The 69,493-nt window shown below is 46.7% G+C and overlaps 9 protein-coding genes across 9 annotated transcripts; 4 read left to right on the top strand and 5 right to left on the bottom strand.

The window, feature by feature from the left end:
• Window positions 1-1,557: 1,557 nt before the first annotated feature.
• On the bottom strand, window positions 1,558-27,366 carry PtA15_10A101 (uncharacterized protein; the record flags this gene model as incomplete). Its single annotated transcript, XM_053160244.1, has 2 exons — window positions 1,558-2,086; window positions 26,765-27,366. 2 exons carry the CDS (start codon window positions 27,364-27,366, stop codon window positions 1,558-1,560), a joined length of 1,131 nt encoding a protein of 376 aa, XP_053024237.1.
• A 2,082-nt stretch (window positions 27,367-29,448) lies between these two features.
• Window positions 29,449-30,418, top strand: PtA15_10A102 (uncharacterized protein; the record flags this gene model as incomplete). Its single annotated transcript, XM_053160245.1, has 3 exons — window positions 29,449-29,554; window positions 29,626-29,999; window positions 30,107-30,418. The coding sequence occupies 3 exons, from the start codon at window positions 29,449-29,451 to the stop codon at window positions 30,416-30,418; spliced, it is 792 nt and encodes a 263-aa protein (XP_053024238.1).
• A 5,538-nt stretch (window positions 30,419-35,956) lies between these two features.
• On the top strand, window positions 35,957-37,723 carry PtA15_10A103 (uncharacterized protein; the record flags this gene model as incomplete). Its single annotated transcript, XM_053160246.1, has 5 exons — window positions 35,957-36,209; window positions 36,271-36,387; window positions 36,495-37,370; window positions 37,444-37,553; window positions 37,628-37,723. 5 exons carry the CDS (start codon window positions 35,957-35,959, stop codon window positions 37,721-37,723), a joined length of 1,452 nt encoding a protein of 483 aa, XP_053024239.1.
• Window positions 37,724-38,579: 856 nt separating this feature from the next.
• PtA15_10A104 (uncharacterized protein) lies at window positions 38,580-40,352 on the bottom strand (the record flags this gene model as incomplete). The annotated part of the gene is made up of 3 exons (XM_053160247.1): window positions 38,580-38,888; window positions 38,988-40,074; window positions 40,174-40,352. The coding sequence occupies 3 exons, from the start codon at window positions 40,350-40,352 to the stop codon at window positions 38,580-38,582; spliced, it is 1,575 nt and encodes a 524-aa protein (XP_053024240.1).
• A 1,229-nt stretch (window positions 40,353-41,581) lies between these two features.
• On the bottom strand, window positions 41,582-43,765 carry PtA15_10A105 (uncharacterized protein; the record flags this gene model as incomplete). The annotated part of the gene is made up of 6 exons (XM_053160248.1): window positions 41,582-41,861; window positions 41,953-42,240; window positions 42,324-42,545; window positions 42,638-42,933; window positions 43,045-43,617; window positions 43,715-43,765. 6 exons carry the CDS (start codon window positions 43,763-43,765, stop codon window positions 41,582-41,584), a joined length of 1,710 nt encoding a protein of 569 aa, XP_053024241.1.
• A 1,418-nt stretch (window positions 43,766-45,183) lies between these two features.
• PtA15_10A106 (uncharacterized protein) lies at window positions 45,184-46,999 on the bottom strand (the record flags this gene model as incomplete). Its single annotated transcript, XM_053160249.1, has 5 exons — window positions 45,184-45,510; window positions 45,576-45,881; window positions 45,965-46,414; window positions 46,489-46,623; window positions 46,703-46,999. The coding sequence occupies 5 exons, from the start codon at window positions 46,997-46,999 to the stop codon at window positions 45,184-45,186; spliced, it is 1,515 nt and encodes a 504-aa protein (XP_053024242.1).
• A 2,043-nt stretch (window positions 47,000-49,042) lies between these two features.
• Window positions 49,043-50,804, top strand: PtA15_10A107 (uncharacterized protein; the record flags this gene model as incomplete). The annotated part of the gene is made up of 6 exons (XM_053160250.1): window positions 49,043-49,121; window positions 49,360-49,464; window positions 49,530-49,603; window positions 49,663-49,800; window positions 49,862-50,407; window positions 50,481-50,804. 6 exons carry the CDS (start codon window positions 49,043-49,045, stop codon window positions 50,802-50,804), a joined length of 1,266 nt encoding a protein of 421 aa, XP_053024243.1.
• A 5,860-nt stretch (window positions 50,805-56,664) lies between these two features.
• Window positions 56,665-57,275, bottom strand: PtA15_10A108 (uncharacterized protein; the record flags this gene model as incomplete). The annotated part of the gene is made up of 3 exons (XM_053160251.1): window positions 56,665-56,715; window positions 56,774-56,926; window positions 56,982-57,275. The coding sequence occupies 3 exons, from the start codon at window positions 57,273-57,275 to the stop codon at window positions 56,665-56,667; spliced, it is 498 nt and encodes a 165-aa protein (XP_053024244.1).
• A 3,958-nt stretch (window positions 57,276-61,233) lies between these two features.
• Window positions 61,234-62,601, top strand: PtA15_10A109 (uncharacterized protein; the record flags this gene model as incomplete). Its single annotated transcript, XM_053160252.1, has 7 exons — window positions 61,234-61,247; window positions 61,324-61,435; window positions 61,671-61,775; window positions 61,848-61,909; window positions 62,009-62,146; window positions 62,218-62,490; window positions 62,553-62,601. 7 exons carry the CDS (start codon window positions 61,234-61,236, stop codon window positions 62,599-62,601), a joined length of 753 nt encoding a protein of 250 aa, XP_053024245.1.
• Between the last annotated feature and the right edge of the window lie 6,892 nt (window positions 62,602-69,493).

The raw sequence follows: 69,493 nt of genomic DNA on the forward strand, positions 1-69,493 counted from the left end.
CTCCTGATCATATCCAGCTCACCCTTCTTTGGTCTCAGGCCTTTGGCCTCATTTCTTTCAGTATAGAATTAGACTCAAGTACATATTTATAGTATATGGGTGGCGTGGTGTTGGCCCTGCCCATGTACCAAGGCATTGTTCCACCTGTGGACACCTCCAGGGTTTCTGTTTTGCTCCACCTGTGGACACACCTCCATAATTGTGTAGGCTCCATGGACACCACCACATGGGCACCACATGGACACCACAACCACAACCACATGGACACCATATGGGCACCACCACCACAACCACGTGGATACCATCACCACATGGACACCTGTATGGTGGTCACACCAGCAAAAATCCCTCACAAGGATCCCCACCAGCAAAAATTCCTCACATTTTACTATAAAAGGAGGAGATTTTCCCTCCTTAGTTTTGGCATGCCACTCAGGCAATCCTAACCAGAACACACATCTCACTCACAGTTACAAGTCACATCCACATAAAGTCCAGTAGTGTGATCTCAATCAAGTTTCCCATCAACATCTTCCATGCCTCAGAGTAGTTCTAAGTATTCAAGTAGCAAGCATCACCCACTTGTGCTCTTAACAAGTCAAAGTGATCTTAACCAATTTTGCTCTTAACTGAAGGTTAAGGAAGAGGGCAAAGAAACTTTGAATAGTTCACATATAACATCAGTTCTCTCATCAGAAGTCTTGTATCAGTTTATCTCCGCTTTCATATCACAAACATATAAAACCATATAAAACATATCTTACCTTAAGACACATTTCCATTATCTGACTCAAGGCTGCTGTAAACCATTCTCTATCATCAGTTTGCCACAACAATAAATAAATTTGTTTTGATAGCTCTTGTGTAGTATCATAGAGGGGCAGGTATTTCAAACCACCCGTAACAGTTGTAATAGCTTCTTACATCTTTGAAATATTATAACTGGTATTTCCCCCTTGCAGAACTGCCACCTGTCCCAAAAGGAGTTCTCACCCCGGTGTTTGAATCCCGGTCAATCCAACCCCTGGCCGCTACCACTTCTGCGCTTGGACAACTACACACCACCCATTCAACCTTCAACCCACTTATTAGTTTTCCTCTTTACATGTATAAAAAAAATCAATTTCAATACCCATTACCTAATTGAATCAACCTGAAAAATGGTTGCACCCCATCCACCCCACAAACCCACATCACAACTCATTGTCCCTAGTTGTTAAGATTACCACATCCTCTACAGAACTTAGCAATGTAGGACCAAGTACTGGAAAAAACAAACCACAAAGCATACAAAAATGCTTGTAGGTAGATATCATGATATTCATAGTGTGCAATGCCAAAGGTGAAATTACACATAAAAAAAAACCACCTCTAGTCTCAAGCACCAACAACCAAGTCTTCACGGCCTCTTTCCACTCAAAGGAACCACATCTTCCAGCTTGTACACCTCCCCGGTGGGGGTATCTTGCTGTCTACAATGTCATCGGCCCGCACCCAAAAAAAGAAAAATCCCCCAGCCAATTGTACATCCACTTCACCGTCCTTTCAGCCTCAACATCAAGAAAGTCCAGAGGAAAACAAAAGAAATAAGGCCGTCGCCGCCGCAGTGGCTGCAGCCACCAGTGAGATCTGCGGGCCAAAGCACGATTTCGACGACCCATCGTGCACCGGCGGGCTCGTCAGACTGCTCCCCGGGATCGACAAGACAATCGAGGTGAATTGGAGGGTGTCGACAAGCTCGGCCGGCGCGTCTTGGGCTGCTGTTGAGAACTCCGCCCCCGCCTTGTCGCCACCACTGCCGCCATCCGTCTGGTACCTGGTGGTCTCCATGGCGCGAGCATTGCTCGGGCGCAGATACCCGTGCTCCTCCTCCTCCTCATTGTCGTCATCATCATCAAAGACATCATTGTCTGGGACGGTCGCCGGGCCCTTGTCGTGGGCGGAGAAGCGCTCGCGTTTGAGCCGGCTGTTGCTCATTGTCCGGCGGAATTTGTGGCGGGCGAGGGGGTCGAGCTGATGATGGTCGATCTCGGAGGGCGAATGGCGAGGCGGGGAGAGATGGTGGTCAAGAAGGGGCATGTGGTAGCTGCGGTGTTGGAGCCGGAATATCACAGGATTAGGAAGAAAGGTAAAAAAAGTGATAGTAGTTGACAACAATTAGTATAACAATTGATCTTTGCTATCTATCATTATTTTTAAGTATTTATTCATGTTAGTTTGTATGAAGTGGTTTGTAGGCACACAAATTAAATGAAGATCACTTCCTTTTCCTTTTTTTTTGGTGGCGGGTACCGCTGTTACCCACCCAAAGTACTGCTGGGGCCTGGTGCGGTACCTGGTGCCCCTGGTGCCTGCATTTGGCAAAAATTTGGTGTTGTACCTGGGTCCCACAGGGCCATCTTTATGCACTGTACAGAATCCAAAACTAATGATATTACAAAGGGTATTGTAGATCAAGGAAATGGGATGGGGGGAGATGGAAATAGCACATAGATTGGGACAGCTTTGGTGGTCCAGAAATGAAAACTAGAAGGAATTTTGTCCAGAGACCCATGTACTATTTTGCTCCCCCAAGGAGGAGGGACTTACCTAAGTTAGCGCTGAGCCAAGGCCAAGCAAGGGTGCGACACCCGCTGTGAGAATAAAGGCTGGTTGGTGGGTAGAAAAGTCCACTAGCCGCCTTCTTCAAGAATATATGTATGTCCGGGCTGAGTGATTATTGGTGTCTTAGCTCCGCACTGCTGTTATCCGCTAGCCTTCAGAGCTCCTCAACAAGCCTGATCTATAGTGTAATAATCCGCAAGTGAATAAAGCTCCGCACTCCGCAAGTAATCTCCGTAAGCAAAAGATAAGGTCCTTTGAAACTCCTCTAATACTCTAGTATGTCTGTAAGTGTAAGTACAAATATGAGTAGTAAGATGTAAGAGTCCGCTCTGGGACTCTTCACTGGGCGCTTATCAGGGTTGGCACGTTGGCTCGAAGCCAAGGAGAGACTTTTCTAGGAACCACTTATATTGCAAGAGCTAGCCCAGGAGAGAGGTTAGCTTCTCTCTCTAATACAACTGAAGATAAGGAAGAAGGAAAAATGCTCACCTAGCCCAGGAGAGAGGTTAGCTTCTCTCTGCTGAGCTAGGAGGGCGCGGGGATTCCGAGTCTAAGAGTCTGACGAGTGGATTATGTAATCCCTGCTTGTGAGGCCTCAAGGGGGGTCTCACAGTCTCCCCCCCTATAAGACAGAGGCGACAGTCGAACAGTATCGGCAGTGTTCACAGGAGACTCCAGAGTGTGAGTCAAGGCTGGTCGGAATCGTTTGATCTTTGAGATGTGGAAAACCGGGTGGCGTCTGTCGCCGTTTGGAAGATCCAGAGCAATGTTCTGACCGTTGTTGAAAAGTTTGGTGATGATGTAAGGACCCTCAAATCGGTCCTTCAACTTGTCGACGCCTCCTTGGTGTTTTCCTCGCCAATCAGCAGAATTCAGAAGAACAGGCGTGCCGATGGACAGAGGCGGGGGATCCGTACAATGTTTGTTATGTTGAACTGCCTGTCGAATCCGACTAGAACAAAGATTGTCCCGTGCTTCCGCCCAGACATCTTCTCGTAGCTTCAACCATTTATCGAGGGCCGGGAGATCGGGGAGAGTATCTGTAAGTGGGGCAGGACGGGTGGGGAAGAGGGACGGCCTACGGCCATACAAAAGCTCAAAGGGACTAAACCCCGTGGCAACGTTGGTAGCCGAGTTCAGCGCGTATTCGACAGCAGGAAGAGTCTCGAGCCATTTGCCCGGCCGTTGTGGTGAGCCTAATCAAAACCTTATTACATCACTCAGACACTCACCAGGAAGGAATCACCGCCAAACGCCCTCTAGAAATCACTCTGGTACATGTAATCCACGCCCACAGACACTTCATAATAGCCTAGAAACATCTCTACAAGGCGCCTCAACTTCTCAGTATTCACTTTCATGGATGGCCCTCCACAATGGGTAATAAAATATGTACAAAATCAGGTTCAAAGTGGGAGAAAGTCCACCATCAAACAGAGCCAGACTATTAGGAAGGACCCTGAGTGTTCACTAGAATTAACTCCTCTATATTCCAGCAAGGCGTAACTCTTTCTCAGATGCATGGCGGCTGATGCGCCATGGTTATTGTTTTCCTCTTATGTCATCCCAAGCCATGTAGTAGATGCCTTGTTGTTTTGTTGCCTTGTCACCTTGTTGGAGGCTTTTTGTACCCTGTTCCCATCTTTCTCTTCGTCTCAGAACCACCTGTTGTCCCCTCACTATAAATGTAGAGTCTTTTGGCCCATTCTGTTTGTCCCCCATCAGATTGTCACTTTGCATCCCTGGTCACAGAATAAGAATTACATAGCCTATTTTACCACATATTTTACAGTATATTTTCCCCCTTGATTTCGTCTAGAAAGCACTATTCTCAATACTTCATCAGCCACACTTTTCTTTAAGAGTCCATACTCTTATTCTTGTCCCATATTACTCTCCCAACCTGAGAGGCAGCTTTTCACGCACTCATCCCTCTCTAAGCTCTATTCCCCCAAAGAGTAGTTCCACAAGTGGTGTCCCAACAGTGGCCTGAAGATCTTTAGATTTATAGTCTCGTCATTTCTAGGCTAAATAAATACATTAGTTAAAAATTACTCTAAAAATTCTATTGATCTTAGTAGAAAAATTACTCTTACTCTTAGTTTAAAATCTTTTCAAACAAAATTCCGACCTAGAATTCTTCTGAAATACCTTTAAACTCGACGCACCCAAGTCTTTCTACCTTAAATAACTATATCATCAACTTAGTAGACTCTAGAAACTTAACCGTAGAAATACCGCAAGAAATGCCTAACGCCGGCAGACGAAGCTCTTTCTCCGGACCGTACCCTAGGTTCCATTTATCTAATATGGAAATTCCGCCGTTTGGAGGAAATACTAGACAAGCAAATGTTGGATTAGCGCCTACGCCGATGGACGTTGGATCGTCGGTTCCGCCGGGGAACGCTGGATCGTCAGTTACGCCGAGGAACGTCGGAGCTATGCCAATAGTGAATAGCGGGCTTACATTTTCATCAAATCAAGCGCCCTCAGTGCCATTTAATCCTGGACCAATGAGAAATACTAGCCCTTTGACCACAGGAAGCGCAGCGTTGGATCCACTCCTAGGAAATAACTTTTTAAACAGTCAATACCGCCCTGCGCCGCAATACGTAAACCAGACTCGCCAATCAGGCGCAGCAGCTCAAATTACGCCACATTTCTTACAAACTAGCATTCAGCTCCCCGCCTATAACCCAGAACCATTTGGAAGGAAACCAGTTAAAATCAAAGCTGGCGCCAAAGGACTTATCTTTGATGGTACAAACATGGACATTGGAGATTTTATTAAGCGCCTGGAATATGCGGCTAGATTGGATGGCGCCCAAGGATCTGATATTGCTCTACAAATTATATTCTTCTTGGAAGGGGAATCTTTAATCAAAGAAGTACAGGAAATGGCGGAGCGGGAAAGACACGACTGGGAAAAACTCAAGCTTAAATTAGTTCAACGTTGGGGAAAAATGCTTCCGCTTCTGCAGTACACAAGGAATGATTTGGACAAACTTATTTCAACCACGATGGCGAAGGGAATCAAAACCCAGAAGGAGTTCCAGGATTTCAGTATCCAGCTAGAAAACTTAGTAGCCTACTTAGTACGCTGTCGACACATGGTTAGCGCGGAAGAAATCAGGCACTCGGTTCTAAATTGCTTATCTTTTCCTATCCGGATCGCCGTAAACCGCGAACTCATAAGAGATAACCACATGGAAATGGCCTTGGATGGATCTCACATTCTTCCGCCGTATAACACTATCTTGGACTATATTAATAGAGAACTTAGGACTATGGCTATTTTAAACGACGAAAACATTCAGAAAGAAATTCAAACAATTCAGCCACCGGCGCAGAAAGCTCAACCAAAAGATAATGCTATGGATCAACTTACTAAAAGCCTCTCTAGCTGGAATGTACAAAAGCAGCCGTCTCCATTTGTGTTGTCAAGTCACGTTCCTTATAAACCCGCCCAACTAGACCGGTCCCCATCTAGCTATAAATGTAATTACTGTCACATGATTGGACATACCATCCACAGGTGCAATCAAGTTAACTTGGACGAAATCAACGGATTAGTAAAGAAGGAAGGAACCAATGTTATTTTACCAGACGGAACTCAAATACCTTATGATAGAACCAGGCCTTTTAAAACCGTAGTTGACACTTATCACCAAAGCAGAGGACAAACAGCGGGAGTTATCAATCTACCGCCAGGAACGCATACGGGAAAAAAGGAAGATAGCGCACCAGAAGTCCAGACCTCTTTTGGAAAGCTTGAGGAGGTTGAATATGCGGAGGAAGACACTTTTGACTGCGACATTGGAAAGAGAACCAGAAGTGGTGCAGAATATCCTGAAGGGTCAGACAATTCGAAAGCAAAAAAAGTCAGAAACACAAAGGAAGAGCTCATGGACGTCGACGACGAGAGGATCTTGGAGATTGCTCGACAGGATGATTATGACCCAGTTCCTCTTCCTGCATCTTCAAGAAAAGAAAACCCCGCACCGAAGAAGGTTAAAATCCTCACGCCTCAGGACTCTACCAGCGCGCCAACAAAGGAGAAACCTGCCCGCAAAACCTATGTGGAAAGACCATTAGCTACGCAGTTCCCCGACACGGAAGAAAAGTTGGTCTCACAAATGTTAAATGAGAAAATTCAACTCACCATTGGAGAAGTTTTCGCCATATCTAACGGCGCCGTGGATGCATTCAAAAAGAAGATTAGTCCTAAAAGAGTTCCTATAGATCAACCTAAGACAACCAACGCTGTCGACGTCAACTCTGAAGACGAAGAGGAGGAAGCGCAAGATAGCGGTCCAGCGCATTACGCTTGCCCCTTAGGATATGTTGCTGTCACCATTAATGGGAAGCAAATTCAGGCGCTCTTAGACAACGGTTCTCAAGTTAATCTTTTACCTAGGGATCTAGCGGGGAAAATGGGGCTTATAATTACTCAAAAACCTATGAAACTGCGCGGTATTGGCGGACACAAGAGTGACATTCTGGGAATTGCGGAAAATGTACCGGTTAAAGTAGGAAATATTACGAAAGAAGTGCATTTCTGGGTCTCTTCTGCGGCGGTACAGCCTATACTAGGAAAACCATGGTTGATAGACGTCTCAGCTACTATTCAATTCAAGGACAGTGGTGTGGAATCCCTCTCAATAAATAAAAATGGTCAGACTTACCTGGTTCCAATTTTAAACCCATCAAACCAAAAATACGAGACCACTTTTCCTGTCAATTCCGCCACAACTTCGAGTCATTTTTTAGCTTCTGGCACCTTCCAGAAGTAGGTGATTGGAAGGTGCCCAAATATAGTGTAGAAGAAAAGTTAGTGTTTGCGGCAAAATATAAATCAACGTCAAAAAAAATCAAGCCAGTAAATCAGTTCATGCCGCAGAACATAAACTCACCCTTATGTAGTCCTCCTTTATCTAGAGATCCTTATGTAACACCTTTAACTCCTCACCCGCCTAATTTTACCCCTACTTGGAAAATCACAGAAGACCGCCTTAAAGTCATTAATTTCGGTCCACCCGGGTGGCTCAAACCTGAAGAACTTAAATTATTCAAACATATCATTGTAATGCGGCAGGGAGGACTTGCTTTTTGGGAGGAAGAGAGAGGACTTCTCAAACACACTTACGGGAAACCTTACATCATTCCCGTCATCGCCCACGAACCTTGGCAGCAGCGACCTATTCCAATTCCTGCCGCAATTAAAGATCAATTCATAGAGTTAGTACGGGAGCGCATCCGAACAGGTCTTTATGAGCAGTCTTATTCCTCTTACTCTAGCCCGGTCTTTTGCGTCAAAAAACAAGATGGAAGGCTCAGGATTGTCCACGACTTACAAAAACTCAATAAAGTAACAATTAAGGACTCTGGAATACCGCCTTCACCGGAAGAATTAATTGAATCTTTTACCAGGAGAGCTTGCTACGTTCTGGGAGATATAATGGGGGGCTACGATGAAAGAGAGTTATCATTAGAATCTAGGCCATTAACCACCTTTGAAACTCCTCTGGGACGATTTCAGCTTACCAGATTACCACAAGGAGCAACCAATTCTGTCGCCGTATACCAGGCGCAAATGATGTGGATTCTACAAGACGAAATTCCTCAAAATGTCGGTATATTCATTGATGATGGCGGTATAAAAGGTCCTGTTTCAGATTACAATCAAGAAACTTTGGCAGAAAACCCTGGCATCAGGAAATTTATCTGGGAGTACGCCGTCACTCTGGAGCGGATCTTATTTAGAATAGAAGAAGCTGGACTCACAATTTCCGGAAAGAAATTTGCCTGCTGCGTCCCCGCGTTGGATCTTGTGGGTCACGTTGTGTGCAGGGAGGGCAGAAAAATTTCGAAAAAACAGCTAAATAAAATTGAAACATGGCCGGTACCAAAAAATGCAACGGAAGTTCGAGGTTTTCTAGGAGTCTGCGTCTATGTCAGGATGTTTATTAAAGGACTTTCAGAGCTTGCCGCACCGCTTAGAAAATTGACCAGAAAAGACGCGGAATGGAACTGGAAAAAGGAGTGCCAGGATGCGTTTGATCTTTTGAAACGGATAGTAGGTTATGATATAACTCTAAAAAAATTGGACTACTCTGAAGGAGCAGGAAAAATAAAATTAGCGGTGGATTCTAGCTACATTGCGGCAGGAGCAGTACTCACTCAAGAAGATAACCAGAAAGACAGGCCAGTCTTATACGAATCCGTGGTTTTTTTGCCGGTGGAATCCAGATATTCTCAATCAAAACTGGAGCTCTGTGGCGTCGCAAAAATCCTAAAAAAATTACAAACTCAGCTTTGGGGCCAGCAATTCGACCTCTTAGTGGACGCTAAAAGCCTTATAGAAATGATTAACTCACCTGATCTTCCAAATGCTCCCATGACTCATTGGGTGGCTTTTATTCAATTATTCTCTTATAATTTGGTTCACGTCCCTGGGAAAACTTTCACTATGCCCGACGGATTATCTAGAAGACCGCCATGTTGAGTTGTCTGTTAGTCTGCTACCATGATGTATCACCACAGTATGGAGGGCTGTTGGATCGACCCATGAGCACTACCAACCAACCACCCAGCTGGCAGCCACAAGCGTCTGTAGCCTAGTTGGTAAAGGCAGCACTCTAGTATGTGTCTCAGCATAGCTGAGGTTGTGAGTTCGACTCTCACCAGACACATCTTCATTTTACAGTCTCTACAGGTTATGAGCCCAGAGCTACCTGAGCGCTACTCGCTTACAATAGAGACTTGATGAATTTGTGAATGCTTACTTGTAAGACCACACAAACCCCTATAAGCCTACATCTAGATCACGGGTTCAATCCCTACACTGATCATCTTTCCCGGGCCTCATTCCCACTCTCTCTTGGGGTCAATCCCCACTTCCCATCATGTAGCAAGGGGGGGTGTTGAGTTGTCTGTTAGTCTGCTACCATGATGTATCACCACAGTATGGAGGGCTGTTGGATCGACCCATGAGCACTACCAACCAACCACCCAGCTGGCAGCCACAAGCGTCTGTAGCCTAGTTGGTAAAGGCAGCACTCTAGTATGTGTCTCAGCATAGCTGAGGTTGTGAGTTCGACTCTCACCAGACACATCTTCATTTTACAGTCTCTACACGCCAGACGATGATGAAGGAGAGCAGCCCAGTTTTGACGAAGATGAGAAATGGATTAAGCCTCATCCTGGTTTTGGCGTCAAAGAAGTTAACACTTTAAATTTGGGGGTGGAGCGCGGTCAATTTCAGCAAGAAGGAATTTGGGGCAAGCTTCAAGAATATTTGCTCACTCTAAATAGGCCAACAGATACCTCTGACGCGGATTGGAAAGTAATAAAGCATAAATCTGCCGGCTTCATGGTCTCTGACGGCAAACTTAAAAAGAGAAATAAACCTTTCCCGCAACTAGTTATCAGCAATCCAAAATACCAGGAACACATTCTGGAGGCGCTTCACGAACAACTTGGCCATAGAGGAGTGGAAGAAACTTACAAACGGACTAAGCTTAGGTTTTGGTGGCCGCACATGAAAAGAAAAGTCAAGAGTTGGGTCCAGTCCTGCGACGCCTGTCAGAAGAGAAGCCCCTTGAAACCTTTGGAACATAAGCACGCAACAGGGAAATCTACCATTTTTGGGCGCGTCAGTATGGATACAGTACATATTAAAGCGGGAAAGTGGAAATATCTAGTGATTGCAAGAGATGATCTCTCCGGATGGGTTGAAGCTGTGGGATTGGAAACTCTTAAAGCTGAAAAGATTGCGCAGTGGTTTACGGACGAATGGATTTTCAGATATGGCGCACCTCACACAGTTGTAGTCGACGGCGGGGCGGAATTTGGGAAGGAACTTCAGGATTGCTTAAAGCAGAAAGGATCCATTGTAAAAGTCACTACGCCATATTATCCGGAAGCAAACGGGATGGTAGAAAGAGGTCATCAGCCCATTAAAGATACCTTGGTTAAACTGGCTGGGACGGACGGAAAGAAATGGCGCAGCTACTTACCTCTTGTCCTTTTTGCGGATAGAGTTTCTACGAAGAGAACCACTGGTTATACGCCTTATGAACTCATGTTTGGCCAACCGGCGGTTTTACCAATTGACCTTGAACTGGAAACTTTCTTAGGGACTGATTGGGAGTCAGTAAAATCAACCGCAGACCTTCTCTTTGCCAGAGTTCGCCAACTGGAGAGGAGAGAATCAATTTTGCAAGAAGCCTACAAGAACATGAAGGACTCCAGGGAAAATTCTGTCGAATATTGGAATCAAAAGAAACCAGACAGAGGACCGCTTACGCCGGGATCCCTAGTTCTTGTGTACAATAAATCCCTAGAAAGTCAGTGGGGAAAGCTCTTCGAAAACCGCTGGAATGGGCCGTACCGCATAAAATCACAAGAAAAAAGTGGCTCATATACTTTAGAAGAACTCGACGGTCAAGAACTCAAGCGCAGGTATGCGGCGCCGCATGTGAAGCTGTTCCATTCAAGAAAACTCTGATTTTATTCTGGCTTCATTGCCTTTTTTTGGGAAAGATTAAATTTTCTATGGCTATTCACATTTCAGACAGTTAGATCTATAAGGGCTTTAAAGATTTAAAAAAAAAAAAAAAAAAAAAAAAAAAAAAAAAAGAAAAAGAAGTGGGGGACTGGTGTTGCCGATAGGAAGCATAAATTAGTAAAATAAAGGAGTAAATTTCAGTGAAAAATAAAAAAATTAGGGGCTTACTTAGTAGGCCATTTGAATCTCAAAGCTACCATTTATCAGCGCCTCAAGTTCGCGCTCAACATGGCGGAATTCCAGGACCACCGGACGACTGCCGCGGGCACGGCCATTTCGACGAGCTCTTCTAGTCGGTTGATTGTGTTGGAATTGCGTTCTGGCGACAAGGAGGCGGAGGCGTTGCCGAAAAACATGAAGTTGCGGGAGTTCAACAACCCAATTAGTGACATAGGAGGCTGCTACATGTACTCCAGCGATGAAATCTTCGTCGTCGGAGTGGATTAAGATAGGATAATTTTGTGAACCAAGGGGATAATTATTTACTAAAGATAAGGGAGTATTGGTTTCGCCGTAACCGCTGCGCGCGTTTGTTTGGGAGTTTGGATCCCAGGCACCATCAATAGGCGATTCAGGAATAAAAGACATGGTCAACAGGAGAAAGAGGCGAAGTGGTTGTGTTGGCTTAGCAAGGAATGATAGTAATGAGGAGTTAGTGGATTGGATTTTGCCATCATTTCAATCCCCTTTATATAGCTTTGGGTGCTCTCCTTTTGCTCGGAAGGATCTGAGGACTTCGAACTTTTGTCTAGTGGGAACAAGACCATCGGCTTAGATCTCTGCGACCACGCCGGACTACAAGCTTCTGTCTAGCTAGTAACATGATCCTTGGCCTACATCTCTGCGACCACGCCAACTTCGAGCTCTTGGCGGGTCAGTAACAATAACATCGGTATAAATTAAAGAAAGCAAGTTTCCGGCCTAGGCCGGGCCAAACTCGAATCAACAAACGTACAAGACAAGTTTCCGGCCTAGGCCGGTCCAAAAACGAAAACAACAAGCATAGCTTGCACAACTGGGACTGGAAATGGTTCTTGAGGCGATAGCGGTAGCACCATCTTCAGTTCAAAGGTGGCCTTGCTAACAACGCGGCGCACAATACCATCTAGAAGCTAGACCGGAGACGAATTGCGTGGTGCTTGTTGTTTGAGGGGTTTGACCGACCAGCGCACTCCCCAGTTTCTTTCCCCCTTTCCGCGAGAGCTTTCTTACCACGACACACTTACATCTCGCCAACCTATTTGGATAAACATTTTCGTGATCAACTCAATACAGCACCTTCAAAATGAGTGAACATTCTAAAGTCCCTGCAAATCAGTCAGCAGAAACCTCCTTAGCACATTTCTGGCCCATCTACCTCTTTAATATCGCGCCGGGAACGTCCGCCGCAGACATCACGGAAGCCTTGAAAGAGCATGGAGCTATAAGAGAGTCTTTTACGCCACACGTCGGATCTGGGATGGAGTTATTTGCGCTGGTTGTGTTCACAAGTCGGGAGGGAGCTAATAAAGCTATTGGAGCTCTTGATGGCGCGAAAGCCGACGGATTGCTATTGGAAGCGCGAGCAACGACGAAGGAGGAGCGCCAAGGTCTGGAACTTCTAGCGCGGATGACATAAACAGCCCTGGAGACGAAACTAAGGATAGCTACGCCGCAAGGATCACACCAATTTGGGGGTGGTTTCTCCACCCATTTCCACTAAAAATTCTTGTTACATTTTTCCTTTATTTCTTCATCTAGATATACCTTTTCATCGTCACATTATTTCCTGGAAAATTACTATAAAATCAAATAAGAAAAACAGCATAAAAATCACTAAAGGAATATAAATCAACCAAATCTTATTTCTGCCTCACTTGTTCATAGCTTTTCTATTCTTCAAACTCATCTCAAATTTTTTACGCTAGAAGGAAAATCAAACATACAAAAAAATCTGCACAAAAACCAATCAAACTTGCCACGTCACAGCCTTCTTTTGCCTTGCCCTATTTTCTTTTTCTATTCTTCGTCACACCTCACTCAAGGTTGGATGATGGGGACATCATCTAATTTGGGGGTGGATGTGGTGAGCCTAATCAAAACCTTATTACATCACTCAGACACTCACCAGGAAGGAATCACCGCCAAACGCCCTCTAGAAATCACTCTGGTACATGTAATCCACGCCCACAGACACTTCATAATAGCCTAGAAACATCTCTACAAGGCGCCTCAACTTCTCAGTATTCACTTTCATGGATGGCCCTCCACAATGGGTAATAAAATATGTACAAAATCAGGTTCAAAGTGGGAGAAAGTCCACCATCAAACAGAGCCAGACTATTAGGAAGGACCCTGAGTGTTCACTAGAATTAACTCCTCTATATTCCAGCAAGGCGTAACTCTTTCTCAGATGCATGGCGGCTGATGCGCCATGGTTATTGTTTTCCTCTTATGTCATCCCAAGCCATGTAGTAGATGCCTTGTTGTTTTGTTGCCTTGTCACCTTGTTGGAGGCTTTTTGTACCCTGTTCCCATCTTTCTCTTCGTCTCAGAACCACCTGTTGTCCCCTCACTATAAATGTAGAGTCTTTTGGCCCATTCTGTTTGTCCCCCATCAGATTGTCACTTTGCATCCCTGGTCACAGAATAAGAATTACATAGCCTATTTTACCACATATTTTACAGTATATTTTCCCCCTTGATTTCGTCTAGAAAGCACTATTCTCAATACTTCATCAGCCACACTTTTCTTTAAGAGTCCATACTCTTATTCTTGTCCCATATTACTCTCCCAACCTGAGAGGCAGCTTTTCACGCACTCATCCCTCTCTAAGCTCTATTCCCCCAAAGAGTAGTTCCACACCGTTTCGAGATAAAAGCACGTAAGACCTGTCCAATGGTCTTGTTTGATCGTTCGCTGCGTCCGTCTGCTTGAGGATGAAACGAGGTTGTCATATGGAAACCAATGTTGAGCCTAGACATGAGAGCCTTCCAGAAACGAGAAGTCCAGGCTTTGTTGCGGTTGCTGATTATTGACGAGGGTGGCCCAAAACGAGCGATCCAGCCGTTGAAGAACCGGCTGGCGGTCTTTTCAGCAGTGTCTGTCTGGAGGACCGGAATAATTTGGACAAAACCTGACAGTCGGCATGTACAGGTCAGAATCATATCATAATGGGTCGCTTTCTTGAGAGGGCCAACAAAGTCGATGGCGATGTCCATCAAAGGTTGTCGAGGGAAGGATGGCGTCAACATCTTGCCCGCAGGGGCCGTGGTAGGTGCTTTAGTGCGTTGGCAAGTCTCACATCGTTCGAGGAGTTGTTGAATGTCCGTTGACATCCGTGGCCAAAAAAAATCGCGGCGAAGTTCGTGTGTAGTCTTGAGAAATCCCAGATGGCCCAATCGGTGGTGAGCCTCGTTGATCAGCTTTCTCCGGAGCTCAAAATTTGCGGGAATGACGAGGCGGCCATCAATAAATAGCAGCCCATCTTCTTCCACGCAGTCTGTGCGAAGAGGTAGGGCATCGCGTAAGGCAATGCAGAACTGGTCGTGGGCATAACCAGTCAAGATAGAGTGTTTCAAGGTGGGGGAAATAGACAAACCAATCTCTGTCAACGCGGCCACACAGGCGATCTCCTGTTCTAACGGTTCATCCTCTGGGAGATCCTTCCTGGAGAGAGCGTCCGCGACGGAATTGTCCTCGCCTCGGATATAGTTAAAGTTCAGGTCGAAATCCGCAAGGAGCTCTGACCAACGCGCTTGTCGCTTACTAAGAGATCGTTGGCGTGGAAGATGTACGAGAGAGTGGTGGTCTGACATGACGTTGATCTTCATCCCCAGTAATAACATTCGCCATTTCTGTAATGCATGAACGACCGCGAGAAGTTCTTGTTCGTGTACCGGATAGTTACGTTCCGCCGGCGTCATCTGGTGGGATTCGTACGCAATGGGGGACAACTGCTTCCAATCCTTTCCTTGGAACAGCGCCGCGCCAAGTCCCGACCCGCTAGCATCCGTGAAAAGCCAGAGAGGATCGTCTGACTCATAGTCGACGTTCTTGAGGCATGGGAGGGTCGTCATGATCCGCTTAATGTTCTGGAATGCTGCCTCCTCTCGAGGTCCCCACTTGAATCCTTTAGTGTCTAGTTTCGAGCTCGTGAGAGGTGTGAGTGTACCCACATATCGTTGCAGTCCCCAGATGAACTTTTTCATCCACTGGACTGTACCGAGGAAACGTTTGACTCCCTTCGCTGATTGCGGGGAGGGCCAAGTCTTGATATCCGCGACCTTTTCATCGTCCGCCTCGATACCATCTGCTGAGATCCAATGGCCCAAGAACTTGACTCGGGTGCGGAATAGTTTGGTCTTTTTGGGGCTACAATACAAATTAGCAGCCCGGAGCTTGTGGAGAACCTTGCGAACGTGTTGTTCGTGTTCCGCGAATGAGTTGGAGAAAATGACAATGTCATCAAGATAGACGACACAAATATTGTTGATGAGGTCGCCAAGAGCTTCTTCGAGTCGAGCCTGGTGGGTTGCCGGGGCATTAGTGAGACCCATCGGAATGACAACCCACTCCATGAGTCCCCATGGGGTTTTTACTGCCGTTAGTGGTATGTCCTCCTCGCGCATGCGTGTTTGAAAAAACGCGTTGGTCTGATCAAGAATGGAAAAAACCTTTCCGGAAGCTACCAATCGGACCAGTTCGTCGACGTTAGGTAGAGGAGACCGGTCGCGGACCGTGAGGCTGTTGAGTTTGCGGTAATCGCATACCCATCGTGGTAAGGCTGTCGGGTCTTTCTTAGGAATGATCAAGCTCGGGGACGCGTATTGGCTGGTCGAGCGCCGGATCCGTCCTGCTTTGATGTGCTGGTCGAGCAGTACCCTCCACGCCGCGAGATGCTTGGGCGGATAGGGGAACTGACATTCATTAATGACGGCGGCAGGATCGGTTAAGATAATCTTGTGGCGGGTTCGTGAAGCCGCATCCTGAATTTTCGCAGGAAAGGAAGGTCCGTTCGTCGGGCCAGATTCATCCAAATCCTCCGTTACTGCTGGTATGTCTTCTGGAAAGAGGTCGGCGAATTCTTGAAGAATCTGCTTCTCTGATGCCTCGCACGGATACTGATCTGTGATGGCGTCTACCGCGGCGGGTTCCAATGAAGCTGCGCGATAATCCGGGAAAGACAGACCGGATCTGGAACAAAATATAGACTGGTCTTTGACCGAAACTTGCAGGCCATGTCGATGCAGGAACGGCGTGCCTAGAATGAGATCAAAATCGCCGAGGACCGGGCCAACCCGCAGGGAAACGTCATCGAAGACCCGGACCGGTTGGATTGTCCGTAAAGATGTAGCAACGAAGTGAAGAATTGAGAGGGGTCTCGCTGTTCCATCCCCAAGCGCTAACCTGATTTGACTCGGCCTAGCAAGGGGGCGACATTCAAGAAAAGATTCATCGACTTCCCGATCTGAAATAAGATCAATTTCGGATCCCGTGTCAATAAGAGCTCTGAAATAGCGTCCCTCGATTTGGAGTTCGATGATTACTCGCGCTGGTTTATTGGGGTTTAAGGAGGGATCGAGGTCGATGGAAGATTTGGGAGGTGACGAAGACGAGGACGAGGTCGAAGCCGAGTTGCTTGTAGCGGAAGACGAGGTCAAGGGATCCATGAAAAGTGGTGTCAAGAAAAAAAAAGTGTAAGAGTCCGCTCTGGGACTCTTCACTGGGCGCTTATCAGGGTTGGCACGTTGGCTTGAAGCCAAGGAGAGACTTTTCTAGGAACCACTTATATTGCAAGAGCTAGCCCAGGAGAGAGGTTAGCTTCTCTCTCTAATACAACTGAAGATAAGGAAGAAGGAAAAATGCTCACCTAGCCCAGGAGAGAGGTTAGCTTCTCTCTGCTGAGCTAGGAGGGCGCGGGGATTCCGAGTCTAAGAGTCTGACGAGTGGATTATGTAATCCCTGCTTGTGAGGCCTCAAGGGGGGTCTCACATAAGATTGATAGATTGAAAAGAAAAGAGAAGAAGAGAACCCATGAACCTCCACCCCCTTCCTTCCCTCCACGCAATTAGCCATTCCCACCTGATCCCACAGATCCAACACTTTCCCACACTAGTCTATCAGCTCCGCCCACTTTCCCGCACGTCATTTTCCCAGACTCCGCTCCTCTCCCACGCCCTCTGTCTAGCCCCCATCAGTCAGTCTCTCGCCACCGCCTCCGCCCCAGTTCCACTCACTGGTGGAACCCGCTTTGGCTGATGTGGCTCACCTGCTGACGCACTGCTGCTACCAGTCCATGAGTGTAGTCCGCCACAGTCCAGCCCTGTCTTTCTGCTCCGATCTGACTATCCAATCCAAAATCCGTGATCTGTGATCCGTGCATTCCATCTGTGCGTGACTTTCTGTAAGCTTTCTTAGTGTGCTTTCTGACATCATCCTCAGTGCTTATGTCACCAGAATGTACTCTGCGCTCAGCCGCTCTGTGCAGTCCTGCCCACACTATCTCCGGGTGGACATTCTACCACGCCTGCCTATATAAATCACCACACCACTAAAGATGCTGGCCATTGAGGAGAGAAGTTTCCCTCCTCAATGGTAAGTCTACAAACCATTCATCAAGAAAGGAAAATATGATCAATACAGGTATCACGTCTCTCTCCCTCAATGACCAGTTTGCAGACCAACCATCAAGGAGGGAAACTTCCTCTCCTTGATGGGGGGTCCCCTCAAGACTAGAATGGTTATTGGCCCTTGGCAATGGTACACTGGCTGGTACACACCAGATATTTGCTGATGTTAATGATTGGTAATGATCCCATTGGCCCAGAGCTTGGGGTTGGCCAAGCGGCAACTTTAACACAAGTCCCAGCCTCCATGCGGGTGTGCAGCATTTGGCTGGTTAACCTGAACAGAGGGAGGGCCTTGCATACTAAAACATCTTTATCTTGTGAGCCAATTCCTAGGTCTGGCTGGGAGCAGTGTTGTTTGTTGAAGTTGTGTGGTCTTCTGTTTCTTTTCTCCTGTTTAATTTCTCCTGCTCTGCTTCAAACCTTTCATGTACATATCACAGTCTGTGACATTTCTTCTTTGTAGTAACCTGGAGCAGCAGAAATGGAAGGCTCTTTTCTCATCCTTCCATAACCATCATCAATTTCATTCTGCTGTTCCAGGTGAGTTTTCTCTTGTTTCTTTTCTCTCTCTTTTCCTTCTTTTTTTTCTCCTCTCTGATGGAATTATAATCCTTCCAGTGAACCATCATCACTTTCATTCTGCTGACAAAATTTTGATTTTGATATTATCCAATGATTTTTTTTTATCCAAGTTCAAGATTTTGAACTTTGATTTGGCTTGCACCCCATAAGGCAAGGACTGTGTGCAGTAATACTACTTCTTGTTGTCAAGTTGAAGCAGGGAGAATACAACGGCAAAAAAAAAACTGAAAAATCAAGCAAGATGATAGCTTGTCAGAAAAACCAGGAATGTTTAACTCAAGCCAAACGTTGACAAGCTCTTTACAATGACGCACACAAGAAACCTTCTACTCAATATCAACCTGGTGATCTGGTCTTACTTCTTCGGAAGTTTATTCAAACCCATGAATGGCTCAATGCAAAGCTGGATTACCAATATATTTGGCCTTTCAAATTCATTGAGATGGTGGCAAGAATGCGGTCAGATTGGACATTGCACGTGAGTACCCCAAGTTGCACCTGGTCTTCAATGTATCTCTTCTGGCGAAATATCACCCTCCAAGTCAGGTTGCTGGTTGTGGAGTTTTAGAAGGAGTCAAAAATACATATTATGTAATATGATTCAGGTCGCATAGTGGATTGGACAAAATTATTCCAGATTTTGGATGCGCGCCAAGTGAAAGGTAAGACACAAAAAGGTAAGTTTGATTTCTTATTACGTTGGTGCAATACAACTCCAGGAGAAGACACTTGGGTCTTTGAAGACCATATACCATCTTATTACCAGCATTTTTTGCAGCATTACCTCTCACAATGGCGTCAATCCCAGGACCCCAAGGAAAAGAAAACTTAATAGGTCAGGCATGTTTTGCAACAAACAGATGACTGAACTTTATTCTGTTTAAGTTTCCCAGGATCATCAAAGACATTCTTGGCAATGAACATTCAAGAAACATGCCGTTCTTGTTTGAGGAATTTCTTTATCTTTTCCTTTTCTTTCCGTCTTTCATGATCCTCATTGCTTTGTAGTCATTTCTGGAAATTTCTTTTCTTGTTGTTAGATTATAAATAAGTCCTTGTAGCCACCAGGAAGCTCCTTTCCTTGTGCCGTGGCAAAATCTTTGTATCATTGCCTTCTTCAAAACTTGAAATCAAACCACCTCACACCTGCGCAAAGCCTAATCCCAAAAACATCTTTAAAGTTACCCTGTGAAAGGATATTAGACCTTGGAAATAGGTCTGGAAATTCTGGTAGCTTGTCTGTAGTTTTCCGTTATCCCCAATTCCCCAAAAAACCCTAATACCTCGGGCTCACACATATGTACACCTCAATGACCGGTCAGATGGCCGGTCATCGAGGTGTATGCATGTCTCAAGGACCAGCCAACCGGTCATTGAGGTACATAGCTTGATGGCCGGTCACATGGCTGGTCATATCTGACCGGTCATCAAGGTACATACCTTGATGACTGGTCATGGAGGTAGTCATCAAGGCATATGTACACCTTGATGACCGGTCAGATGGCTGGTCATTGAGGTGTATGTATGTCTCAAGGACCGGCCAAACGGTCATTGAGGTACATAGCTTGATGGCCGGTCACATGGCGGGTCATATCTGACCGGTCATCAAGGTACATACCTCAATGACCGGCATCAAGCTCTGACCGGTCATGGAGGTAGTCATTGAGGCATATGTACACCTCAATGACCAGTCAGATGGCCGGTCATTGAGGTGTATGTATGTCTCAAGGACCAGAGAACTCATCTAAAATATAGGCCTTTCTTGGCTCCATGACCAGTGTGTCCTTTTCATGGGGATGTGAAAGGCGCAGTATGTCATATTGTCCCCCTCATGTACTCGCGTACATCAGGGGGACAATTGGTGTCTCAACACAAAGTTTTTACTTTTCATGTGGCTGTGAAAGGCCCGTCCTGTGATATTTCCACCTCAATGTACGCGCGTACATTAGGGTGACTATTAGCAAAGTGCAAAAAAGCTCACTTGCATGTGCAGATGTGGATTTTGAAAAGCAAAAAAAAAAAAAAAAAAAAAATCACACAATCATTTTTGTGAAGAGGCCAGGATTTGTGGCCAAACTGGGGTGGCACTGCAATCTAACCTTGACTTACCTCAGACTTTCACCCCAATACAATAGTTTATCACCATTTTTTTTAGCCAAATTCAAATTAATTACAGCATTTCCAAGAAAATGGCTTTCACTAATTTTACTGCAACATTACACCAATAATACCAAGTTAACTTTTACTTTAACGGACTTACTTCGCGCACTGCGAAAAGCTCTTCGCGCACTGTGCAGTGCGCGAAGTTTGCAAACACTTCGCGCACTGCGCGTGAAGGGCGCAACTTTTTCAAATTATTTTTTGACCAATCAATAGACAAGCTTATTATTGTCCTCTGTTAATTTATTTGGAGTTTTTTGAAGCTTCCTTGTATGCTTAAAAATCCCACCAATGAAAAAAACAAGTACAGCCATTTGGGGACCTGGAATTCATATTCCCACAGGCCAAAAAATACAAATAATTTAGTGAATCATATTAAATATGTATTTAAAAGTTTTGGAACTTTTTGGCCACTTTGTACAAGGACAAGGCTTTCAAAAACCAGTAACTTTTTCCCAAGATATGCCAAAATGCGCCAGTAAGTGGTGAACTTTCTAATTTTTGAAAGCCTTATTCTTGCACAAAGTGGCCAAAAAATTCTAAAAAGTTTGAATTCATATGTATCATGATTCACTAAATTATTTGGATTTTCTTACTCGTGGGAATATGGATTCCAGGTCCCCAAGTGACTGTACTTGTTCATTTTATTGGTGGAATTTTTAAGCATACAGAGAAGCTTCAAAAAACTCCAAATAAATTCACAGAGGACAATAATAAGATAGTATTTCATTGTATTTTACTCAGCCAAGGCTCACTTTAATTCACTGAGCAGTCAAAGATAAAATGAAAAAGTCTTCTTAAATTAGACAGAACAGGAGTGGAAATAAAACATGTATTTTTTCTTGTAGAATCAAATAAATCAAGCATTTGGATATGTAAATAGACTACTCTAAATCTATAACAACTTGCAAGGCGGATGGGTCGTTAGGAAATCAGTGGTCCCATTCATCTCGATTTAATTGTATTATTGCCTCCCATTCTTTGGCGGTATTGCTTCTTTGTTTAAACCAGTGGGGATGTATTTTGGGAGCAGGATAAATGCTTCCTTCAAACTGGAAAGCATTGAAGTGATACTTCCCTTCGAGATAGACAATAAAGATTGGTGGGTTGTTGGTCGGCGCATGTGACAAGGGCAGGAAAGTCGCAACGATTAAGTTTGAAAGGTAAATCACCGGGCGTTGATACGCATCTGCAAGAAGATCGCCATGTCGAGGGAAATTCATCCAAAACTGTGTTGATTGAGCCGGTGTACGGAAGTAGTTGAGATTCAATTGTAATCGTTTGAATGGAACAGAATCGGAGATTACTGAAGTGTATTTCTTGTTCTTGTAAACCGGTTGATTATCCATTTCCTTAACCATTGCCCGACAAACATCCTTCCAAGAACCTTCGTCTAGGCCAATGCTTACCGCTGCAGCTCTAAAACCGCAGTGCCCATCACCATCAACATCAAAGATTTTCGAAATGCTGGATCTGAATTGGCCAACCACCGCAGTATAATGAGGATGTGCCTTTCAACATGATTGCAATCAGAAAATGGGCATTATCGGTTTGAGTTTGATCAAGTGAATTCTTACTTGATTAAATTTCATCCATTCATTGGTATCTTCATCGTCATCGCTCTCTTCCGACATCGGAATCTCATCCTTTCCATTGTTGATGTCATTTTTGGCTTCTTCTTTTGACTTCAAACCTGTCTCGCAATTCTGATTGGTTGGTTGAACAACCCGACCCGACCTCTGTGATTTGATTTGAAAAAACAACAATCAGTCTTCATTGAGACTTGATCGATCATTCACGCTCACAGTCACTATCTTCAAGGGGTCAGCTGGGAGTTCATTGCTTTCGCTGTTGCTTTCGCTTCCTTCCGAAATCAAAGATGAGGCGCTCTCGCTTTCTGACTGCAAAACGGTTGACTGTTTGGATATTGAATGATGTACAATATGGCGAACTATGTGAGTAAAAAACAGGTTACAATCAAGCAAGCAATCCAAACATTCATACCTTTGCAGTTTTTGTTGTTTTGCGCTTTTTCACATCGGTTTCATCCTTGCGAGGTCGTCCTCGCCGTCGCTTCTGGGTAGGCTCAAGGGGTTTCTGCTTGGGAGGTCGTCCAACTTTTCTCTTGGGGACTTGATACTCCCATGCCGACGGATCTCGTTTGGTCGACTTCTGTGATTGGTCTTTAGGCTTGTTCAGAGCACCTTTTGGTCGTCCTTTGTGTGGTTGTTCAATAGGCTCCCCAAAAGGAGACAGGACATGAGTCTGGTCGAGTAACTGAGCGAACTCGCGAATGTACCTGGGCTGTTCATGAGTTGAGAGCTTCTGAAACCTCTCGAAGATCTCGGAAAGAAAGGTTTTTTCGTGCTCTTCGTCAGTTGGAAATGTCTCTTTCACTTCCTCGGGGATCACTTCCTGTGCAACACAAACAGGAAAAGGATAAGAAAACTTGTAATTCAAAGCAAACAAAAGGAGGAACTTGCAAGTTTTTCAGGAAGGTGCCATTGCGGGTGAAAATGATCAATCCCAACATAGAAACCATCCTCGTCTAGCTTTCGCATCTGGTGTGCACAGGGGATTCCCATTGGAGTTTCACACATAGCATCTTTGCACTCGGGCGATTTGTCCGAGACTAGTAGACAATGAGCTGCTCTGAGGGCATGGTGAGAGATCTTACCACCTAAGCGACCGAGAACTCGAGGAAGGTTATTGATGTGCACTTGCTGTTGTGTCGCACATTCAATCCTCATTTTGTGAAGCTGATGTTTGACCGCATCATCCATGTCGGAGATAGTAGTGTGCATCAAGGATTTTGCTCCTTTGAGGAAGCGCTTGACAGCAGCATGAAGGCTCTCGATTCGGGAGGTGGTGACGTTGTTGAAATGCAGAACATCTCCAATGAGATACTTGACAAATCGATCCTTCAAAGGGATCCAGTTTTCGGCGAGATATTCCATAATGTCGGGCGTACAAGTCGATGCGAGCTTAGCGTAGTTTTTCTGATAAATTTCTGGAGATTTAGAGACCACCAGGTAGTTCCACGCCTGTCGGAATGTTCCGTAGTCTTCATCACCAAGGATCGGACGGCATTGCGCGTATAAGTTTTTTGCCCATGTGCCACTGACATAAGAGATTTCGAGCGCTCGGAAAGACAGTTTCAATAGCGTTCATCAACGCTTGCTCCTTGTCGGTGAGAATAACAGAAGGAATGTGAGGTTGAAGGGCCAGTTTCAGCTGTTGTAAAGCCCACGTAAAATCGCTGTCTTGCTCCTTTGAGATGAAGCAAAAAGCAAATGTGAAAGAGTGATTGCACGAGTTGACCCCACCAATGTGCAAGAGTGGCATCTTGTAGCGATTAGTCTTGTAGGTAGCGTCAATCTGAATGCAAAAGTGATGTTTCTTGGCGAGTTCTAACGATTCCGGAAGCGCAAAGAATAATGCAGATGAGCAATCCGAGCCAGTCTTGATGTCTACTGAAGATTTGATTTGGTATTTAAAACCTTTTGATCTGAGGGCTTCAATCACGCGGATCATCGGTGGTGATCGTTCAAGCTCCATTCTTCCTTCTTTATAGTTAAAGTTGTGAATGGCCTTCAATGGCGCAAGGAGAGGAGTCGGGCCCATTTTCATCAGTGTGTTTTTCACTTTGATCGGCATAACACCGGCAGAACGAAGCAATATCATTTGTTCCTTCTGATCGGCTGTGAATCTTTGGTGAACAACATGGGCAGAAGGGTGTTCGGATGGGGCGTGATTATGGTCAGGATTTTTGATATCCAAGTCCCAATTATTGGTGATTGGGTCGTGTGTTAAGACAAGTCCAAATGGGCAGTTTGTCTTGCGGGTCTTGTTGCTGCTGTCTTTCATTCTTGGAGCGCTAGGGTCTTCATTTCTTTTCTTTTCGATTTCTAGATTATCTTTGTTTCCTTTGGTTTTGTCCGGAGTGTCGGTCATGTCAGTCAAAGCTTTTCGATGAGGCCGATATTTACCAGATCGATCGCATTGATAAATCACCCGGTCTACGCCATTGACAGGATAGGATCGGGCTGTCACAATTGCATAGCCATTCTCCTTAGCCCAGATCTGGATGCTCTCGAAGCAAGCGTCTTTTGAGGTATAGCTTTGTGCTGGGGGTGCTGGAATTGGCGGATGGTGTTCTTCTTCGACTGGAGTTTGCTCGGATCTAGATCTAGCGTCTTCGGGTAGAGAATCTTCTCTGTTGTTTGGTGGTACGGAATCCATTGACAAGTTGAGAGCATCAATAGGCGGAGGATCTTCCTTGGTGTTGGGTGCGGAAGCCATTGCGGCGGCGAGAGGATCCATGGTCTTAGGAGAAGCAACAAAGTTGGAGGTGCAATAAGCTTCTCAGGTTACGGGGGACAGTTTTTAGACCCCCAAAGGCCATGCATTCATTATTTTTTGGTTTAATTAATCAATAATTTCTTACATTAGACTAAGAGCCAGAAACACCTCCAGAAATTTTTTGTGGGGTAATGAGAACCCTATCTATTGATTCATCAAATAAAAACTGGCAAAAATCCGTTTATTTTTTTTGGGGGAATCCACAGTGCGCGAAGTGTTTGACGGAGGGCGCGCACTGCGTCGCGACGTCGCGGATTGGTCGCCCACAGTGCGCAAAGTGTTTTTTGCAGTGCGCGAAGTAAGTCCGTTTTTTTTTACAGGAATTACATTCAAGAATGGCAATTTGCTTTCCTATCCTTCGACATCATCAAACAGGAGCAATTTATGAGTTGGACTTGGGTAAAATATCATTTCATAATATTTTTTCCTCTAGTTGTACCTAGAAAACAAAAGAATTCTACACAACATTGTGTTGACTCCCAAATCAATTCTGACTGACTTTTGACTCACTTCTACATCCACTTCAATTCATTTAGGGATGAGTTACTGATATACATCAGGCTCACATCCGACCAAAACTCACATCAAATTCAGCTCTGGCACTCCCTGGGGAGTGGGAACATATCTCCCCTGGTGTGTTTTCAACTGTTTTGGAACAGCCTGTCAATTCTTGACTCGCTACAACTTTAGTTGATGCCCAACAGTTAGAAATCGTTGCTTGCAAAACATTGTCCCAAGCTTTCTGGGCCATCTTCATTGCAACCAATTGGTTGACATTGAAAATCTGGCTAGCACTCATCTGATTGTCTTTGGTGAATATGGTGATTGATTGTGCAATTGCCTTCTTCCAATAATGTGATTTCAAGCACCTGATTATCCCAGCATCGAGTGGTTGAACATGGCTAGTAAGATTGGCTGCAAAGAATTCAACTCTGATGTTTGAAACACCTCCTTCCGGCACCGCGTGTCCGCAAAAATTATCAAGAAGCAATAGCACCAATTGTTTTTGAGATTGCAACTGAGAGTTCCAGGACATGAGCCAATCTTGAAAGATCTCGGCATTCATCCACACATTTCCATTGTTGTAGTACTCGTAACCATACTTGCGCGCTTGTTTCTTTTTGAAACAACGAGGTTGCTTGTATTTTCCAATAAAAAGAACAGGCAACTTCTTGCTTCCGTTGGCATTGCAAGTTAGTGCCAGCGTCATACAAGTCTTGTTTCCTTTCACACCATGTTTTTTACTGAATGCTAGACCGTTATCAGGAGGCATGCTAATGATTGTGAAATTTTAGTTGGGAATCATCTGGAGCTTGATTGAAGAGAACAACGCATGAATAGAAAAGGCCAGTTTCATCCATATTGAATATGTCTTTCAAATCATACTCCTGTGTTATTCTTTGGACACGCTCCACCTCCAATTCAACAGGAGTAGGGTCCACTGAAGCAGCTTCACCGTGTTTTTGGTAAGATTTCATTTGGTGTCGTTTCTTGAAGGAATCAAGCCATCCGCTGCTCAAATTTAGCCAATCTTCTGTTGGTATGCCAGCAAGCCGCGCAAAATCTCGCTATTTTGCTTTGATTATATTGCCAGTAATTGACATGTTGCAATGGATTGCTTGCGTCATCCATTCAGACAAAGCCGCTTCAATGTTTGGATAGCTCAGCTGACGGATTTTCTTTGTTGAAGAGTGAGAACTCTGGCTTGCTTTTGATCAAATATCCGCTTCAGATTTCAGCCATTTTGATAACAAAGGCTGCTTGATGCTGAGATTGGGATAAACAGCAGAAAAATGTCTGGCTGTGTTTCTTTGGTTCCTTCCGTTCCTGTGGTACCAGTCAAGAACTTCAATCTTCTGAGCAAAGGTGGCAAACTTTGATTTTGAGTTGTTTGCTTTAGGATCATTGGTAGGTTTTTTTTTCTTTTCATTCACGGTCAGAGTATTGGAAAGCGTCTGCTTTGTATCCTTTGCCAGTGGATCAGAAGTCTTCTTTACATTCGCAACAGGACCATTGGATGTTATTTTCTTCTTATCGTTTGTGTTGTTTGTTTGGCTAGTCTTTCCGCCTGATTCTGAGACAAATTCAAAAATATGCTTCAAGCTTCTTGCATCGTCATTCGTGAGAGCTAGGGTTGATTTGTTGGAAAGAGCTTTGATTTTCTCAATCAACAACTGTTCGTCAATAAGATTTCCTTGGCCATCAAGCCATTCTTCTTCCTCCGCGGAAAGAGCTTGATTTTGATTCATCTTCTTGATTAATTTCGCTTGTTTCAGTTTATAATCTTCTTTCATTTTCTTGAAATGAGCCTTGAGTAAATGAAGTTCCAGCTCTTTGTTCTCTTCTGTCGCATCATCAAGGCTAGGTTGTTTTTCAGCGATATGGAGGTGTGCGGTGTTTCCAATTAAAGTCAGATAAAGCGGTCCATTGTGCTTTAGAAGCTGAAAAAAGCTGGTGTTGACTTCTTTGACTGACATCGTGATTTTTCTTTGTTTCTCAAGCAGTTGACTGAGGCCCTGATCAAGAAGTCTAGTGACTGAGGCCCTGATCAAGCAGCGAGTGACTGAGGCCCTGAGAGAATCAATGTTAATTGTGCCCTTATGTAGGTCTTTGATTGACATGTGGATTTTTTTCATTTCTCAAGCAGTCCAGTGACTGAGGCCCTGAGAGAATCTATGCCAAGTATGCCCTTTCAGAGGTATGGTTCCCCAATTTTGGTATGCAGTATGCCCCTTAATTTGGCGCGCACCAACCTGGGGAGAAGCTCCTGGGTATGCACTTAGACAGTTTATGCCCTTAGGCTGGTATGCCCTTAGACAGCTTTGACTGTATTACCCCAGTGATGTCCGCCCATGAAAATTCAGGGGGCCGCACAAGTTTTCCGGGGGCCGCGCAAGTTCTGCTGGAAAACCACTGGGTGTGGCTGCGGAGAAAACCACACTCATTTGTGGGTGGTGTGAGTGGTGTGGTTCTCCCTCTCATCTGAACTCCCTGCGCTGATTGAGAGTTTGAGTCCCACTGGTGATAATTTTTACCAGGCTGTGCTCCTGCTGAATTTTTAAGGCCTGCCTACGTGGCCACGTGAATTCCACAGGTACACATCTGTAAATATCCGTGGAATCCTCGGGGCCATCACGAGGTGCCCCTGCGATCCACTTGGTGGAGATCACATGAAAGTGTGGACCAGCAGCCACTGGTCCAACCTCGCGCAGGGGCACTACGGGGAATCCACGAGGATTCCTCGAGATATCCTTGTCAAAGGACTCCCCGGGTGTAGCCAAACTTAACACAAGTCCCTCCCTGTGCTCGCGGGGCGCAAGCACCCTCCTGCTTGCGGGAGGGACTTGTGCCTAATGTCCAACATTTGGCTTGAGGCTGCCCAGCCAAATGTTGAAAAAATCCTTCTAACCCCCATATCACCGTATACCCCTCTGATTTTTTTACAGCCTCCAGTACCATTAGAATCAGCTTTTGTTTCTACATAATCTCATGTGTCCAAAACAACACCTACCACCATCCACTGAAAAAAAAATGATGTAGGAATTCCACCTGGGAGCCTATCCGGCCTGATCTAAACCGGATAGCCAGTCCGGCCTAAACGCATGAAATTAAGGTTTGTCATCATATGTCAAACCCTGTGGGACTCCTCGCTTATGCACTCAAGAGACCTGCACATATTAATCCAATACTGGAAAAAACCGTGAGAGCGTGTCCTACCTCAACCTTTGGATAATCCAATGGCTTCTTCCCATTGCTCAGGAATAGCCTGCACCAGAATGACCACTGAGCGGCCAGTTTTTGATGGTTCTACTTGAAAAAATATGTACAGGACAGCTCAGATTGAGAGCTATAACCTGGCATATGGGGCTTTGAATTTCAAGTTGAGAGGGAGAGGGAATAGAGATGTAAATACAAAATATGTGATTTTCTGCGCAAAACCCTGTCAGCCTCAGGCAAAGAATGTGACTTTACACGGTGGGGGTGCTTCCTGGCCCGCGTGTTTGTGGAGACGACGGGATCACCGGCTCTGTGAAATCCACGTGGATTTCACTGCTCCCCCCGTTGTCTCCACCCTCCCGTGGAAAATGCGTGGAGACAACGGGCTTTCCCGTTGTCTCCACCTGCCTGGGATTTCCACGTCAAGAATCACGAGGATTCCACGGCCGCCTGTGGGATCGCGGTGGATCCCACGAGAACACAACATGCAGGGGCAGCCGTGGATTCCCCGTTGTTCTCAACAACAGGGAACCCACAGCTGCCCCTGCATTGCCGGTGGAACCGACACAAACGCAGCTCATCGGGATATTAGGGCTATATAGGGCTGATTTGATGACAACCGCCCCGGCTTGATTATGTACTCTGGATGACCCAGGGCAACAAGGGACTTGTGCCAGCGCCAGCAGTTCTAAATCACCTCAAACAACAGGAAGCTCAAGCGAGAGGACCAGTTCATCAAAGAGCATCCGAACTACGATAAGGTCTTCTGGTGCATCTCCCAGACTAACCCCCACCGCAAGCTCTGCCAGACTCCAGTATCTTGTCAAGCCCTCCTACGGCAAATGCGCAAGACTCTCTACAACGTGCTGATCCTCGGCTTCGGGAACCCGATGGATGCCTCGGTCCTGATGTATGATCGACAAGATGCTGGCGGAAAAATGTATCCCCGTGACGTCACAACAATTATAACCTGTTTGATCAAAAGGTATTGACCATCGATGCTTTCTTCTTGTTCACAGTTGGAGGTATCTACACAGTCATCAAGACCAAGGCCCCGATAAACTGCCACAAGTATGGTGATCAATACTGTCTCTTGGGCCCCTTGGCTTACAAGTCGGCCCCAATGGAAGTAGAAGCCATCAAACCTGACACGCCCGAGATGAGAGACTCGCTCCAGTCAATGAAGGATCGTGGGGTCAAGTATCTCTACAGATGTTGGTTGATTGAAGGCAGTCCCAAAGTCTTGCTCTTTGACACCGGCTCCATGATGTCTTGCTTGGACAAATGGAAGAACAACTTGTGGAACCTGGCCGGGATCCCGGCACCCCCAAACAATAGCGAAACTAACGATACGATTGTCTTTGGCTACTTGGTGGCCTGTTTTTTGGGCGAAGTACGTCACATGTTGTTTTTCTCCCCCTCCGGACACGTTCAACGTATCACAATCAATCGGCTGACTACGTAATGACCATTGTTGACTCACTTTGGTGATGGATTCAGTTTGCCTCCCGCAAAACTTCCAAGGCAATCATCGGACACTTCCACAAGTGGCTTGCTGGCCTTGCTATCCCTCTCTGCCGCAAGCGTCAAATCAACATCACCACGATTTTTACCACTCACACCACACTTCTAGGCTGTTACCTGTGTGCCGGATCAGTCGATTTTTACAATAACATTCAGTATTTTGACGACAATCACAAAGCCGGCAAAAGAGGGATCTATCACAGATATTGTGTCAAGTGGGCATCAACGCACTGTGCCAATGAATTTCCCAGAAGGCCGGCGGTCAGGACAGCACTGAGTGCCAAATAAACATTGGCGGTGGCATCACATGTTGTCACGCCGCAGACACCGTCTGATTCCCCCGTTTCTCATTTCTCTTGCTTTTCTCTCATTTCTCTTGCTTTTCTTTTACTTCTTGTTTCTCTTTGTGATTTTTTCTCTATCAATCCCTTTTTTTGTATGTTTTTACGATGGCTACTTGATGTGCAATGCAGCGTGTGGTACCCTGGTGGTACCACATTGTGCAATATTACCCGCGGTTTTGATCCGCTCCGCCCCCCCCCCCGGGTTACCTGGCTGAACCACATCTTGTGGGCCAAACCCGCGCGTGGGTATCACAGCGATTCCTCGGGGAGCCCACGGTTGAAGGACCTGTGATCCACCCGTGGGCCCGACCTTCACGTCGTGATCACAGGGATTCCACGGGGATTCCACGCGGAGCCGAAAGCTGCCGTGGAATCCACGGGTGATCCTCCCGGTGGTGACCCCGTGATTCCCTGGACCTCCAGCCGCTGGTCCGACCTCGCGCGCGGCTACCACGTGGAGTCCTCGTGGATTCTGGACCTATGTAACCTCCAACCAGCCAGTGTTAGACTGGGCTTGCGCGTGCACGCGAGCCCAGTCGTGGACTGAGAATCCCTGCGAGATGTCGGAAATCCCTCTCAATTGAAACCCGCTTCAATCCCGCGCGAATCTGAGACTCTGACTGCCACTCCACACCGCGCCTACACTTCAAAGCTGGCACACACACTCCAAACCCCATCGCCACCTATTGCCACCAAGAAAACAACTCATCAAAAACGATCACATAACAACTTGAGGTTAAACTGTTGCGCGCAATTGTTTGAGTTGCTGCTAGCTGGTAAGGTTTTTTTTTGGCACCCATCGACCAACGTCATCTAATGCGACTCGTCGCCAATTGATAGTCTCTTCACTCTGACTAGCCTACTCCTTGGGGTCCCATAGATCTTGCTCGCATACCTCCACCCTCCAAGCCTCGACCCATCATTATCCCAAGTGATTAAATCACTGGTCTGAGACTGAGAAGTTGGGAGCAGACTCCTTGCTGGCTGTTCCGAGAAGTCTGGTGTCCCAAGCAATTGCCTGCCAGGTCCCAGAAGTCGGGCAGAGCAGTTGTCTTCCCCGTCCAAGCAGTCTTCTGGCCGATCCCAGGGGTTGCCTGCCCTATCTGTTCAGTTTCTGGCCGGTTCAAGCAGTTTCCTGCCTGGTCCTTGCAGCTGCTGGCCGGTCTGAGCAGCTGCCTGCCATGACCAAGCAGTCTGCTGGTTGGTCCATACAGTTGAATCCCCAGTATGAGCAGTCTTCTGGCCAGTCCAAGCAGTTGCTGAGCTTTTCAAAGCCTGTGAGCACCATGTGAACGTGTAGTTTCAAACAAGGTTTACAGCTAGAAGGAAGATTTTGGTGTGAGGCTATCTCAAACATAACCATGAAGATGGTTGGTTTTGAGCTCACAGCTCACCCTTTTATAATGTACTTGCATTGTAAGTCTATTCCAGCCAACTGCTGGCAGGACAGGTACTTAGTTGAGTTCAAGCAGTTGCCTGCTGTGTGGATGTGTGTGTTGGTGGTGCAACTAAATTCCTTAACTCTTTCCTTAATTGAAATTTTGACTCACAAATTGGACTTCATGAAGTCATCCATGCTTGGATGAAGCTTTAAATTTTGCATCCTTAGTGCATGTGTAAATTGAGAGCTGTGGTTTTGGAATTAGTAGGACAAGCAGATTCTATTTCTATTCTCCTCTTAACTAAGTTTCATCTGGGAAAAATAAAAATTGTGAAATAATAAGAAAACTCTGGGTTTTGCAGCTTTGTGGCATGGGGAATGTGTCATTCAAGGTGTTCAAAGTTGAAATCATAAAATCTTCATTACATAAAATCATAAAATCATAAAACTTTCAAATGATGATTTTATATGTACCATTTTAGAAATGTTGCTTTAATTTGAGTGTTTGGGTGTACATATTTTTTTTCACCTCAGAATTTCATGATTTTATGGTGTTATGATTTTATGCAAGTCAACTTTGAACACCCTAACTGAATATTGTGGCCTTGGCACGAGTTGAAAAAAGTGAGTTAGTCTCATATAAGCAGGAAGAATAGATTCTATTATAAATCTTGTGTCATTTGGTGGTTTTAAAACACAATTGGAAATTGAAGAAGAGATTTATTCATAAATAAATAAATCATTTCCCATTGCTGCATTTGTATTATGTGAGATATTGACTGTGTGGGTTGGCAGGCCAGCATTGCAGCAAGCACTTGAAATAATATGATCCCATGTGGCCTGGAACCAATCAATTTTCAGATCACATAGCTAAATCATTCAAAACACAGAATCATGGTTCTTATTGTCATGAAAGATTGAATCATTCTTTGGAATGTCATTTCTATTTTGGTTAACTCTTGAGTAACAATTTCAAAGGGTCACTCCAAATAGTACCTACTTAATTTGGCTGTGAACCAATGGTACTCAGAGTGACACAAAATATCTCATTCATTGGAAAGCATTGAAAATAGTTTCATGGCATACAAATAGTGAAAAAACACAGAATCATGGTTCTTATTGTCATGAAAGATTGAATCATTCTTTGGAATGACATTTCTATTTTGGTTAACTCTTGAGTAGCAATTTCAAAGGGTCACTCCAAAGAGTACCCACTTAATTTGGCTGTGAACCAATGGTACTCAGAGTGACACAAAATATCTCATTCATTGGAAAGCATTGAAAATAGTTTCATGGCATACAAATAGTGAATAATGAATTTGGGAATGACTCAGCTATCTTCTGTCCCTCCTGTGTAACATGGGGGCACTGCAAATAGTGCACAAATTAAGATGAAAATCAGGTAAGAGAAGAACAGAATATAATTTACCTACTAATGCCTCAACCTGAGTTAGAATGGAATCTAGTCCTCCCAACACACATATTCCACACCATTGCCAATACCACAGCTTCTCAATTAGACATGTGCCAAGTATCAAAATTTGAGATATTCTTCAAGTATGTATGAATTGATGCCCTCCAATTTTTGTATCAAAAAATCAGGTAATAGAAGAGTTGGAATGATATCAACTTATCCTACTCATTCACATCTTCATTGATTCTTACCCTGACCAAGATAGGTTTTTCACATGTTGATTCACCAAAAAAGCACTATTCAGCCTACAACAGACATTTGTTCCACTCCTAATACTTCACACATTCAGGATGTGTTGCACCAGCCTCAAAATGCTGTCTGGCAGTGGTTTTGAGTGAAGAGTTACAGCTTGACCCATCATTGCAAAGTTCAACTGCTTGGACAAGCTGGTCCAAGCAGTTCTCGGATATGGCCATCCAACAAGAGGTCCGACTTGCCTGTCTGAGCCAATGGGCACTTCTGGTGACTGCTTGAACAAGGCTGTTTGACATCTCATCGGACGGCCATGACCGAGAACTGTTTGGACAGACCAGGCCAAGGACTCATCAGAACTACTGGTCCAAGCAGTCAATTCAGGTAGTGCATGTCACAATGACTTGCAATAAGAAGGGCGCTGAGGGGCTTGGAGGTGTTATGGTATTATGTCTCATTATTAGCATATGTATTTAGTTTATGCTTATATCCTGTTTCTCTGACTCTCTAAAAGACTCCTCCTCTGGGTGATGGTGAACTCTTTTTCTTCACTCTTTTTTGCTTCCTATTCACCGGCATGCCAGGTAAGCTTTGTGATGTTTTCTTTTCTTTTTTTTCCTTCTTTTTTCCCTTTTCTTTTTCCATTCTTGTGTTTCTCTTTCAGCTCCGTGATCATCAGAAATCTTACTCTTTTTTGCTTCCTATTCACCGGCATCCCAGAGCCCAAGAGGAGGATGGAGGTAGCCGAGCAAGATCTATGGGACCCCAGGGAGTAGGCTAGTCAGAGCGAAGAGACTATCAATTGGCGACGAGTCGCATTAGCCGACGTTGGTCGATGGGCGCCAAAAAAAAAACCTTACCAGCTAGCAGCAACTCAAACAATTGCGCGCAACAGTTTAACCTCAAGTTGTTATGTGATCGTTTTTGATGAGTTGTTTTCTTGGTGGCAATAGGTGGCGATGGGGTTTGGAGTGTGTGTGCCAGCTTTGAAGTGTAGGCGCGGTGTGGAGTGGCAGTCAGAGTCTCAGATTTGCGCGGGATTGAAGCGGGTTTCAATCGAGAGGGATTTCCGACATCTCGCAGGGATTCTCAGTCCACGACTGGGCTCGCGTGCACGCGCGAGCCCAGTCTAACACTGGCTGGTTGGAGGTTACATAGGTCGGATTCCGCGTGATTTCCCCGTGGATGAACTCCCCGGGTGTACAGTGCCCCCCACGACTTCTCAACTACCCCGCACCTGCAAAAAAATTTTGAACTTTGAACAATGTGTTCAAAGTCACCAGACATGTATCACATGTAAACTGTACATTTTTGAGCCCTACAGACGTAGGAGAACTCAAAAATATAACTTTGAAGTCTGTGCAATGTCTCAAAAAAAAGTTTCATTTTTTTCAGATGCAAAATTTGGAACATCTGGTTTTAAGACCATAGTATGTGGTTACAGACATGTACTATGGACTTATAGAATATGTATTGTGTATTCAGAGACTAAATTATCTATGTACATACATACTACAGGTGTAGGTATTTATGTAAATATGTACCTTCTTAGTTATTGATGATTGCCATATCCATCAGTACACTCTTTGGAATGTGGCAATGTTAAGAATATTTCTTCATTGCTCTCTTGGCAGCAAGTCCAGTGAAATTTCAATGACTTTGGACTATTATCATGTATGTTACCAGGTCTGGTTGGTGAAATGTGACATTTGCATCAAAAAATGGGCCAAAAAGAGCCCAGCATCAGCCCACTTTTAAAAGAAATTTTGGGAAAAAATCTCCAAAATTTGGAACCCCCCTGTAGGGGTAGTTGAGAAGTCGTTGTAGTGCTAATTAAGCCTCTCCTTCAGAGACGCTTCGCGCCTCCTCGGAGAGGCTTAGTTAAGCTCGGGGTGTAGGTGCCCACGAGTGTGATCTGAGATGTGTGCGAGACAGGGCCCGATGGGCGTGACTCACGCTCCCCACTCTCACGCCGCGTGAGAGTGGGGAATCCAATCCGAGAATCCGACCAGATATTCCGGGCATTTACCGGATATCACGTGACCGCTACCGGATATTGCGCGCGGGAAATCCAACAATGTTTGAAGTGTATGAGAGAACATTCAGATCTTCATCTCGAGGCTTGAGAGACTTCTGTTTAACATGCAGGTTGCAATTGCCCAAAGTCGCACTGGTATTGTATGCATATGAATTTGTATGGATCACACAATCCTGCAGTCATTCTTTTGTGTGCCGCGTGGGCCGTCTGGCAACCGCGCGCCGTTGTGCATTTTGACTGACGTTGCCGACCGGAACTGGAAGCTTGGACATCCAGATTTCATTGCCAACCATTGCCTATTCGCAGGCATCCGCCTGTTCAGACAACGTATCCGCCTGTCAATAGTACGCGTCCTTTTTTTGCTGCTTGATATTCTGAAGATCACTTCACGGCGGCAATGGAGGCACCGGATTGGACCCAGATCAAAGGCCAACTTGATCTCAAATACCACATTCATGCCAGCGATGCTGGCAAGCGGTTCATGTGGGTGATTGTTGGAATATTCCCTTTCACAATAATCCTTCACATACTTAGCGCAGTAAAACGAGGCCAACGGGCTGGCTTTTGGTTCGTTCGACGCGATGCGGAGGGGTATATCTTCGAGAATCGACACGTCGTGGTCCACACCCTGTCGGCTTTCAAAACCCTCCGTAAGTTGAGCCGTATCCTTTCCGCGCATTCACCAGAAAAGACTATTCACAATCCAAACAGTGGCATGTATCGCTGTGATCTTTCTACAGCAGGATATTCAGACCCACGTCCGTCCTTATTGTGTGGCCTTTCAAGCTAGTGGTTTCGCTGTGATGCACATTCAAAATTGGCACAGAAGTAAGTGATCCCAGTAATTTTTCAATCAGCACAAATGTGTAGTTTTACGACAGGGGAATGATAGGGTTGACTGAAATTTGCCGGGCCCCGGTTGATTTGTTAATTAGCCTGGTGTTCTATTTATTCAATGCCTCCAACAAGCTTACACTTGAGCTTAAAACAAGGGCCAAGGAAAAATATATTCAACCAGTCTGATCGCGCAATGCCTCCTTGGCTATTCAATTTCGGCCTTGTTGGGGGATCACTATACGGAATAATACTCACGTTGGCAAGCACCGCAATCATCTGCACTTCTATCAATCGGGATAACTCTCTTTACCGCGCTGTTTCCGATATTCTCGATGAGAACATTTCGCTTGCTCGCGATCCCACACCCGAATCCAAGATCCTCATGATGCAGAATGGTGCCCTCCTTCTCAGCGGCATCGAAAATATGAAATCAGAATCCTTGCGAATATTTCACGCATTTCAATATCTAGTTTGCGGTTTTGTCGCCATCAACTTCATCAGTGTTACTCTGTATTGGTGGTCACTGCATGCAATCATTCGCTGTCTGGATAAACAGCTCTCGACTTATCGACAATGTCTTCAAAATCGAGACGAAGCTATACAACTAGGGATGATATCTATGTGTCCGGGAGCTATTACTTTTGATAAATCGAGAGAAACTCTGGACGTAGTTAAAACGAAGAAGCTAGACGCTGACGATGCACCCTTGCCCAGTGACGCAAGTCAAATGACCCGAGTCAGCAGCACTAATTTGATGTCGTGGCTTCCGACGTTCAAGGGCGATGATATTAGCGCGGATCATTTGATTTGGAAATCTGCCTTCATGCGTTCCATCAAACCTGAGGGATCGAGCTACAAAGCTCGTCTGCGTTCTGAGCATTCGATACTTCAGCGTTGCAAGGTTAACACAATCTGGCAAGCCGTGTTCATAACTATCATGAGTATGTCTTACATTTCCATGGCGAGCACCCTAGGTAAGTGGACGGGTTCAGCGCGAAATCGACCCATCAAATTGAACTGGTCGATGACATTTTTTTTCGAACGCAGGGGCGAACGCTTTCGACGTGCCGCAGCGGACCAGCATCACACAACTGGGCTATTATGTGATACTCTGGTCTAACAGTATTTGGGTTGTTGGCGGGACCGGGTTGGCCATGGTGAGCTAGGCTTGAGATTGAGATATTGCGGATTCAAAATCTTCTGACAGTTCATCATTTCTCTGTTTCGATAGCTTTCGGCTCGTGTTGCGTTGTTAAGGTCGTATACTTCTATGAGCCAACAAGCGTCCGCTGAAGCGGCGCATCGAACGGAGTCTTTTGATTATTGAGTCGCGGTTTACATCTCTATCAGGCAGATACATTTGATCATGATGTTGCCATTTCTTTTCTGTCCTTTTCAACCTTTCTTGTCCTTACTTAACTTTGGTCTTTCCCGGCCTTTTCGAACTCAATTTCGAAATGTCCAACTCAGTAACCACCTCTTGCATTTGTTTTCCTTCTATAATTCTGGGTTATGTTGTTCTACGGTCTATTTGTCTTCAAAGTCTTGCTCCAAGGTGTCTTGCAACCGAAAACAAAAAATAGCCAGGTTTCAAACTTTTAGGGCTCCAATCACCCATTCGCGTAAGTTGTGCGAGTACAAAATTGTAACCCTACGGGTTGTTATGACTTCCGGTGAAGATCCAAGGGCCTCCCAGAAGTGATCTGGCCCAAAAACTAGATTTCCCCGCAGAAATCTAGACTTTTTGGGTCCATATCAACAACTGTGAAGGTCTCAGTCATTACGCGAAGTCATCCACTATTTGTTTAGCAATATGCGGTATCACAAATCTCATTGACAATTGCCAGCTGGGTCCGCTCAAACTGTAAAGTGATTTTTATTTGCTGATGAAATTTACACGGTGCTCGACATATACCGTCACATAAAGCAGGAAGTCATAATGAAAAAGCGGCTGAAGTACGCATAGCCAAGGTCTACGGACGGGTAAAAGCAAAGAAACAAGGGTAGATCAAGATCTTAACACTCAAAACAAGGACAAGACCAGCAGCCACAAAGAAAAGAAACAAGAGGGCCTGATAAGAATCACATATCTTGGAAAAACAAAGAACTTTATGCAAGGTAAATAATTTGACAGCGATTGAAGAAAACAGGTCAAACTCAAATACCCAAAGTTCATGGGAGGCTTAGTAGGATACGGATGCCGCGCGACTGCGGTTGAGGGATGACCTGCGCGGTCGAAAGGTTGTTCCATAACCACTGCGTTCGATCTCTTCCAAAGCGCGGTCATAATAAGAGTCTCTTCGACTAAGCCCCCCGATGGAGGGGGAGTAGCTACTGTAACTCAGTATCGACTCGGTTTGAGTCCGGGGAAGCGCCCCTCGGAAGATTGAAGGAGACCTATAACCATAGCTCATCGGGAATCCTGGAATTGGGGTGTCATTTCCTTTCTGGAAACCATGGGACGCTGTTGTATTAATGCCAGGCATACCAGGCTAATATCAAGAGCCGCCACAGGGGGCCCCGGGCCATAAAGAACAGCCAAGAGTCAGGACCAAATCAGGACACGTATGGGGATCATCTCTTTTACTCACATCACAAGTACATTGATTGGCATGGCCTTGATTGTGACCTTTCATATTTTGTGAAGACTGTGCATTGTTGAAATTTCCTTGGTTCATGGCGTTTTGCTGTTGTGTATTTTGTCCACTTTGCTGATTGGCACCTTGTTGGCCAGCGTTCTGGGGTCCATTTATTCCTTGGTTCTGGCCATTTGATCCTTGGTTTTGGCCATTCATTACTTGGGCTTGGCCATTCATGCCTTGATTTTGACCAGTCCCTCCTTTGTTTTGACCCATCATCCCATGGTTTTGACTGTTCCCCCCGTTGTTCTGACCATTACCTCCTTTGTTCATGCCTTGGTTTTGACCATTCATTGCCTGATTTTGGCCATTCATTCCTTGGTTTTGACCATTGCCACTTTTGTTATTTTGACCCATCATTCCTTGGTTAGGTCCATTCCCCAGATTGTTCTGACCATTCATTCCTTTGTTTTGGCCATTCATCCCACCCTGGTTCTGACCATTCCCTCCTCCTTGATTCTGACCCTTCCCTCCTCCTTGGTTCTGACCATTCCCTCCTCCTTGGCTCTGACCATTGCCTCCTCCTTGGTTCTGACCATTGCCTCCTCCTTGGTTCTGACCATTTCCTCCTTGCATGTTGGGACCACCATTACCTCCTTTGTTTTGACCATTCATCCCACCTTGGTTTTGACCATTCCCCCCTTGGTTTTGACCATTCATTCCTGCTTGGGTTTGGCCATCCCCTCCTTTGTTTTGACCATTCATTCCTCCTTGGTTTTGGCCATTCCCTCCTTTGTTCTGACCGTTCATTCCTCCTTGGTTTTGGCCATTTCCTCCTTTGTTTTGACCATTCATTCCTCCCTGGTTTTGGCCATTCCCTCCTCCCTGGGATTGTTGACCATTTCCTCCTTTGTTTTGAGCTTGGTTGGGACCACCCATTCCTTTGGATTGGCCATTCATTCCGGAGTTTGGACCGTTCTGAGGGGGAATTATTGGATTCTGGTTCATTCTGGCTGATGGATAGGAGTACATTGATCCCGAAATTGAATTCCTGCTCCCAGCTCGCTGGAAACCCAACTGACCAGCAGCTGGTGAACTCCTAGCATTATCAGACATAAAGAACAAGAAACAATCAGCATGAAAGAAGAACCGAAAAGGCTCGACTGTATGCACAATGGATTTTGAGATGAAAACACACATGAATCCGCTCAATGATGGTGCGATAGGGCCCAATCGCTCTTGGAGCTGGCGAAGACGTTGGATTCGAAGCATTTCACTCGTGTATTTTTCTTGGGCTCTGATTTCGGCCTTGAGCAGCTGATAAGTCCCGCAGCGCTCGTCCAAGCCTGGATACCATGTCTTAGCACCGGTCACCATCTTGAAGAAGAAATAAAAAGAAGGCTGTTTTTTCAGACAGAAAGTTACTCGGCAAGTATCAAGAAAAGCTAGTGGATGTGGGAAAGTCGGTAAGGGAGCACTGGGAAAGAAGAAACTGTGAGTTGTTTACGAATCCGTAAAAGATCACCGAGAACCTCTAGGGTACGATGTGGAAGTGGCTTGATAAGAAGAAGAAGAAAGTGCTCCTTAAAAAAATCCAAGGAACACTTGTGACTATCGCTAAATTTCTGTGTGGTAAGATGCTTGGTGGTTATCGGAGAGCCACTCCAATCATCATCAGTTAAATATATGTCCAGCTGACATCTGGCGCAGTTACTGGCTTGATGAAACACCTTTCATTTTAGCAACCCGATTCAAAGCACGCAAGAGGCCATTCGAGGCCAGAGCCTCGGGGACCTTCACGGCCGTCTTGGTGATCGCGAAACAGGTCTGATTCAACTCTAAATTACGTAGGTTTACCATGTCGAAACCTTTTCTCTCTGTTCTTTTATTCAATTCGGGTCTGCATTTCTCCGATATTGGGTGAAAATATACTTCAAGGCCAACGTTGCTGATACAAAGCATTATGGCCTGTAATCAGTGACGCATGCGTTGTCGCTCTCGTCAGGATGGTCTGGATTCCAACTTTCCAATGACCTCTTCTGCTGGCACCTGCTGGCACTATAACTGAAACACCGCACTGCGGGACATTGAACACAGGAATCGAGCGCAATGTGACAGTGCGTTTGTCTGGTCGAGATGGTCACGTTTCGGATGCACACAGCTCAGCGCCGTAACTTTCAGCATCTCAAATATATACGTTTGGGATGCTGTATGTGTTTATTTACATCACTTGCGTTGATTTCTATCTTCTGCGCAATCCAGTGGGTAAAAGGGAGTCAAGGGAGTGGCTCCGTGCCCGTGCAGACCGAAAGAAAATCGATGCTGCCATCCTTTTATACGCACCTGGGCGGATGGGAAACCTGCCACGCGGAAAAGAGCTGGGCTGAAGCAGGCGCAACCTACCAAGGCTCGAGATACTTAGTTTGTGGATGCACCACCATGCATGCGGGTTTGATGTCTATTACCAATCATCTCAGAAGAGAAAAATCATGCTTCATTATAGTTTTTTTTGGTGTTGAATGAAAAAGAGGGTTAGAGAGAGAGAGAGAGAAAATCCAAGGTAAATGAAATCATGACAGCCCGCCCTCCCCCCAAAAATCGGAGTTTTAAACGCTAGTGGTAGGCTCCTGAAGTGACTGACGACTGAGGGCATCTGAATGCGAGATGATGACATCCTTAGTGAGTTGGATCTCGATGCCCTTGACGTCGAATACTCTCCGAGGCTTATCGAGGAGGCCCTGGAACTGGACGGGGAGGACGTCGCGGTCGAAGTCGAACGGTTGGGGCGAAGAGGACGCTTGTTGGACGATCGATTGGCTTACGGCTTCGGCGAATTTCGCGGGATGAGCGGTCGATAAAACTGCTTGGACGATTCCGTCTTGGCTTCTGAAAAGACAAAAGAAGAGACCAAATAAACGAAACGATACTTTAGTCGCGCTGTCTTGAAGAATCGATTGATGGAGAGAGACAGCGTTACCCTGTCTTGAGATTCTCAGCCACAAATAGTCCGACGGCAGTGTGAGGATCAACAACGTATCGCTGGCCGTCCTCGAGCACATCCTCGTCGCCCTTGAAGTAGCGCAGGATGGTTTGCTTGGTCTGCTCGTCGTCAACTCTCCCAGCGGCGAACAAGGAGCGGGCGGCGGTGAGAGTGGGCTGGGGGACTCGGAATCGACCAGTCGTCTTCAGGCGGTCCATCCATTCCTTCACTTGGGCTTGCGAAGACTTGATCCGTTCTTCTTCCGAGTCTGTCGATTCGGTCAGGCTTTGGATTTCGTAAGATTGGATCTTTTGAGTCACTTAATAATATTCATCACAAGAAGTTTAATAATATGGGCGGGGACTGACGAATCAAAGGCCAAATAGAACAGCAGACGTTCGAAGTTGCTCGAGACTAAGATATCCATTGCTGGACTGAGCGTTTCCTTGACCAAGCCGTGCTTAGGATCACTGGCTTGTTTTCCATCTGAAGATCCAACGACAGGCGCAGTCTGGACAGTCGTATCACTCGGTGACGATTCATCGTCATCAGTCGAAGCCTGCTTTTCATATTTTCCTGTTTCCCAAAATCTATCCACCCGCGATGTTTATCAAATTTTCAATACTTTTTGTTGATTTAAAAAGATAAGGAGAACAGAAAACAGAAAAATGGTTTATTTTACCTAGTCAAGATATCGTTGGAGTTAGTAGCGATGACAAGGCCGGGCGTTGAGCTGCTGATACCCATAGGTAGTCCGAGTTTATGAGCATAGAAGCCGGCGAGGATATCGCCGAAGTTACCGGTAGGTACGACGAATTGCAAGGCCTGGTTGGGCTTGAGGGAGGGGCGAAGGGCATAGTAGGACGAGAAATAGTAGACGATTTGAGCGAGGATTCGGGCCCAGTTGATCGAGTTGATTGCCCCCAATCGGTAGGTCGAGTTGAATTGAGTGTCATTGAATAATGTTTTGACGATATCCTAAAGAAATGTGTTGGTTGGGTTAGTTTCTCAAACTTGCAATGTCATTCAGAAATGAAAAAAACAAGCGCTGATGGGGTAGGAGGAGCTATTAAAGCCAAAAGACTGAACTTGGCAATCATCAAACGTTCCATTGACAGCTAAGTTGAAGACGTTGTTGTCAAGTACGGTGGTCATCTGAGCTTCCTGGATGGGGCTGACTCGGCCTTTGGGATGCAAGATGAAGATGGAGATATCCTTCTTGCCTCGGAGGCCATAGATAGCAGCGCTCCCAGTGTCGCCGCTGGTGGCGCCGACGACGGTGATCCTTTCGGCGGGGGTATCTTTGGGTCTCTTCTGATTTTTACGGTTGAGGAAGAACTCGAAGAGGTTTCCGAGGAACTGGAGAGCGACATCCTTGAAGGCGAACGTTGGCCCGTGCCAAAGCTCGACGACGTGTCGGCTCGGGGTTAGCTTCTTGAGCGGGGCGATGGCCGGGTGTCGGAAGGTGCTGTAGGATCGCTCGATCAGCTCTTTGAGCTCCTCCCGGGAAATCTCTTCGCTGGGAATGAATAGCGAATAGATCTCGAGGGCCAGCTCGGTGAACGTGAGTTTCGACCACGCCGATTCCCAGTCCTTCGGCAGTTCTGGTATCCGCTTCGGGATGTATAGTCCGCCATCTGGTGCCAAGCCCGATAAGACCGCCTGATTCGTTCGTATTCGTTGTTTTGCCCAGCAGAAATCGACAACCGGAAAAAGTAAGCTTGGAGTTGAAAATCCTGGTTAAGTTTTGATGACGAACCTGCTCAAACGACAGGGTTGGGCTACCTCCCCTGGTAGAAATGTACTCCATCGTATCCGCTTAGTGTTTGTTCACGGAAAGTCGTACGTTGCTGACTGGGACAGTAGGGAGATTGTTTGTCGTCCAGAGGGCGGCTGGAGATGAAACAGTCGGAGATGACACCAGGGAAAAAACATTGCTCCATACATCTGTACGTCTTCATCTATCAGGAGTTGGTTGCTGCACTTCTCTCCTGTTTAAGTTGAGCCTCAGGACTACCATCATTTTGCTTTCCTCACTCAACAGGCTGACAAAATAGGGGGTTTCAAAGCCGCCCAGGTGTAGCTTGCATGCTCTGTTGCAAGTCAGCATTCAAGTCAGCTCTTGAACACTCAAGTTGCAAAAGCCCATGCAAGCCACATTGTACTCAGCCCCTGAAGCTTTCTTGAATGGTTCTTGCCAGTTGATATTCAACAAAAGTTTTGAACACCAGCTTGCAAAAGTCTATGCAATTTGAACCCAACCAACTTTGATTCCCCTGAAGAACAAATACTAATAATCTTCTATTTAAATTTTGAGCCCTTCATGACTTGAGATATTCCTCAAGAGATCACCATGTATCTTTGTCTGAGTCAAATCCTCTTGATCTTGCCCTGCCTGTATTCTTGGTCATCTGCAACAGATAAAGAAATGCGGTGTTGAAAATTGCATAAGATTTTTTTACATAAAATCACAAACTGCAATTTTGGCTTGGAGATGTCATTTTAAGTTTTATGCACGCTGATATCTCCCAGCCAAAATTGGCTTTATGATTTTATGTAAACAGTGACATATGCAATTTTGAACACCATAAAAGAAAAAACAGAAGAGTGATTTGGATTGGGCTTCTTTCTTTCTCTGCTGTATTCATTCCAATGAAAATTACACAGGTCATTGATTTTGATATTTATAATATGGACATGGTTGCATTGCTTTTATTTCCATCATTGATCTCAAACCCTTCCAAAAAGAGAGTATACATTGCATGTATCTTATGAATTCAAGCCTTTCATTATTTTTATTATTATCTGATCATTTGATTGATATCTTTACAACGGTTAGAAAGAGACGCGGGCGAATATCGCACAAACAAACATACAAAGACGTAAAAAAAAAGACAAAAGTGGCAGGGCTAAAAATTATTCATGTTGAAAAAAAAGAGAGAAAGAGGTACAATATCAACCGCACAATTAAGTTCCAATATAGCTACATTTGAGAAAGAGGAAGAGAGAGAGAGGGGGGGGGGGGGAAATGACGAAGATGCTCTTAACGAAGGTGTCTATTATAGTAGTTATTACTATGATGGTCCAGTATTACAAACGAAGGTGATTATAGAAGGCTGGGAAGGAATCATTTACACAGGCTCGGTTAATGTTTTATGGTGGCAAGAGAGAAAGAGAAGGGGCAGGGGGGAGGGGGAGGGGGAAAAAAGGGGGGGAAATTCAAGAATGTCATGTGGGCTGGGAAGGATTCTGGACGACGCCGTTTGGAATGGCGGACCAAGAGACGCCGAGCAACGCCGGGTTGACGCCGCTCTTGGAGGCATCGGTGGGCTCGGTCTGCAGCAACTTACGCGCCGGCACTGGGGCTGCAGCCGCCGTTGCGTTCCTCGCCTTCTTGCTGGTGTCCACGTTCCGGGCGGCAGCGCCAGTGCCGCCGGTGCCGGCCTGGTTGTCCTGTTGCCCGGCCGTCGCCGTCGACGCTTGTGGGGTCAGAGCTGCCGAGGCTAGGTTGGCCGTCGGAAGACTCTTCAGGTTCAAGCCCTTGACGATGAACACCTGCACAGATCTCGGCACACATCAGACATCGCGATGACACACAACGAGGAGAGAGAGCTGCTGACCTTGTTCAGGACTTCATCCTTGTTGGAGTCCACAAAGATGAGCGCCGGCCCAGCTACCACGTTTTGTGCTTGTCCCTTCAACGAGGATGTTAGGGGCTGGGCATTCGAGGTCAGATAAACGGCCACCATTCCATTCAACGGGCCATTGGATGTTTGCGCTGGGATGATACAGGACGAGGCCGGCATGACCAGCGCAGTGTTCATGCCCCCGACGAGCATCTGACATGAGAGTGTGTTCGCTTCCAGGTTTTGGACCTGTGCTGATGTTTGGAATTGCAGAATCGATCCTGCCGTAAACAGTGTGCTCTGGAATGAGGATTTTTTGTATCGGTTAGATTCATGAGAGGGGCTTGTACGTCATCAAACAAAGTCGATGTGCGGTTGCTCACCTGTGTCAAGCCATCGATGATGCTCAGGGGTTGATTGGCAGTGAGACCAAGGTCAGAAGCTTGGCAGTTTTGAAGCAAGCCGCCGACGATTGCCAAGACCTGAGGCGGAGAGAGGGGGAGGTCGAAGGCCTGAGGCGAAGCGCTGCCGCCGGAGAACACATTGAGGAGGGTAGAGTGACGGGCTTCGACGGGAAGGATGGTGACTGCTGCAGAAAGGACGGCGTTCTGTGAGATCATGGATGCCGCGCCCATGTAGGCACTCACGCCGGCGGCCTCGATCGACCGGGCGGAGGCCAGGAAGGTGATGGGATCCGTCAGGATCGAGCGGAAGTTGAATTGGCACCCAGAGAACGGCGTCCCGCCTGCGGCTTGGATGGCCGCTTGCAGGATCTGAACGTGCGACTGTTCATCAGCTAATTGTCGCTGCATCTGTTGAGTGATGGCCGTTGCCTTCATCACAAAAAAAAGAAACGGCAATTGTTTAGTCCCGGTGTGAGAAGAGAATCGGCGGCGGATGTGCTCACTTGGAAGGCACTGAGGCCGGCCTTTTGCATGGCTTGGACGGGGAAGATAGCCAAGGCATCCTGGTAGAACTGCGCCTCAAGATTCTCAAGCGTCAATGCGAAGTTCAAGACGGTAAGATTGATGTCACCGGAAGCCTAGTGGGGGAACGCAAGTATGCAGACCGGTTGAGTGAATGCAGGAGTACTCGTAGGAGCTGTGAAGACGAAGACATACCCCACCGCCGCCATTGAGATCGCCACCGGCATTGACAAATGTGCCAGCGTCCCGACCTCCACCACTCCGGCCGGGGACCGATTCGACGACCACGGTGCCGATTCCCCTGCTGCCAACGGGTGGGAGAGTATTCGGCCCTCCCCCCTCTGGCTTTGGAGGAGGTTGTATCGGCGGCAGTCCGAGGGCTTGAGGTGCAGGAGGAGGCAGCTGCGGTGGTGCTTGCCGGGGCTCAAGTTTTCGGCCGGCAAGTGATCCAAAAACTGCTATCAGGACGAAGACGAAGAGCGCCGACCTCATGATGTCTATCTGCCTCGAGTGTGTCGGAAGAAGTCGTTGGTCAGTACGGCTTTCTCCGAATGTGCTTCCAACCTAGACTGCGGTCGCTTGCAGACTCGGCGTAGAGATGACTCACGAGCAAAAGAGAAGGCGGGTATAAAAAAAAAAAAACAGGAACAGGCCGGGCCTGCTGAGTTCCAAAGAGCAGTTCTAAATATGCGAGTGATTGTTCGGATTAGGGTCGACCGGCGACAAGACAGGTCCAGCAGGAATGCGCGGATCGATGTCAATCCAGGGTATTTCTGCTCAAGACCTGTATGTATGGCAGCCGCCCGATATGTGATAGCAGAAGAGATTGGGGAAGATGGATGGATACAATAATGTAAGTGAATGTGTGCAACCAGAGTAGGTATTGAAGTGGGTGGAAGAGGGGGGGGATGAGATAGAATACGAAGAGCCAACGGACCAAGAAAAAAAACACCAAATTGATTAAGGAATGCCTCGGCCGCCCAAGTTTTCTCCAGACGATATTATTAGAGGAGAGTGACGAGAGGTGGGCAAGGCTTGACCGGGACGGTTAGTTGCTAGTGACACGGCGGCCGGAAGAAGAGCAGCTATGCAGGCCAGGTTGGAAGGAAAGGAGGGGAAGAGAGCCGGCTCTCGGGTCAACGGACTGGTCCAGTCTTCTTCGGATCGTCGCAAATAAAAAAATAGACAAGGAAGTGGTCTGAACTCACTTGCAGAGAAGACGGTCTGGAGTCTCACAGTCACCCAGTTCGCAGTCTCGCGAATCGCAAGCAGCCCGGTCTGCGGCAGAAGGAGAAACGATTAGTCGTGAAGATCACAATTGTTGCAATGATTATTATTATTATTATTATTATTATTATTATGTGTGTGTTTTTGGCAAAATGAACGAAACGAGGGGGAATAATTGGATGGCTATTACGTCCTAGCCAGTGAGGTGGCCGGGCTTTCTGGAGCCCGACAACCAATGGCAAGCTGACGACGAGCAAAGCGCATGTCCGGGCGGTTCATAAATCGGTCGTTGGATCGGGCAACCTTGGGATGGCTGGGGATGGATTTTGATTGTGTTGTATGAGTGGGGGGGTCGGTCGTCGGCCTGGGTGGGCGCGTTCCTATGGTCGTTGGAGACTCGCGAAATGAAGATGTCGAGCGGCTTGCTTGGGTCCTGTCAACCTGTTTATCAGGTCCCGGTTGCCCACGCAATCGATGGACTCTTAGTGTCCCTTCCAATTTTCGGGTGCCGTGACCAGAAAACCATGGCCATGAAGGGGCAGCGTGATCCATGCAAGGATTCTCTGGGGTTGGAAGCAGGCTGGGATCTGTCCAGGAGACAGCGCATCCAGCCGGACTCCGATCTACCGACCTGGTCCTCCCTGGGGCCTTTTGGCCGGCCGGCGGGGGCTGCTCCGGCCGGGCGCCCTGCTAGAGGCCGGGGTAGCCAAGGTGGTAAACTTAGTCCATAAACAAGTTTATTCATCCGAAGCATGAATCCAAAACGTTGTATATACATGCTGCGGCTACGCCTGTGCTTCGTCTAGCTCAACCCGCGCGGTACCGGATTCCCTCTTTCCTCACCGAGAGTGGATCCGATACCGAGCGAGGCTGACCCTACCGTGACGCATCTCTTGTCGTCAGATTTGCATTCACTCTTTTTGAGTGTCTTGTACGCCCCAGCTCCGTCTGCGCGGGCGGACCCGATCCTCGGCATGAGAGACTGCGGATCGCGCCGGCCGGAACGGGAGGCTGTCCAGCCGGCGCGATTGCCAAGCGCGGATACATACACACTCCACTGGCACAGCGCCCGGAGCCAAACCGCCCTCTTCCGGCCGTGCAGCTGTCCTGTGCCTCAAACACGGAAATAAGACGCAGTCATGGCTCACACTGCCTGTCGATAAACACATACATAAATCAACATGTGTGTCATATCGACTGGGTTTGCGGATAGCACTTGTTGTTGGCTGATTAGGGGGTGGGCCTTTGGTTGCTCGGCTATGTATCAGTACGATTGATTGACAGCCAGGCGACGGTCACTGGGCTGCAATGAGCTCGGTCGAGCCTACAGATGATGAAGATGACGATGCCCCAGCCGGGCTGATTGCCGCGCGGGTTCCGGTCGGGCGTATCTTTATGGCGATGGACAGGGTGGCCGGGATGGCCGGGCGATGGGAGAGCGATGACGTCGGCTGAGAAACTGTTTGTCTCCTCTCGGAAGGCTTTTTCACAGCAGCCCAGGGCCAGGGGAGCACTGACCCCTAAAGCAGCCAACAATAACCCACTCCACCACTTAACCACCATTCACCACCACCACCACCACAACAACACCACCTCCAACAGCAACAGCATGCCCGACTCATCAGCCCTGGCCAGCCTCCATCCCAAAAGACGAGTGCTCAGAGCACTCGGCCTACGCGACCCGAACCTACACGCACGCAAGTCGGAATTCAAGTGGGGAGCTCATCTCGGTAGGTCCACCAACGAACTACTTGTGCACACAACCCACCCCAAACTGACCCACCCATCCATACAGGCAGCGGAACTTACGGCGAAGTCAGCCAGTGCACCTGGCTGACCAAGAACCCGCCCCAGGAGGTGGCCATCAAGGTATCATCTCAATATTTAAGCTTATCGTCCCGCAGCCTGCTGACTTCTGCTCCCCACAGGTCGTCTCAAAGGCCAGCGTGCCCAACCTCCCCCAGCACATCTCGCTCATGAACCGGACCCTCAAGCTGCACCATCCCCACGTCGTCCAGATGTACGACTGGTTCCAGTCCAAGGAGCACTTCTACATGGTCCTCGAGGTCAGTCCGCCCATCTCCCGTCGGCCTGAAAGAACCCCAGGCTGACATCCTCGGCCCCCAGCTCGCGACCGGCGGGGAGCTGTTTGACCACACCATCACCCGGGGGAACTTCAGCGACCGGGAGGCCTGTGTGATGATCCACCAAGTCCTCGATGCGCTCTTGTTCATCCACTCCCAGGGGATCGTCCATCGCGACCTGAAGCCCGAGAACCTGTTCGTCCGCGGCTCGCCGCCCTTCGAGCCCCCGTACGACCTCGTGGTCGCCGACTTCGGCGTCGCCGTCTACATCGACCGCCCCGACGGCTCCACCGCCGCCCTCCAGGGCATCTGCGGCTCGCCAGGGTACACCGCCCCGGAAGTCTACAGACGACTGCCCTACGGGAAGCCCGTCGACATCTGGGCCGTCGGCGTCATCTCCTTCATCCTCCTCTCCGGCCGATTCCCCTTCGCCCATCTCTCTGGCCAGGACTTCCTCAACGACTCCGACCAGGACATCAAGTTCCCCAAACGCTTCGCCATCTCCCCCGAGGCCCAGAACTTCATCCTGGGATGTCTGCAGACCGACCCCTCCAAGCGCTGGACGGCCGAGGAAGCCCTCGAGCACCCCGTCAGTCTCTCCTCTCTCTTTCTCAACCCAACCCGGCCCAGGATCCACTAACTTTCTGTGCGGGGTTTGTTAGTGGTTTGACCAGCTAGAGGAAGCGGGCGAGGAGGACGCAGGCGAGCGCCAGACGGCCGCCAGTGTCGCGGACACCGACCACACCCGGTGCGAGCAGCTGCACCAGAAGCTGGCCGAGCTCGACGACAAGCAGGTCGAGAGTCTCGCCCCCGCCCTCGCCGCCAGCCCCGACACCCTCCCCGCCACCCGCATCTCAAACCTCGTCCCCCTCGACCGCCAGCAGCAGCACCAGCTCGAGCCCGACCACGAACCCGAACTCCTCCTCGTCCATCGCTCACACACCGTCAACGACGAGCCGCCCATCGTCGTCGATATCGTCCCCTGAGACCCTTCCCCGCCCCCCTCCCTCATACGACCCCGCTCGGACAAAGCTCGCCCCTTTTCTCTTCGAACAGTCTTATATCTACTTATATCCGCGCTTCTTTTTTTATTCGATCTAATGCCCCTCCCCTATCACACACTTAATTTGTGCCCCTACCCGCCCCGTTTCTTTATTACCCCCCACGCGCCTGTCAGGCGTTAGCCGCGGCCAGCCAGCTCCTAGAAATAGACTAATCATGTACTCCTTTGCCCGCCTTCGTTTCGTAGATATACACCCCTCTCCTCGTCCTCCCTGTTGTCGGTTTGTTGTTGTTGTTGTTGTGTTTGTTGCTGCTGCTGCCGCCCTTCGTTGATTGTACATAACACCCCAAAAGTGGATTTTTGCTCTTTCCTCGGCTTTGCGTTTCCTCTGAAGGTCTCCTGGTCTGGTTGTCACTCTGTAGGCGTGTGTGTGTGCTTGGAAGGAAGTTGGCCATTATTATTATTCATTTTCAGTGCTTTGACAGCACAGATCATCCCCCCTTTGCCCCCATTTATCCTCATTAGGCATCTTGCTTTGAGTCTGAGACCTCAGTAGTAATATGAAAACTAAGAAAGAAAAGCCACATCTTTACTGTTTTCTTGGGGTTACTCACCAAAGTGCTTTATTTTGAGGGCAGCTACATAGATTGACAGGGTGGGCCTCTATAGTGACTCCACTCTGAATCTAAACTCAGCTAATCCTAGCTATCACAACACTCTGGTTGGAGCTCTACTCAACTGGCCCTGCAGGAGGATAAAGCCACGCCTCCGTCTGGAGGGGCTGATCGAATTCTATCTAACCAGAGTCTCAACGCTCCTACACAAGGGCTGTTGTACAATTAGTGACACTCACCTACCTTGAAGACCATACTCTTGTCACAGGAGAATAGGCTGCAGAGCCTATTCCCCATTCATACAATGTATATACACTTTTCTCCATATCAAGGGCGAGCCTGCAAGATGAGATAATGAGAGGAAAATCAAACTTACTGGTTACCAGTAAGGTCCAGTGGAGGAGTTCAAAGCTGTAGGGAAATAAGCTAAAAAAAGGAGAAGAGCTAGATAAAAGCCCCAATGGCCAAAACTACAACCAATTTGGGTGTGGTATGTTCTAATCTGAGGAATCCTCCAAGTCAGAGGAATTCCTCTTACTTGTGCTATATGTTCTGTGATATGCTGATTTGATCCATTTCCTTTACATGTCACTTGATTTCAGCATTCTCTCTTTCAGGGAGACTCTTTGGCCCACTAATTGGAGGCGGTTGTCAGTTGCCGTGTGTAAACCCCCCTCCTCCCTTGGGGTTTACAAGGTTTCACCAAGGGTCACCTGCCCTGTCACAATCTTGTACTTAGCCCGTTCCTCTTTCTTCCCTGGCTCAGCAGAGAACTGACTCTCTTCTCTCTGAGCCAGGTAAGGCTGTAAGCCATTTTCCTTATTTTGTCTTTCCTCTGTCTTTCTCATCTAGAGATAACTAACTCTCTTCTCTCTGAGCCAGGAATCAAACCCCCCAGCGTTTGGTCCTAGAACCTCTCTAGGCTCTTTGCCTTGTCCCTTGTGCTACTTCTTCAACACTCTCACTGAAGGACATCTCAAGTCCTTACACCATGCTGTCTGGACTAGCGTATAACTGACATAGACCAGCGTTCAAATTATAACTCACTCTGTCACTGTTATCCCCTCACACCCTTTTAATTACACTCAGGAGTGCCACAGCAGACTTGGTAAAATTGAATCACCAAGTCCATTTTATGATTCTGCTTGAACATACTTGGCAACATGACTCTGCTTGAATGGAGTCGCTGACAGAGTCTGTTCAAAGCAGAAGATTCATTCAAGAGACTCTGTTACCAAGTCTGTTCAAGCAGAGCCACTTCAGAGGGAAAGGACATGGTTAATACAAAGTAAGAGCATCAACACCGCTGTTACATTAATACAATACCAGTGTTACACTGCATACCAATGCCAGTGCTACATTGCATACCAATGCCGGTGCTACATTGCATACCAATGCCGGCGCCGGTGTTACATTGCATACCAATGCCGGCGCCGGTGTTACATTGCATACCATGCCGGTGCTCCATTGCATACTGATGCCGGTGTTGCATTGCATACTGATGCCGGTGTTACATTGCCTACCAATGCCAGTGTTACATTGCATACTGATGCCGGATTTTCATTGCATGTCAGGCAATGTACTGGTTTGTTTGGCCCCCAGAGAGTATTTCTTTATTCATATGAAGATTGGCAGCAGATTATGTATTCAGTGGTGGGTTTGAGCTTGAAAAATGTTTCACAGGTGTAGGGACTCCACAAACATGTTTGACTGTGGTATTTTACACTATTTGTCACTTTTCAAAATGTTAATTCCACACAACAATTTGTTTGAGATGTGAGATATAAAACAAAGCATTCAGTGGGGAGAATTGATTTCCCCCAAGTGCAAAAGCTTAGAGAAGTGTTGACCTTTTTCTTGCATATTCCTTTTCTACATCTTACAGCCTCTTAAATATCAGTTTTTAGTACAGAGCATGTCTTTTTCTTTGGGTCATATCCAGGTCAACACCGGTGTTACATTGCATACCAAGGCCGGTGCTACATTGCATACCAATGCTGGCGCCGGTGATACATTGCATACCAATGCCGGCGCCAGTGTTACATTGCATACCATGCCGGTGCTCCATTGCATACCAATGCCGGTGTTACATTGCATACTGATGCCGGTGTTACATTGCCTACCAATGCCAGTGTTAAATTGCATACTGATGCCGGATTTTCATTGCATGACAGGCAATGTACTGGTTTGTTTGGCCCCCAGAGAGTATTTCTTTATTTATATGAAGATTGGCAGCAGATTATGTATTCAGTGGTGGGTTTGAGCTTGAAAAACGTTTCACAGGTGTAGGGACTCCACAAACATGTTTGACTGTGGTATTTTACACTATTTGTCACTTTTCAAAATGTTAATTCCACACAACAATTTGTTTGAGATGTGAGATATAAAACAAAGCATTCAGTGGGGAGAATTGATTTCCCCAAAGTGCAAAAGCTTAGAGAAGTGTCCACCTTTTTCTTGCATATTCCTTTTCTACATCTTACAGCCTCTTAAATATCAGTTTTTAGTACAGAGCATGTCTTTTTCTTTGGGTTATATCCAGGTAGTCTTGCTGGCTCTATGCGCTTCACAGGTGACCTACAGCATGTATGCGCCCTTGCCACATTCTACAGAAAGCTTCACACTTAAAAGTATGAGCTCATCTATCATCTTTTTCTCTATACTCTGATATTTCCCAGCCAAGAAGACCAATCAAGTTTTCATGAATCTGACACTTTTCCCAACTGCAGATACCAAAATGAATTTGCTACCCGGTTACAATAATCCTGAAACTACCATGGCTGGAAAACCCCATTTGCGGCCATCAGATGTGGATGTAATTGTGTCCAAAGACCACACCCTGAAGCCTATAGAAGACCATATCCCAATGGATGTTTCTTATTATCATACCTATGATATTTTCCAAAAGGAAGACAAACATAAAGGTAAATTTCAATGCATATCTGAACCACCCTCTCCACTGCACAAAATTTAATAGAAGAAAATGAAGCTTAAAGACCTAATCATTATGAACTATAATCAGTTTCCCAGATTTGGGGATTAAGATTCTACAAACCAGGCATGTCTTTTTATTAACAAATTCCAAAAAAAAAAAAAGAAAAACAGATTATAAGTATCTCTGATGTTGACCACTTCTGCACAGGAACCCAATCACAAAGAGATGAATCAATACATCAAATGAGGGAGAAACTTTCAATATGGAGAGAAGCCGCTGGATCAAACCTACCAAATTCTGAGATCTGGAGTGTTTACATGCATTCAAAAATCATAATTGAGATCTTGTCTAAAGGATCAGTGTTTTCCAAAAGATCTTGTAAGGTTTTGGTTCAAAGACTTGGTAACCTACTACATGACACGGCATCAATTGATATGAAGATAGGTTTTGATCACAAGGATAACAGATATGTCACATTCAGTCACAAGATCTTATTTTTCAAGCAACTAGACTTTCAAGGCGGCTTCGCCGCCGCTCATCCCAGACTAATTACAATCCAAACATCAATTCTAAATTCCCCTCAGCCCTACTTACAAGGAGTTGAAAAGCAACCGCCAACATTGTGTGATTTGAAGTTCAAATGTGAAATTTTAATGAAAAGAGATGCAGACTATTCTAATTCTAAGACTGTATACAAATGAAGCGCGAATGGTCTATGACATGACATTTCATTACGGCTCAGGAAATGATGGAATATGAATTTCAAGCAGACAGGTTGATAATGGATGAAAAGTAAGAAGGATTCCCGTTGTTGTAAGTAGGGGGGTTACCAAAAGTGCCTGAATTAACCTGGAGATTGAAGAATCAGCATTCATACTGATGTTCTTTTGGACAAACTACTTCATACCTTGACTATTAATCGGGAAGTGGTTGAATCAAACCCATCAAGCTCGCCTTTAAGAAACACCCTGACCCCAGGATACAAATTATCAGATACATCAGGATTAAGCTGGAATTTGTCGATTATGTATGTAACATAAAATTCGCGGGTGAACAGTGCCTGATTTGTGTTGTCAGCAACGTCGAATAAACCATGAGTTCATGACAAACTCACATCGGTGCAATGAGCAACCACGAGTTCAATAATACATGAATTTGCTGAGATTAGGGTGTTGACTTTTTGGATCAACCTCAGGCATCGAATCGTACCTGTTCCTTCCATTTTGATCGGTTTCAATGGTTCATTAACGTGGTTTGATCGTATTCTGTGGAATTTTTCAGGCGTGTAACGAAACTCTTGATTTGCAAGAGTGTCGGAAACTCTCACGATTCCTTTCAACTTATAATATTCGCCCATGCGCAATTTTGGAACCCCACGACCATGACAAACGAGTCGTATCGCCAACATGCCCGCTGTTGATTCTAATAAGCTAGGGGAAAGAACTTTTGACTGGTAGACTTCTTCATGAGAAACAATTCCATTGAATGTTTCGAGGCGCAATTTCTTTTACAATTCATAATCTCAGTTCCACTGACTGAATAAGAAGATAGGACAAGCAAACCTTACGCAATCTGTAGCTTGAAACGTTCCCTTGAAGTGTAAACCATCAAAATCCGTTAGTCCATCGAAATCGGTGTGTGGCCTGATTGAAATCATAATGTTTGCGCGAATATATAAATGGAATTCGTGAAGTCGGATAATTACGGTATCAATTGGTAGATAAGTCACCAAGATTTTAATTGATGGGGGATTCTTGTCAGGAATCCTATGCGATGACGCTCTCTTTTATTGATGGGGCCGCAACGCCATCGGAAAAAACTAACGACCGGGGCAGCATGTTTAGCCAAGATCGTCTGGCTGAAGTTTGGCGATTGGCTTGGCGGCTGACACTGACTGGCCCTAAGTCCCAGCGCCGTCGCGCAAGGCATTAGCGGTTTGGCTCAGGTCGGCGTATTGTAAACGACAAATCACATTTCAGGCCATCAAGTTCTCACATCAAGACATAGTGTATCGCAAGAAAGGTAGTTGATTGATCTCCATGACATTTTCTAGCTGGAAACATGACGTCCTGGATTAAGATAGCGACTTTGCAATTAAGTTTAGATGTTGTATTTGAGTAGACGAGTGCGGAACAACCTTTGTAGATATGGAAGCGGAATTGGAGGAATGAGATGAAAAATTCAAAATTGTGATAAGGGCCTGCTGATTCTCTTAAGTGATAGACCCATACATTTCATGGAAGAAATACTTGAATGAGAGTCAATCAGATGTTTGAATAGGCAAGTGCTTTTGATTAATCGCTGTATGACTCTTCGTCTTGAATGTCTAAATCTCCACTGGTAACCTGATGCAATCATACTTGTCACTATAAAGCAGACCATATGAGACAGACTCGTACTCACCTCTACCCTCATCATATCCAGTTCCCGATTCCAACCGGCCAATGTTCCACGGAATAAGACTCGCTTCCCCGCTGAGAGTAATATAACCTCATCATCGGGAATAATCTTAGATGGGACGGCATAATTTACAAGCATGCTATCATTCTCCGGGTCCTGTCCGATTAACAGGTTAGTATTCAAGTTGATAAAAGTGTTCCCAATTGCTTACATTTTCGTCGACTCCATCATGTCTTATGATTAAGGAGATGGGCCCTTGAAGCCCCAGGCTTGATTTAGAGTGTAAAGTCTGAACAATAACACCTAGTGAATGAACTCGAGTTTCTCCGCCGGCGTGCGTAGTCGGAACTTCCCGGGTGTTGTTAATGTCGAACATTATGAATGGCATTTCGTGCCTCTTTGCCCCAACGAGAAAACCCTCTATGGCATAAGTTTTACCGTAAGTCAACTTGCGGGAGAAGTTGGCGCGATACATTAACCAAACACAGGTGTGGTTTGGAAACATTCTGGCTTTGAATTTTGTCATGCTCCTGATTTATACAGGAAAACTCACTGAATCCAATCACGCACAAGTCTGCAATAGTAATCCCGTAAGCAAAGATAAAGGTAAGGTAAAACTCTACTAACACTCTAGTACGTCCGTAAGAGCATCAGCATTGGTGGCTAAGTTAGTATGGACTAACTAGCTCGGATTATGCTTGGAATAAGCTAAACCAAGTGGCCAACCGCATTGGTGCAGATTTGCAGGTCCAAGGCTGTCAGAGATTATGTGTTTAGGTGCCTGTATGTTATGTGTTGGGCACCTAAACACATAGAGTTCATGCTTTCAAGCATGATGAATATGCATGTTGTGTTTAGTCCAAGGACTAGTGGGGTCTACATCTAGACCCCACTAGCTCGAAACGGAGCTCTGGTTCAAGTTGATCCCCAGTTGATCCAAGCCAATGCGGATGTGGGGGTGGACTAAGTGCCCTAATCCGGGCTAACTTAGCCACAGATGCGGATTCTCTAATTAGTGTGTATAATGATGAGTAGTTTGTTAGATGATACTACATACAAGAAGGAAAAAGAGAAGAGAAACTGTGAACCTCCACCCCCTTCCTTCCCTCCATGTGCTTCTCTGTTCCTACCCAATCCCACAGACCCAACACTTTCCTGCACTATTCCATCAGCTCCACCCAATTTCCCACAGGTTGTGGTATGCTTTATGGTTACCCATCTTTCCATCAGCTCCACCCAATTTCCCACACCTTGTGGTATGCTTTATGGTTACCCATCTAGCCCATTTCAAAATTTTCCATTTTCTCATATGTACACTCACAAATCAACCAACACGGCGGCATCACTGGATTCTACGGCTAAAACCACACAGGACACCATGGACAACACACCTTAATCCCCTCTGGATCAGAAGATGCAACCCCTTCAAGATACCATCAGTCAGTTTCATACACATGAAACACCATACTCAGGTCATGTAATCCGTTACAAGAACCACCCTTACCCAGGACCATATATCCGTTGCATGGGCCACTCTGATACTTGTCTACCCTTTACATATGCTTTACATCATCAGCTGCACTCATTACATTGTGTTATGCACGTGTCATGCAGTGTCATGCAGTGTCATGCAGTGTCATGCAGTGTCATGCACACTAGATGCAGGCTTATGCAGTCTTATGCAGGCTTATGCAGGTGCATGCTGACTAGTGTAATAGGGGCTGCAGTTCATGCAGGTGTCAAGCTAGCAAAAACCCCTCATGTAGCTTGCACATGACATCAGTTGACAGCTCAGGCTAGCTAAATTCCCTCGTATGACATCATTTCACAGCAGGTGACAGACAGGGGCAGTACAGATGATCAGGTGACCCAATGACATCATAGGCCAAACTTAAACCTCTCACCCCCTCTTTCTCACCAGCTAAATTCCCTCATCATTACATCATGTGACCTGTCAATTGGGCTAAATTCCCTCATCTAGGCTGTACCACCAGCCAAAATCCCTCATTTGACAGCTCAGGGCAGCTAAAATCCCTCACCCTTTTCTATTTAAGGAGGCTCTCCTCCCCCCAGTTGTAATTTCTCTCAGCAAACTACTTGCACTCAGCTTACCCCATAACAGTACAACACTTGCTCACTCTACAGTATTAGCCCCCACTATATTGGTTTTACCCTTATTACATAACAATTACATACATACAACAACACTATTACATCGCTCAATCATCATCAACCCCTCTGTCAGGGTGTTTCACAACCTCTTTGCGGCAACACACGGACCATATCAACTCACAACTCACTCAGCACCGGTTACATCACCCATATACCCCAAGCCACTTGTTCGACGTGGGCTATCTTTTGATACACCTCCACTATCACTACATAAACCTTCCAATCGTAGATTGGGGGGCTTGTTTTAGTGTCTAGTGACCCAGGAAAGGCAGAGGTAACCTCATTCATCCCTTTCCGCACTCAGAAAAAGGTTCTCAGGAACAATTTTGAGCTTTACAACGTCATTGTCTAAGACTCTGCTCCTCTCCAACGCTTGACCTCCCATGCCCTCTGTCTAGCCCCTGTCAGTCAGTCTCTTGCCCCAGCTCCACCCGCTTTAGCTGCCTTGGCTCACCTGCTGATGCGCCGCTGCTATCAATCCACAAGTTTAGTCCGCCTCAGTCCAGCCCTGTCTATTGGCTCTGGTCTGGATATCTGATCCAAAATCTGCAATCCGCGTCTTCCCAATCCGTGCATTCCGTCCATGCGCAACTTTTTGTAAGCTTTCTTAGCGTACTTTCTGACATCATCCTCAGTGCTTATGTCACTGGCATACACTCTGCGCTCAGCCGCTCTGTGCATTCCCGCCCGCGCTATCACCAAGTGGTCATTCTACCATGCCCGCCCATATAAATCACCACACCAATCAATAACTAGATAAACCAACAGTCCACCGGGAAGACTCCCTCCCAATGAGGTGGAAGAGTTCAAGGATTGAGGGGATTTTGCTAAGGTTGCTTCTGAGTTTGAGGTGTGGGAGCCATTCCAGGAGATGGTGGGTGGAGTATGGGTGATGGGTGTGGTCATGGGTGTTCAAGATCATGTATCTGATCTGGAAGGATATCTGTACGCCCCGGGCCCGCAGTGTGGATATCAATGCTGCAGCACATTTATCCACCTAGGTGGTGGGTGTTGCCCACAGGTACCCGGGTACCTGGTGGTATTTCCACCAAATGTCAACACCCGCAATCTGACCTGGCACCTGCAGGCGGGTACAGCTGGTATCACTTGGCAATCCTTACTCAGCTCCACTGACCTGTATGAGTCAGCACCTCCAGCTCCATGGCAAACCACAACTCAGCTCACCCAATTCAATGTGTCACTGTGTTTCAGAATCCCCCGCTCAACCAGCTCACCCAGCTAATTGGCTTACTGCCATCCACCTCACCCAGCTTCTTGTGTCAGCTGGCACTCTTTTGTAGAGAGCAAGCAGCACAAGGGTACAGCAATTATAAGTATAATTACTATAAAACTAGATACGGCTAAGATGGAGAGGAAGAAATAAAATAAGAAAGAATTCACACTTGGATTCATCACATTAGCATTTTAAATATATCTAGTCTAAAAGACTGTTTAAGCTGCTAAATCTAGCCTCTCCAGATAGAATTCTATTGGAGGTTAGATCACAGGTATGTATGTGATATTTTTGGTTTCTTTCTGGCTATGATAGCATGGTAGGGTTATTACCAAAAAAACCAATGAAGTTTATTTTAGTATTTCACAGTTATGGTTGTGTATTTTGTAAGGAATGGGAGTGGTGACCTTACGGGATTCACATCCTAGGTGCAATTCTCTAACAAGTACAAAAGACAGAAAGATTTCTTGAGAGTTCTGGAATTACGGAAGTGGGAAATAATTGAAAGTCATAAATCCTTTCAACAAGGAGATTTTATAGATCCTAGTCAAATGAGTCTATTATTTTATGTACTAATGATAGTAGTTAAATAAAAAAGTCAGTTTGAGTAGTAACATTACCTTATTCTTGATATTGGGTTGGATGTCAAATATACAAAATTCTTGATTTTCTTCAAAAAAACCCCTGTCAGCCTCAGGCCTAGAACTTGACTATAGTCAAGCCTTTACAACGGAGAGGCGTAGCCAACCTTGTCAACACCATACCAGACAAGCTGCGCAAGCTCGGGTCCCCCGGCCTCTGCAACCCAAGGAATTGTACCCAGGAGTTGCTCAGTCTTCGGGGACCTTTGCTTGCTGCCGGTGGTGCGTCCGCCGCAGCGGGAGGGGGCGAGTACGAGTTAGGTTTCCACAGGTTTCAGCCGGATATCGATTTGTAATCTTTTGAAACCTAACCCTCCTCTGGTGAGACCCGCTCCCTCGAAGGATTCTGGAGTACAAAATCGCCTCCCGGCCCACCGTCCCACATCCTGCCCCTCGACCAGCCGATCCGAACGAAGATGCCCGCCTCAACGTGGGTCTCACCACTACCTGCCCGATTCCATCTATGTCCTGCCGGCTGACAGCCCTTCTCCCAATCGTCTTATTAGTACCGTCCCTACTCCGCAAGATGTGCTGGTCCCCGAGACTTTGCTGAAGAAGCGCAAAGTTAACGACAAGGCCCGTGAAGAAAAGCTTGCCAAAGCTATTGAAGCCCGTAAGGTACGCTCACATCTACTGATCGTCCGCTCTGTCTCTTTCCACCTCCTCCGTAACAATGATGTCAAACATCTATACCCAAATTGCTGAGCGCTAACGCGCTATGCTGATATCATGACACAATTATACCATCTTTCGGGTCTGAGTTACATACACATTCGACATACCCTCCTCATTACATCGCACAATTTCATTAGTCGAATCTCCAACTGACCCATCTGCATGAATAATTTCATAGGCCAGCAAAGCCAAGCGTCAGGTCATCTTTAAACGTGCCGAGAAATATGTCATCGAGTACAAGAGGAAAGAGCGTGAGGCCATCCGTCTCCGCCGAGCTGCCAAGGTACGTCGGTATCACCGTTACGCTCCTTTTTACCAACACCCGCAACCTGACTGATACCATTTTGGCCTGCAGTCCTCTGGAGACTTCTTTGTCCCATCAGAGGCTAAGGTCTATTTCGTTATCAGGCTGAGGGGGTGCGTCCTTGGCATGGGCTAGCTAGGCCACCTTTCCGTCATTCAAGAGCTGATCGAAATTCACCGCTTGCCCCACGAAACTTTACCACCTTTGCCCAGTATTAACGAAATTGCGCCCAAGCCACGAAAGATCCTCCAGCTTCTCCGACTGCTTCAGATCAACAACGGTGTCTTCATCAAAGTCACCCGAGCTACTACCCAAATGCTCCAACTTGTCGAGCCTTACGTCACCTACGGGTCAGACCTCTTTTCCTTCCCAACGTTTGGCTCTGTGTGATCATCTGCTTACCGTACATTGTACCTTTCAGTGAACCCAATTTGAAGACTGTTCGTGAACTGATTTACAAGCGGGGTTACGGAAAGATCAACAAGCAACGGATCCCTCTGGACAACAATGCGATCATCGAGAAGCACCTTGGCCAGTACGGTATCATCTCAATCGAGGACATTGTCCACGAGATCATCACCGTTGGACCTAACTTCAAGCAAGTTAACAATTTCCTCTACCCCTTCCACTTGAGCAACCCTACCTCTGGGTTCCGAGCCAGGAAGTTCACAGCCTTCGTTGAGGGTGGTGATGCGTAAGTCGTTTCTCCCCTAGGTCACCTTGCTCACCATATACTTACTCTCTCTTCTCTGACAGTGGAAAGCGGGAACATTACATCAACCAGCTAGTCCGAAACATGAACTAGAGGTAGTTCGAGCGTTCTTGGGTTACTCCCAAGCCCTGAAATTTTAGTAACATTTGATGAAAATAAAACAAAACACGCGTGAACGCACATCAGAGGAGCATTCCCAAACTAATGAGCGCCGCCGTCCGCTAGCAATTGAGTGTTCGTTCGTCACAGTGTCATGTGAGGAAAGGAAAGTGTGTAATACATTTGTGTTAAGCACGGGGAGAAGGATAAGGGAGCACCCCCCCCATGCTCAGTATGGTTCCCACATCAAGAAATAACCTACACCTCTTGAGCTACATATTTGGCAGACCTTGCGTTAAGCCGGCATGAGTCCGTTTTTGCAGACTACGGGTGTTCGGGCGGGGGGTTAGCCTTGTACCAAACCCATGATCCGAAACAACCCGGGTGGAATGGGGTCCACCCGGGTGGTCACATTCATTTTTTTACTGTGCCTCTGGGCTGAAATCTTCAAGTTATCTTAAGTCCCCCCTGGTGGGAGGCTTGCTGTGTAACCTCCAGCACCACCCACCACCCTTGTTCCGGTCATCAATAGGAGTGTAACATACTCCCCTCGATGACCGGAACGTTCTGGTCATCGGGACGCACTGGAACTGGGACATCAGGACCTTAAAATAAAGAAAGTGAGCGGACTAAAAAGCTCAAATTCTGACAGGTACACTTCCCTCCACTCAATCAAGGAAAACTGTTCTGATTGATCTTTTATCTTGTTGAAGTAGTCATAACGATACATGAATTGGTGACATATAAATAAATAGGGTCTTGGAAAAACGACTCCCAAGTTTTGGGAAAACGACTCCCAAGTTTTGGGAAAACGACTCCCATACGTCCACGCGACTATTTTTCGACCAGCGCTAGACGTCGACCTAGACCCTTTTTTTGGGTACGGCTTTTTTGGGAGTCGTCAACCCAAAAAAATTATTTTTTGGGAGTCGTCCCCACTAATTTTTCGTATTATGTTTTATTATTTTTAATATGTATAACTTTTTTGTTCCACGTACTAGAGACATAAAAATTTGAGAGCACAGAGAAACATACATAAAAATACAATACTGAAAGTTTTAGCAGTATTGTCCCATCAGAAAATTAGATATAAGGGATGTGCGCCAAAATTAGTAGGAAAATAACTGCTGACTGTGTAACTTTTGCGTTACACACCCAAAATGTCCACAAATTTCAGGGATATCTTAAGACTGCATAAACTCTGTGATATAAAATTTCTGGCATTATTGTTCCATCAGAACATGACACATAAGGGGCATGCCAAATGCTCAGTAGGAAATGACTGCTAACTGTGTAACTTTTGTGTTACACAACCAAACAGTCTAAAATTTTCAGGGATATTTCAAGACTGTAACTCCTCTGCGCTATAATGTTTGTGGCATTAGTGTGCCATCAGAACATGAGATATGAGGGGTGCAGCTCCACAATAGACATGCTCCCTACCAGCGCACAATTTGTACCTCATGTTTGATGACACAAACTCTCAGAGCTGCCAGAAATAATGAGGACAAGAAAATATCAAAAGTGTTTATTCAAAAAATACTAGAGAGGAATAATATTCACAATATTTATTCAAAAAAGACTAGAACAACCACCAATACATGAAAACTACAAATGGAAATACTAGTAAAATTTACCACTCTTATCAGGAAAGAGGAGCTTTCTTCCACCTGTTTGAGCAAAACAATCAGAGTATCTTGCCTCCCAACCTCGTGCCTCTGGGTTGGCATTTAGCTTCCAGCTCTTTTGTGGGGAAGGGGCAGGGAAGACGTCAGGGGAAGATAGTTCTAGAGCCACAAAGTGATCGAGTCGCCGGATGAAAGCCAAGAAGATTGGGGGGTTTTGGTTAGGAGGGCAGAAGGAGGGAAGGAAAGTTTGAGACCACTCTTCAGTGAAATAAAAAACTGGCCGTTGTAAAGTGTTGGCCAGTGCTTCGCCGGAGGAGGGCATTGCCATCCAATGAGCCATACTGCAACCTTTGGTACCGGAAAAGTTTATTCTGGCCAGAGTCGACTTGATGTTGTGAAAATGTCCCAACTTCACGTACCACTCGCCTCGTTTGCTGATTTCGTCGGCTAGAGCTTCTCGGACTGCACTCCAAGCGCCCTGACCATTCCCCAAGCACCATGCCACCGCGCGGAATCCACAATGGCCATCTGACTCGACATCAAGTATCCGCTTGACCAAGGATCTGATGATGACTGGGAGTTGATTGAGCCAATTCGGTCGGTCAACTGGTTCTTTGGATGGGGGTGGGGGGACTGGTGCTGTTGGTGGTGGAGGGACTGGAGCTGTTGGCGGTGGAGGGACTTGCGTGGGTCGCGGCGGAGGTACCCGGCTAGATTTCGGCGGAGGGGCGGGGGCAGACAAGGTTGATTGAGCAGGAGCGGAAGGTGGAGCTGGCTTCTTAGCAGTGGCGCGGGTTGGACGTTGCGGCGGAGGCGCGGGGGCAGACAAGGTTGATTGCAAAGGAGGGGAAGGGGAAAGCGGAGCTTGCATCTTCCCAGCGGCGCAGGACGTACGTTGCTGCGGAGGGGCGGTGGCAGATGAGGCGGAGTTCACAGGAGGGGAAGGGGAAGCTGGCTTCTTAGGTGCGACACGGACCGGTTTGAAGCGCTTTGTTGGGACTTGGGCTTTCAGAGGCTGAGGAGGAGGAAGCGCAGGTGAGGAGGGTGGTGGTGATGGAGACGGCAACGGAGAAGGAGTTGGAGAAGGAGACTGAGCGACTTTCTTGGCGGTCTTTGAGTTTTGGGGTGGGAGTTTCCTCTTCTTGGGTGCTGGTTCCTTCTTCTTCTCGTCTTGCTTCTTCTTCTTCTCCTCCTCTTCTTTCTTCCTTTTTTGTTGCTCCTTCTCTTCTTTCTTCATTTGTTTCATTTCTTCCTTCTCCGCTTTTCTGGTTTCCGCTAGCTTCTGTTTCTTGGACTTCATCATCACTCCTTCTTCATTCTTCCTTTTATTTTCAACGTGTTCGAAGGCGGAGGGGTCCCTTTTTGTAGTTTTTGGTTTGTTTGGCGCGCCTTTTGGACGTCCACGGGTGGTCTGTGCTTGTGTTGGTTCCTGGATTGTCACAACGGTTCCAGAGCCTTCCAATAGGCTGTTGATAGCTTGTAACTGGTCCGCCATCTGCACGGGATTCATCTGCAGGAGCCTTTTGCGGATCCGGTCGACTTGCTCAATTTGGGTGAGATCAGCGTTGGTGCCAAGAGCATGGAGATCCTGGGGGGAATGAAAAGACTCCAGTTAGTAAGGGAATGGCGCAGGGGAGGTTAAAAATTGGAGGGAGGGGCGGCAATGGCCGGATAAATGGGAGTCGGCGGGAGTCGTTCTTCCAATTGAGGGTCCGCAGCATGGCGATTTGGGAGTCGTTATTCCAATTCGCATGCCGCATGGACCGAAAATGGGAGTCGTTTGTGTCCCAGGTGCGCGCGGGGGTAAAAGGTAGTTGTTGGAGAAAAATGGGAGTCGTCCGCCGAGAAATGGGAGTCGTCATAGGAAAAATGGGAGTCGTCCGCCGAGAAATGGGAGTCGTCATAGGAAAAATGGGAGTCGTCCACAAAAACCGGCCATCCAAGGCCCCCCCACATGACAAAAAGATAAAAAAAGACCCAGATCTTACCTTCATGTGCCACTGGACATGAAAATCCTTGGGAAGTATCTTCTCGCCATCCATTGCGCGCTGCCGGAGTGTATGCTTACAAGGAATTCCCATCCGGTTTTTGTAACACCCGTTGCACCTGTGCCAATTCTCCAGGTCAACACTTGCTCTCAGATTATCCTGCGCCTTCCGGAGAGCAAAGTGGGTGATCCGGCCGTGACAGAGCAAGAAAATCTTCCCTATTGATCAAAGGCTTCTAATCTTCTCCTTGTGATGCGCTGCGGAGATTTTGTGGGATTGAGCTTCAAGCGCATTCGTGATTAACTTGATGACGGCGGCAAAAGAATTGTTGGGGCCCAGGAGATAAGATTTGATGAAAGCATGCGATGATTCAATTCGAGACGTCGTCCAATGGTCGAAATGAGGTATATACTTTGTCCAAGCGTTAGCATACTTTTCACACACCGGAAGCCATGTCTCAATCATGTAATCTCCAAAACCTTTGCCGTATTTCGCGCAAAAACGACTGAAGCTTGAGCGGAAATCACCTGGACTAGTCATCTTGATTAAGTTGCTCCAGTGTTGAAGCATTTTGAACTCCTTCGCCTTGTTCTTGATGTGTTTTGCGCCATTGGAGACCAAGTTCTTCTGTATGTGCCAAGTGCAAAGCATGTGAGTCAAATCCGGAAAATTGGACTGGAGAGAGGAGATGAGAGCTTCTTCTTGGTTGGTCAGAACAACAGCAGGAAGGGGAATCTTGTTCGAGGTGAAAACTGTGAGGAGGGATTCGAGCGCCCAGTTGTAATAATCTTGTGTCTCTTTGGCGAGAAAGCAGAACACCAAACTGAAAGACTTGTTGGCTCCAGTAACACCAGTGATGTGGAGGAGAGGCATCCGATACTTATTTGTCTTGTACGTACAGTCAAGGAAAAGGATCAAATGGTACTGATGGAGAAGCTTCACAGAGAGGGAATGACAGAAAAAAAGGCCCTTGAGCTCGCCAGATTCGTCGACCTTTGTCATTGTTGTGAAATCGGTTCCAGCCAGAATTTCATTCAGGTGAATGATGGGACTGATTCCTTGCAACATCTCTTGCGCAGCCCGCTTTTGTGCTGAGTAAATCGTATCAATCGTGGCCAGGATTGTCTCGTCAGGGTGCAGCTTCTTGAGGCATTCAAGTATTTGTGCCGGTTGCAATCCGGCCTCGCCAAGTCTTTTCATTTATTTGTAGAGAGTGTCGCTGAGCTTACGGTGAACAGTGTGGGCAACGGCGGCGGTGGGGCGGTGATTATGAGTCGAGTTGGAGACTGTGAATTTCCAGTGGCCCTTCTTCTTCTGGTTGTATACAGCCGCGGCGAACGGACAGCCAATCAATCAAGATGATATATTTTCACGAGTATCACCTTTACGTTTGTTTTTCGCAGGATCACCTCCTCTGTATTATTTCAATGTGGATTTAATGTCAGTCAAAACTAACAGAAGAATGAAAAAGAACTGGGAAATAACAGACCTGACACATTTAAAATGGACACTCTTTCCAGGAACAGAGCGTTTGACCAATATCCCATAGCCATGCGCCCAAGCAAATTCTTGGATGGCCTCCTTAACTGATTCAATGTCGTCATAATTTCCAGCTGGTGGCGCACAAATGTTGTCGTAAATCGTCCTTTCTCCTTCTTCATTTACTGAGTCTTCATCATCCGGTTGATTCTTGTTCTCAAGCTCCATTTCTTCGAGCTCCTTCTCAGTTCTCTCTTCAGCAATTTTCTCGATTTCTTCTGGGTTTTTTTCGGGTGGAACAGTTCCAGAGTTTGGATCATTATTAGTAGTATTATCTTCATCTAATTCTAACATTACAATACAATCTTCAATAGTTTTCTCTTCTCTAGCTAGCTCTACATATTCCTTGAGTGTCTTCTTCTTGTCTGGATTATCTAAGCTACAATCTTCATCTTCTTCCTCATTTTCTTTGTGGATTTGATTTTCTAGTTTTTTTTGGTGATTTCTTGAGTAAGTTGAAGGAGGAGGGGGTCTAGGGTGACATCTTGAAGGGCTTCAGTGGTCTGAATGCAAGCTTCGACGGCAGCAATGGCCTGGGAGTCGGCGGCTGCGGTTTGGAAGTCGGCGGCTGCGGTTTGGGAGTCGGCGGCGAAATGGGAGTCTGCGGCTGCCGTTTGGGAGTCGGCGGCTGCGGGACGTTGGGTGTTCACGGGGTCACGGGAGTCGGCAGCGTAGGTGGGCGCTAGACCTTGAGCACCGCTGGCTAGGACGGCTCCTTGGGGGTCTAGAATAGCCAGGGTGGCTGCGTGGTCCTAGGCCGCAAGGCCTTTGGCGGCGTCTTGATTTGCACCTGGATCAGGGGCAGGAACAGGGTGTTGGGGGCTCAATGCCTCCATTTTGGATGGGAGGGAGTCGGCAGGGGAGAGGGGGCTTACCTGGCCCTGCGGCTTGGGTTTCCTAGGCGTGCTCGCCAGCCACTGGGGGCTCCGTGTGCTCGCCAGGCATTGGGGCCTTGGCGTACTTGATGGCGGCGACAGGGGGCTCGGCGTGGTCGACGGCGGCCATTGGGGGCTCGGCGTGCTCCATGGCGGCAACAGGGGCCTGGGATTCCTGGTTGTGGTCGACGGCGGCCATTGGGGGCTCGGCGTGCTCCATGGCGGCAACAGGGGCCTGGGATTACTGGTCCTGGACGGCGGCGCAGGCGGCAGGATTAAACATTTCTTTTTGTTTGATCGATCGGGCGGTTGGGGTGGACGGGTGGGGGTGATCGGGCGGTTGTGGTGTCTGACTTGTGTGATGGGTGGGGGACTCGAAGGGGAGTCGGCAAGGGGAGTCGTCACGACTCCCTGGGGGCTTCCGTGGCCCCCGCGGCCGACTCCCAAAATAACGCGGGGGGCACTCCTTTTGGGTGAACAACTCCCAAACCACCCGGGAAAAAAATATTAAAAATATTCATAAAAATTGGTGGGGACGACTCCTTGGGTTGACGACTCCCAAAAAAGCCGTACCCAAAAAAAGGGTCTAGGTCGACGTCTAGCGCTGGTCAAAAAATAGTCGCGCGGACGTATGGGAGTCGTTTTCCCAAAACTTGGGAGTCGTTTTCCCAAAACTTGGGAGTCGTTTTTCCAAGACCCAATAAATAAGTCAACGAGAGTTGAGAGGCGATGTAAAGACGAAAGTAGAGGATCAGAGGCCTTGCTATCTTCGAGAGAGGGGCTGGGGACCAAAACAGGTATGGTTAACCGGCCTCATCGGACATCATTTTTCTTTCCACCAATCCTCCCTTGGCGC

The sequence above is a fragment of the Puccinia triticina genome, chromosome 10A (genome assembly GCF_026914185.1).
Source record: "Puccinia triticina chromosome 10A, complete sequence".
NCBI classification, from domain to species: domain Eukaryota; kingdom Fungi; phylum Basidiomycota; class Pucciniomycetes; order Pucciniales; family Pucciniaceae; genus Puccinia; species Puccinia triticina.